This window comes from Saccopteryx leptura, chromosome 5 (genome assembly GCF_036850995.1).
Source record: "Saccopteryx leptura isolate mSacLep1 chromosome 5, mSacLep1_pri_phased_curated, whole genome shotgun sequence".
In the NCBI taxonomy this organism is placed as follows: domain Eukaryota; kingdom Metazoa; phylum Chordata; class Mammalia; order Chiroptera; family Emballonuridae; genus Saccopteryx; species Saccopteryx leptura.
The window spans coordinates 220,670,725-220,737,553 of NC_089507.1; the positions used below are offsets into that span (position 1 = coordinate 220,670,725).

The following is a 66,829-nucleotide window of genomic DNA, read 5'->3' on the forward strand; positions in this document are numbered from 1 at the left end:
TCGACGCCGCCCAGGAGCCCGGGTGGAGGGTTTCCGTGGCGCCATATTGGTCAGTCCTCCCACTTCCCACTCTGCCCCAGCTCCTCTGGACCGTTTTCTCTCTCTTTGGATTCCTTCGGAACCTTCCCGGATTAGGCCGCAGCCTTGGCCAATCAGGTTGAAGTCGATAAACCGGGACTCAACTCAGCCAGACGACGTCCTTATTGGACAGCGCTCGCAGGGGGGCGGGGTGAAGGCGGAGCCCGCGTCCAAGCGGAAGTAGGCCGTCGAGTCACTGATGACGTAATGCCACGGCGGCTGAAGCGGTTCCGCCTGGCTGCTGTGTGCGCGGCGAGCGACTCCCGGTGCGGCCCGCTCGGCTCCTACCCTCACGACCCCGGCCCCGACTCCAGCTGCGGCCGGGCTGCCGCCTGAACATGGACTCTGCTGGCCAAGGTAGCTGCTGGGGGGCCGGCGCCGCTGCCTCCGACGGGCCGGGCCGGCCCACGCTCCGCCCCTCCACAGGTCGCGTCTGGAACTCGCGGTCCTCTTCTGCTCCGCGCAACCCGCGGGGCCGCGCAGCTGCCAGGCTCCCGACCACGATGCTCCCGATGGTCGCGGCGTGCGTCTTCTGCTCTGAGCTTGGACCCCCGCGAGGACGCGTTCCCCGGCTCCCTCCGAGTTTTAGTATTTTTCACTCCAGGCAGCTCTCGTTATGTCCCCCTCCCGGCGCTTGGCGGGTCTGCCTCCCGCCGTCCCCGTCCCCGTCCCCGCGCAGGGTCCTCGGAGACCCTCCATCTGGACTTGGGCCGAGATGCTGTGCGCGGCTCCCGGGGAGGGAAGGGAGGGGAGGTGAAACCGTCCCCGCGTTCAGCGCGGCGCCCTTTGGGTGGCAACACTGCTGGAAGCCCAGCCTACTCAGAGGTCGTCTTGGGGGAGGGAGGAAGGGCGCGGTGAGTCAGGGGCACACCCAGCACGCCTGGCCTGTTTCCAGACAGACACCCCAGACCAGTTTGCGAGGCCCGCTGGGGGTGTGGCGCGGGCCCGGGGGAAAGGTGATAACGAGTGAGTCTCCCATTACGCGGCTCTCAAGAGGGCATGCTACATTTCTGTGTTGACATAAGCACACTGAGTGGTTTCAGGGTACTGTTTGACCTTAAAAGCATGTAAACTGGACATTGGAATTCTTGGGTTCGGATAGTATTCTGTAGGTTTTCCTACGTTTGTCCTCTAACTTACAAAATATAATAGTTGAGCGTCAGAAACCCCCGCAGGGGTGCTTGATACTTTCAAGAGGCTTTTCACTGTTTGCCTTGCATCTGTAGTTAGTTAAAGCATCACAAGCACGGGTTTCTGATCATCAGAATGACAGAACATTTATGAAGTACCTACCTACCGTGTGCCAGCCTGTAATGCTATCTTTTAATGTTTTTAGCCTAGTCCTTGGAGATTGGTTCTTGTGTTGCTCCTATCTGCAGATGGTTATAGAGGTTAGGAGCTGGGGTCCCCCCGGGGTGAAGCCCCATGATTACTCTCTGTAGGTCTTTGGTAAGACAGCCCTACTGCCAGGGGTGTGGGAAGGTTGGTATCACACGTTCTCCATGCTGGCATGTTTAGTGAGTGCTCAGTTTCTGTCTGGGGTGACTTCCATGGGATCCAGTTTTAGCTTTATAGCCAGAAACTATCCAAGGGCCTTCATTTATTTTATTTTTTTTAAATAGAAGAGAAAAACTGGAAGTTTTAAGGTATCTACTGAATTTGAGTAGGTTCGACATAGTAGATACAAATGATGGAGTAAAATCAGGTAGGACCATCCCAGATAAAAATCAGAATGAGCTCTGGCCGGTTGGCTCAGTGGTAGAGCGTCGGCCTGGCGTGCAGAAGTCCCGGGTTTGATTCCCAGCCAGGGCACACAGGAGAAGCGCTCATCTGCTTCTCCACCCCTCCCCCTCTCCTTCCTCTCTGTCTCTCTCTTCCCCTCCCGCAGCGAGGCTCCATTGGAGCAAAGATGGCCTGGGCGCTGGGGATGGCTCCTTGGCCTCTGCCCCAGGCGCTAGAGTGGCTCTGGTCGCAACAGAGCGACGCCCTGGAGGGGCAGAGCATTGCCCCCTGGTGGGCGTGCAGGGTGGATCCCAGTTGGGTGCATGCGGGAGTCTGTCTGACTGTCTCTCCCCGTTTCCAGCTTCAGAAAAATACAAAAAAAAAAAATCAGAATGAGTTGATTTAGAAAGTGGAAATGCTTCACTTTGTGAACATCTGTTGAGCACCAATGAAGTGCCCAGCTCAAGCTGCTTGGATGGCGCCTGGGAAGGGAAGGAGACAGCTTGCTACATGGAGCATCTTTGGTTTGAAGTGCGTTCCATCTGTTTTTAGCAGACTCGGGTTTCTGCAGTAGACAAACATGACTGCAGTGAAAGACACTTTTACTTCTCTCTAACCTTCACACTTCTTACTTAATTTACTTCTAAAGGTGCTGGACACGGCACAAGGGCTCTTTCTTCACTGTGCTAGTCAGAGGGAAGATGTTTTCAGTGTTGGTAGCATAAAAGTACTCAATGGCAATCATGTGGTCATTGTGGGGAAGAACTGAAGGAGATCCTTTTTTCCTTGAGGGATATCTTGCAGACATTCCGTACAGACAGGAAGATGCACATAGTGTGAGGAAAAAATAGCGCCACAGAAATCTGAACCTGATCTGGGTGTGGCAGAGGAGTGTGGAGACCTGCTGCCGGGCCTTGCTGTGGGTGAGCGTCCAGGATGGCCAGAAGGAGATGTTTGTGTTGCTGACTCCCGGCAGGGGCTGGATGACTAGCACGTGCTCCTTGTGTGTAATTGTAGTGTGGGCTCTGGCAGGTCAGTTGCTTGGAAAGTGTTGCTTGTGTTTACAGCAGTATTATGTTCCTTTGCTCTAGAAATGGTAGATCTGTTAATTGGGCTGCTTTGAGGCAAAGGTTTTCTGTCTCAGAAGGTAGTATTCTCACAGGAAAACCAGAGGTAGGGTATGGTTGCCTTGTATGAGCATTTCTAGACTCTGAAACAGCATCTTGGGTGGTCTGACGTGTGGCTGCCCTCAGTCTGAAGGCCCAACCCTTCTTCACAGAACCTTTCAAGAGAGGAGGCATTGTGAGTCTCCACCCCTCCCTCCCCTCCTGCCATCTGTCCTTACACCTTTAGTTTCTCCTCTACCCCACGTACTTCTCCATAACTTCCTACTTGACACTTTCTGGCCTCATTTTGTCTCTGGCAGATATCAACCTGAATTCTCCTAACAAAGGTCTGCTGTCCGACTCCATGACAGAAGTCCCCGTGGACGCGGCGGTGGCTGCCCAGACTCCTGCTGTTGAGGGTCTGACGGAAGCTGAGGAGGAGGAGCTCAGGGCTGAGCTCACAAAGGTGCTGTGTCGTGGCTGGCTGTCCGGGGTGATCATGTGTTGAGGCCCTCTCAAGCTAGTGCTGGCTGTCCTCTGGAGAAATTGGAGGTTGTTACCAAGGCCCCACAAAAACCTCTGGTTGTAACCCTGGCTTTGTATGTGCCAGTACCTCGTGGATGCTCCCTGAGGAGGTCCACACAGCTGCTCTGGCACAGCTGGAATTAACACCTGACGTTTTCAAGACCCCACAAGTCTCACTGCCCTGGATCTTAATTTTGCTTTCAAAAATACTTCTTTTGTAACAAATGCTTCACGAGATCTTTTTAGTGAGTCCCGTAAGAGGAAGTTGGAGTTAAGAACCAGACCCTCCTTCCAGTTTAGTTTATATTCTAACTAAATACCAAGAATGTTTCTTTTTACTGTGTGCAGAATCTAGTGGTGACTCTAATGGGATTCCAGAGTCTGGGGAAATTGCTAATGCCTGACTGTAGCGTCCCATCTGGCAGTGGCTGAAGCCCTGCTTGTCCCAGACCTCGCCTGTGTCTCCAGAGGCGAGCTCCGTTGTAACACAGCATGGATCCAGTTCTAGGTCTGAACAGAGCTAATTGTGCAGACAACCTCCAGCCCCAGAACCAGGTTTTGGATCATGGAAGGCATGCAGCTGTTTTCTGAATTGCACAGCAGTTGAGAGAGAAGCAGCGAGAAGTGCAAGGACACAAACGCTTTGCATTTTACTTCAGACATGCTGGCTGTCCGTCACTTCTGCTTCATTCCCGCTTGCCCATGGAATCTTTCCCCAGTGCAGACGGGGCTAGCTGCCAGACGTTCTGGCTTCTGTTACCCAAGCCCAGACCCAGGACAGAGCTCTGGCAGGCCTTGCTTAGTGGTTCACGGTCATTAGTAGCCCCAGCAGAGCCACTTGGCTTAGGGGTGAGGTGGTTTTGCAGAAGGAGGTGGGGTGCTGGTACCAGATAAAAAATAAATGTCTACTGTAGACGCTATTCCTGAGATGAGTTTTCTTTCTGTAAGTGGACAGTTCTCACATTAACTCCAAGGGACCTCTCATTGCAGTGTGTAAGGAAGTCAGTCACTTCTTGCAACAGTGTATCTAATCATGTCAAAACTGCATGCTTGTGCAGGTGGAAGAGGAAATTGTCACCCTGCGTCAGGTCCTGGCTGCCAAGGAGAGGCACTGTGGAGAGCTGAGGAGGAAGCTGGGCCTCTCTGCCTTGGAGGGCCTGAGGCAGAACCTGTCCAAGAGCTGGCATGATGTGCAGGTCTCTAACGCGTAGGTACCCTCTGTGTGGCAGAGTGATTGTGGGGTGGAGCACCTCAGGCACAGGGGTCAAGGGGGCCTGTTTGGAAGCAGCCAGCCAGGGACCCTGTGTACTTGACCCAGCGTTCACTCAGACTGTGCAGAGTCGACACGTGCTGTAAGAGGTGGGTGGACACATGGCCAGTCGTCCATGTGGTCACTCAGACTGTGCAGAGTCTACACGTGCTGTAAGAGGTGGGTGGACACATGGCCAGTCGTCCATGTGGTCACTCAGACTGTGCAGAGTCTACACGTGCTGTAAGAGGTGGGTGGACACATGGCCAGTCGTCCATGTGGAAATTGACAAGAATGTTTCAGGGTCTGAATGTGGTCCTTGGTGAGACTGTTCTGCGGGCCACAGCTCAGTGTCCGCTGAGGTGGACATGAGTCCTTCTCGTGAGGGGTGCCACAACCCCAGGACCACTGAACCGCACGTGACTCAGCTCTCTGAACTCAGGGAGTGCAGCTGCATGGCTGCTCTGAAATGTATCCCGTGAGGCGGGGGGTGGGAAGTGTCCCCGTTGTCTAAAGGCCATGCCCCTGTGGAAAGGCAGAGTCATTCCCATTCCATAAAGCTCACCTTTGAAAAGCCCATTTCTGTCATAGGAAATCATAGGTTTTGAACTCAAAAAGTGACTGTCACAGAAGCGTTTTGAGGCCACGGGCTATGCCCTTCCTGCCCTCACAGCAGTGTGTTTCCCTGAGTTGGAATAGTTTTTCTAAATAATTTACCACAGGCTTTCTGTTTTTAGCTATGTGAAAACTTCTGAGAAACTCGGAGAGTGGAATGAGAGAGTGACCCAGTCGGACCTGTGAGTGCCTTTGCCACCAGCACCTCCCTCCTCCTCTCCTCCTGACACGTCTGTAGGGACAGGCAGGCTGGGTGCCCTTGGCACCAATGTCGTTGTGGTCTCCTGGCTGTTTTGTCTTCATCTATTTTTTCTCTCAGACACAAATGGAGCTGTCCTTTACACTCATGGAGCAGGGTTCAGTCACTGAGGGAATCCCCATTCAGCCGCCAGAGCACACTAAACACTTCTCTGCCTGGCATGCGCCCCTTAAAGAAGAGGCTGGAGCTGGGTCTGGGGCAGCATCTCTGGCTCACAGACACTCCTGGCTCTCAGAGTGAAATGGTTGAGTGCCATTTGCACCAAGGCAGAGGATGGTCCTTTTTTGTTTTGTTTTTCTTCCCCTGCAGACCTAACGTCAACTGCTGGGATCTCCAGAACTTGACCAGTGCTTAGAGGGGTGCCTTGAGTGGAAATGAGGTGTAGGCCATGCCTGTGGGATCCTAAAGGAGTCCCCTTGGTCCGAGAGGCACCAGGTTGTCAGCCACACTGACCTCACAGTGCAGAGTTCACAGGGATGGGCTTGTGTCTGCCAGCGCCCTGGTTGAGAATGACTGTGACCTCTTAGCTGAGGTCCTTAATGAGATAGTAGGACTTCATTATCTGTACTGCCATCTGATTATAACTCTTCGAACTGGGTGGGACAATATTTAAAAATAGTCACTTTCTGGGATTTTTTGTCTCGTTCAGAAGGAAGTGCTGTCATGGTTGGCAGCGACGGGCAGAAAGCCCTTGCGTGTTGGACTGAAAGAAGCCGTTGCCACCCAGCTTGTCCTCGATGCCTGGGATGCCAGCTGGGCTTGCTGCGCGCAGAGCCTGCGCAGCCTGGCGTGTCCGGGGGCCTTGGCAGCTCGCATTTTGTGCTGTCTGTGCAGCTGGATAAACAGCCAGTCGTGGCGGCGGGTGTTGTAGAGCGTGGCTGCGCTGCATCTTCAGGGTCTTGTTAGGCACTGCTGTTTAGGTCGACTCGGTGGTTGACCTCAGGAGGTCCGCAGTGCGGACTTCACCTGAAAATAACCTTAGACTTCAGTGTTGTTCTGTGAAACCAGCCAACATGCTCCTTCAAGTAGCTACAATCCCGAGCCTGAGAGAAGCCTGTGGCTCTGGGCATGGACGTGTGGCTGGTGGCATGGTCTTCCACATGCTTCGCCAGGCACTGGCTGTTCCCCGCCAGTGCCCCCCAGCCCCACGGGTGGGAACGTGGTCAGACTGATGCTTCCAGGCTGGAGGCATTTCTGCCTGATTGCCACCCAGCCCGAGGTAGGGTGGAAGGAGCCCTGGGGTGCCTGACCAGTGCCCCTCGGGCGTCGCAGGAGGCTGGCAGAGCAGCTGGAGGGGCAAGCGCAGTGGGGCGAGCCCAGGTCCCCGACCGCAGGTCTGCAGTCTGTCAGCTGGCAGCGCTCTGGGGGCTGGGGAGTCGGCCCTGGCGCTTGGCAGCCTTGGCGCTTTGCTGGCGGAAGCAGTTGTGATGCTACTGATCCTCCTCCTCTCATCTGACTGCTCCCTTTGCTCTGACAACACGCTTGAGAGCAGCCACGTTCCGTTGAATGTGGCCACCTCATTGGGTTCTTTTTATAGGCAGATCTTAGCTAATGCTGTCCTGAGAGTGGGCACCAGGTGGATTCCACAGTCACCAGTTGACTCAGCGGAGTCTCCATAGTGAGCTCTTTGGTTGCGGGTGACAGAGCGTAGCCAAAGATAGTGTCTGTCTGACAAGGCGGGGCAGGCCTGGCCTGCCGGCCAGGGCTCCTGCTGAGTGCTGGGGGCCCTTTGGAGTCCCCACATTGGTTTTGTTCTTACCTCTATTTATGGTGTGAGGCTGTCCACCAACGTGGCCCCGATGGGTCTCACTGGACTCTCGTGTCGTCGGGAATGGAAACAGGACCGCCAGACCGAGACTGTGGGCACACCTGCATTGGGTGTGGGGCAGCCTCTGAGGGAAGGTGCCCCCAGCAGGTGCTCTGGTGCCTCCAGCAGGAGGCTGGTGTTTCTTGGGCTCTGCTGTGTTTTCCTAAATGGTGGACGTGATCCCCAAAGTGGTGCTGGCTAGGCGGCATAGGCTAGTGCTCGAGCACAGCAGAGGCCGACTTACCTGGGTACAGACACTGGCTCTGCCCCAAGGTCAGCCGCCTCCTGAGCTTGGTCCCCACACCGGCCTTGGTTTGGAGGTTCCTGGAGGAGTCACTCGTGGCACCTGTTTGACATCCAGAAATGCTGAGGGCTGTGAAGGGCGGGAAATTGCCTCCCATTGGTCTCCGAGAGGGTGCTGCGCTTGGAGTCGTCCACAGGACAGCCTTCCTCATCTCCAGGGACTCACACTCGTCCTCTTTGACTTCCATTCCCAACTGGCCATGTGGGCACAACAGGTTCTATAAGGATCTTTCTTTACATCTTCTGCTTTAGACTGTTTTACTTCAACAAACCCAGAATATTGATGTGGTCTTCTGTATTTATTATTTTGGAAAAAGCTGGGCCTGAAGATGTATTCTGAATTTGTATTTCTGGTAAGGAAGTGTGTGTGTCTTTAGTTCCCTTGTTACGGTGTTTTATAATGAATGCCCGTGGCTCCAGGGGCACAGAAGTGTGCTGCTCACAGGTACCCTTATTAACTCCCTTTGAAAGAAAGCACTTCATCAGCTGAGGCCTCGGGTTGGGGACTCTGCTGGCACTGCAGGTCAGGGCCCTGGAGAAGTTCCAGAGCTGTTCCTCGGCAGCTGTGTTGTGCACATGTGCTGTTGCTCCTGCCCCAGGTGTCTTCACCTCGGTTGCTACAGTCTTGCTGGACCCGAGACAGGTAGTGGTGTTGGGTGGCAGCTCTCGGCAAAGACACTGTCAGGTTCGAGGGTCACAGCAGAAACTGAGCCAGCGTGGGCAGACTGAGTGCTTGAGAGGCGGGTCCGAGGTAGGAGGGCAGCGGGCTTTCACAAGGGGCCTTCTGCAGTGCAGGCAACAGTGGAGCGAATGGGCAGGAAAGGTGGGAAGGGTTCAGAAGACCCACTGCTGGTGCCATCTGACCCTGCGTCACCTGTGGCCAGGTGGGCCTACACAGCAGGGCCAGTGTGAGGTGGTATTTTGAGAGATCGGCCATCTCATGCCGTTACTTGCTCAGGGTTACCAGGTTGGCTGTGACTTCTCTGTGGTAGCAGCTGCATGAAGGCCAGCAGCTCCATGTGTTTGTGCACAGGGTCTGACCTGTGGTGTCCTCGACGTGAGCCAGGACCAAGCCCTGGAACTGAGAACGGGCATGAGGTGAAAGTTCCCTCGTTCCGACAGGACGTACTGAGACATGAGCAGTGCATCCAGTGGAGGGCTGCAGCGGCCCCAGCCTGAGAAGGCCGGTGTGGGTGGGGTGCAAGGACTCTCCCAGGAGACGGCAGGGCGCCCGAGCGTGTTTCTGGCTTCTGCCCCAGACATGGGGCCTCTGTAGCCCCATGTGCTGCATTCCATCAGAGTTGCTGTGAGAAGGTGAGAACGTGGATGAGGAAGTGTCAGGAGAGGTGAGGGAGCCGTGGAGTCAGAGAGGTCAGAGGTCAGGGCTGTTGCTTGCCTGGGAGGTCACGATCCGTAGTGCTGCTTCTGTCCCTTCGGGGAACTTGGAGCTTGGACACATGGCCCCTCCATTGTGCTCAGGCCAGCGCTCACGGTCCACTCCTCAGTGCTGTCCAGGTGCTTTGTGTCCTTGGCTGTGGGTGGTGGCTGACCCTTGTGTTTGGTTGGTTTAACTTTTGTTTCTTCTTCCTAGCTACAAGAAGACTCAGGAAACTCTCTCTCAGGCGGGACAGAAGACTTCAGCTGCCCTGTCCACCATGGGCTCTGCCATCAGCAGGAAGCTTGGGGACATGAGGTGAGACACCTCCTGCCCTGGCTTCTCTACCCTAAGGCTTGAGCCAGTCAGCTGAGGTTTTCAGGGAGTTCGCCAGAGCCCCAGGGCTCAGTTACACAGGCTTCGGGGGACCTTCAGCACCCACAGGTGGGCAGTTGGTTCACGGACCCTTGTTGGCAGGTGCGGCTGCTCCTGTTGGCTGCCTCTGCCGTTTCTATATTGCTCAGCGGAGGGGCGGTCACTAGTGCCTATGACTGACTTCTGATGTTTGGGATTGATAAAAGCCAGTGCTTCTCTTTGAAGTTCCATATGGAGAGAATGGCTCCAGCCTGGGAGTGGGCGTCTGGGTGTGGGGTGTGTCTGGAAGGCTGGCTGCCAGCGCAGGCTCTGTGTTTCCTTGGATGTGCCTGGCCCAGACCTCAGACAGCGTGGTCGTACGGCAGGGGCCCCAACTGAACGTTCTCTTTGAGGCTGACCAGGCCCTCCTGGCCACCAGAGGTGCCTCTTGAGTAGGGCCTGGAGGCCAGCGAGGGCAGCGTGGCTCAGGTACTTGGTGGACCACGGAGTAGCCCCCACCCCCAGCCTGATCCTGATAGCCACCCCCTCTGCCATCTGGCCCTCCTCGGGATCTCGGAGCCAGAGGCCAGAGAGTAAATTCTGGCTTGGCTGCTTCGGCTGTGCCTTTGGCAAGGCCCCTCTCTCGGAGGCCGTTAGGACAAGATGTGCCGCAGTGAGCAGCATGTGGTGTGCGGGTCATCACCAGCACCCTGGGCCTGGCCCCACACTCAGGACTAGGCCCTTCACTTGTCCACTTCAGGGCTTGGTGTGCTGGGCATGGCTTTGGGATCCACCCTGCTCTGACCCCTCACCTCTGCCCTGCTTGGGCTAGGCACTTCCCACCTCACAGGCCTGGCAGTTGCCACTTACGCAGAAGCGAAGACCAGTGCTAATGACCCTGAGGACCCACCCAACCCAGCAGAGGACGGCTTATGTCAGAGCACTGCTCACCTTTTATTTTTGTTAGTTTGATGTAATTATTCTTCCTCCAACTTCAGACTTCAACCCTTTGAAGAAGCTCAGCAGTCATTAGGCACTCTGTGTTTCCTCTGTGCCCAGCACTGCACCCTCCCGTACTTGGGGCTCTGGCCCTCCTCCTGTGCAGCTGGGTGGGGTCCTAGTGGGTCACCCTGTAAGTGTAGGCCTTGCCCATCATGGCTGTGACTTGGGCCCCAGAGGACCTCACACTGCGCTGCCAGGAAGGAGGGTCTGTGGTGACTCCTCCCACAGGCTCTGCACGGAGCTGCTGGGACTTGGCTGGGCGTGTTCTTGTAACGAGTCTCATTTGAAATTAGATGGGATGTCGCCGCCGCTGCACTCTGGGACGCCCACTTTGGCCACCTGAGCCGCGCTGTGGTAAGCCCGGTGACACAATGATCACGCCACTGGTGGCCTGGCCTTGCGCACAGGGACTCAGGGCGGGTTATCCCAGCGCCACCGGCGCGAGCAGCGTGTCAGGTTGCACCTGTTTTCCTCAAGTGCTGGTGTGATAACAGCGCTGAAGGAGGCAGAGTTGTCTGCTGTGCCTGCACACGTCTCCCACCCGGAGTGTGCTCTCCAGGGTCCTCACCCTGAGTGGGTTTAGGGCGCCCTGCGTGGAACAGTGGGGAGGGTGGGGCCCCAGTGCTGAGGGACAGGGCCGCTTCGATGCACAGTTCTGCAGTCACCGTCGGCTGCTCTGAGAGGACTGACGCATCCCTTTCTCTGCTCAGAGAACTGGGATTGGCCACTGATACGTGGCAGGGCCAGCAGTGAGCAGGTGTCCTGGCACAGTGACGCTGGGACAGCTCTGTGTGCTTGCCCGGCCTCACTGTGCCTGCCGTGTGTGCAGTGTGCAGGTGTGCAGGCTGGCTGGGGAGGAGCAGGTCACGTTCAGGGTGCCTGGAGAGGTGGACCTGTTTGCTGGTGTGTCTCACCCTGGGGACTCTTCCGTCTTCCAGTGGTGCTGTGAACTCTGATCTCCTAGGGTCCTGATGTGTCCACATTGTCTCACCATGCGGTCTCAGGTGGTTGATGCGAAGGGTCACTAACTTCCCTGGTTTAGAGTTTGAGGTCGCAAGTTCATCACTTCTTGAATGCAAGTCAGGTTCGGAGAGGTTTGCGCCCTGACCTTAGGGCTGGGCGATCCCTGACGGGCCACTGCATTGAGGAGTTTGAGGCCAGGCCCTTTAGGACATCTGCCCTGTGCCAGAGACCACAGTGCACTTCCTAGGAGCAGCACTGAGGAGCTCTTGCCATGGCTTGGGGTGTGAGGTGGTAGTGAGAGGGGACTGCATTTGGGTCATGTATCGGGTCTCTGCCTTCTCTGGCCCTAGCTCTCCCCCCCAGAGAGGAGCAGGCCCTGCTGGGCACCAGGTGGTATGGACACATCAGGCCTTGTGACTCTGTGGGTTATTTCCAAAGTGACCTCTGTGTTGGGGCAGTGTTAAGGGTGGCCTTGTCCTTCCTATGCCCCTTGTTTGGGCGCATGCTTGTTTCTGGATGGCTTCTGTCATCTGTTGATGATGGAGCCAGAGCACAAAGGGCTCCACCCTGAGGGCGCTCCAGTTCTGCTGCAGAGAGAGGGACAGAGCTGGCCGCAGGCTGGTCTGGCGGTCAGTGTGTCCGGCAACCGCAGCTGGCTTGGGTACTGGGTGCAGAGCCCACCAGGCGTATCTCACACCTGGGCACTGCCCCACTCTTTGAGGCATCTTCCCTCCAGCCTCCTAATGCGCATGGAGATCCCTCGTTTGTGATTGCACCCAGAGGGGCAGCACTGTGGGGCTGTGCAGCGCACTGTTGTGCGCGTGGGGTAGTAGCAGCCTCCTGGGGCTGGGCTTCACATTGGAGGCGGGCATGTCCTGCCCAGCCTGGCAGTGCCAGGACAAGAGGTGGCCTTATGCAGCTGCATGGAGGGGCCGGGCGGGCGCCAGCCTTCTTTCCTAACACGCGTTTCTTCTCTCCTCCTGCTGCCACCTGTCAGGGCCCGTCCGCTCTCACACTCCTTTAGGTAAGACTGACACTGGACACGCTTGTGGACAGCTCTGCCTCAGGGTGGGTGGACTCTGCTGGCCTGTGGGGAGGCTGTGCTGGATGAAGGTCATGAGGGGCCGTGAAGTGCCCAGTGTGGCTCCTCGCCAGCACAGCGAGGCCAGCACTGTGTCAGAGTGCATGATGGCTTCTCGAGCTGTGGTCCCCTTAGGTAGTCACCAGCCGTGTGATCTGTGCAAGGACAAATCCCCAACACACCGCGTTCGTACCTGGGTGCTGTCGCTGGCCTGCTCTGACCAGCCCCATGAAGGTGTCCATCTGCCTCCACCCCTGAGGAGTCCCGAAGAGAGCCGTGTTGACGTGGGAGGGTTGTGCTACTCTGGGCTGTCGTGCTCTGCATCTTCCTTCTCCCGTGAAGCAGTGCTGTCCCTTCAGCTTGAGTCTCTCTCCCTTGTGATTTGAGAGCTCTTTCTGCACCAGAGCAGCACCGAGACCCAGTGTGCTGTGGTCGGGCACCTCGCCGGGTGAAGCCAGCGCTCCGTAGTCACACATTTTCCTAGCTTGCAGGTCTGGAACCCAAATCATTCAGAACAACCTATGATTTTAAGTGCTTTTTATTTGAAGTGGTTGTTTATCTTTTTATCTTTTGCGAAAAAATCATTGAACTTGTGAAGTCAAGGATATTTGACAGCCAAAAGCTTTTCTGAAGCCCAAGGCCGAGGCCCCCCCTGCAGTATCACACTCCTGGGCGACTTTGGAGGTGAAGGAGGAGCCTGGGTTGAGTTTTCCTCCTGGTGAGGGGCTTTATGGGGCTTCTTTCTGCTTGTTCCAGCTGTGTTGGGGGCCCACCCTGCAAAGGCAGGTTTCTTTGTGATCTGAGTTGGTGAGCCCATTGAGTGCCAGTCTGTCCTTACCTTAACTCTTGCTTCCTCCTTTGCTTTTACCATGCTTCCAAGCAGCGGCTACTCCATCCGCCACTCGATAAGTATGCCGGCCATGAGGTAACGTACACTGGTGCCCCGAGGCTCCCAGAGCCAGGGTGGGAGCCGGGTGGGAGCAGGTGGCTTCCCATACTCCTGGGCAAGGCCACCTTCTCCTGGCAGCCTCATGGCAGATAAGGGCAGGAAAAGACCCCTCCTAAGCTGAAAAGACCTCCTAGTCGAGGTGAGGCTTAAAGGAGGCCAGTGTGCCTAACTTTCCATGGCTGGCCACGGGGTCGGGCTGGGGAGGGGCAGAGAGGGTTCCCCATACACCTGGCACCCAGTAGGCTGCAGGTGTCTCTCCAGGTGTTCATGGAGACTTTACCTGCTTTGTGGCAGGTTTTCTCCCTCTTCCTCTGCAGTACAGCGTTGGCTCTCAGCAGAGCCCTGTCCTTGTTACAGGACTAGCATCTGCTCCACTGCAGGTCTAGCTGGGAGTCCTGATGGGCAGGCGGCCGGCAGGGACCTAGGGGCGCCAAGCAGTGAGGGGAATGGCTGTGTGGAAGGTGCTGGGTGGAACCCAGGCTGCTTACTTTCTACTCCTGCCTCCTGACCCCTCGCTTGTCCCAGAACACCTCAGTTTTCCTTTAGCTTCATTCTGAGAGATTTGTTGGATGCACACCCATGAGTTTTCCCAACTTGGCACAGGAGCATGTAGGTTGTAGCAGAAATGTGCCCTGCATCCACCCCCTGCCCAGGTGAGGGCTCTGCAGCTCGGGTGCATGGAGTCAGGGCCTCACCATCTGGTGGCATGCAAGTCTTCCGTCCCTGTGGTTGGCGAGTGTGGCTGACCTGGTTCTGACCAGGTGCAGCTTCTGGAATGACCTTGGCTGGGTTCTCTGCAGGGTTGCCCCCTGCTTTCTTCCTGACTAGCCTCATTTCTGCAGGGAGCCCTCAGGATGCCATTGGGGGTCTTTCCGGAGGACGATCCTAACCCTGAGGCCCTTCAAGTGCAGGGGGCAACACAGCTGTGTGCTCCTGCACTGACTGCTGCTCCCTTTCTCTTCACAGGAATTCTGCCACCTTCAAGTCCCTTGAAGACCGAGTTGGGACCATAAAGGTAACTATCTGGATCATTCGCTTCTCTTGATGGGGTGTCCCTGTCACTTAGGTAGACTTGTTTCATCATTGTAGTTTTACCAGAGGTAACATTGCAGAGTCACAGCCAGAACGTGAACAGGACCGTCCATCCCCACAAAGACCCTTTACTGCCCTGCCCATGTCCGCTGTCTCTGCTGTCTCTTCTCCACTGCCATACTTCTGCAACCCGAGGAGTCAGAGGTGGAGCCATGTGGTGCATAGCCTTCTGGGACTGGCTCTTGTCCCTCTGCAGAATTCCCTGTTACCTGTGTGGTGGTTTGTTCCTTTTTACTTGTAAGCAGCGTTCGCATTTCATAAACTGGTGTAGAGAATGGAACACTGAGTTCCCAGCAGAAGCCTAGGGTCTGCCTGGCATTGTGTGCTCTGTCTCAGGTTTCTTTTGGTCTTTTCCCGTCTGTAGTCTAAGGTGGTGGGTGGCCGAGAGAACGGCAGTGACAGCCTTCCCTCCCCAGCCGAGAGTGGGGACAAGCCCCTGCCCGATCACACGCCCTTCTAGACCTGCAGCAGCTTTGCCAGCCACGGAGCAAGTGCAGGCACGCCCTCATCGCCACGACTGCCACCGCCCAGCCGAGCAGCAGCCCCCTGCGGGAGGATGCCCGAGCGGCTTTGAGGACAGGCGTGCCGTCCACCTGTAGACGTGGCCGCTGCACGTGCATGACTTAGAGAACAGTCTTGTCCACAGATGCTTCACACTAAAGTCGGTAGATGCAACAGATCACTGTGCCGCGCTTCCTGGGGCAGGAAGTGGATGGGGCAGGGGGCAGCGTCACGCTTCCTTTGGGCAACCTTGTAAGTCCATCAGAGTGCTGAGAGAACGGGAAGAGAGACCAATGTAAAATAAGTGGTAATATCTAAACTGCTCTTTCCTTACGGCTCGGAAGGGAGCGTTGTCCAGAAGCCCCACCTGACCTGCAGTTATTTCCAAATACTAGACAAGAAACCTGTCCATTTTCTGAGACCCTCTAAAAAGAAACCAAATATAAAAAAAAAAAACAACACCCAAAAAACAATTATCAGCAGCTGCCTGATTGTTATAGTAATGATCTGGCTTTAACAAAAGCAAATTCCTTATTTTTTAATGCAGTGGGTTTTTCAAATTAAAACTAAGCAAAGCATCTTTAGTCTCCGAGGTAGAAAACATTTGTTTGGTCTCAAGCTGAAATACAAGCCTTATATCACCTTATGCTTTATTTGTTTATAATGTTTTTATATATAAAAGTGAGAGTTCTCCAATGGGTTCTGAGCACCATACAGAGCTCTGGATCTCCCCTGGGGGCCGCATGCCTGTACCAGTGGGGTGTTCCGTTTCGCTAGCGCACTCCAGTGTGTGGAAGTCACTCTTCTCTCAACAACCCTGGCAGCTTCTGCTGGCCAAAGGGCTCCTGGGCCTCTGGGGTGGGGGCAGGAGAAAGAAAACACAGCACCCCTACAGTGCTGCCACGCTGCCCTCACGTGGGCCAGGCCCGACCAGGCCGGACAGCACCCCACTGTCTGGCTCTAGCTGCCTGTTTGCTGCGTTCTCAGGACATGAGAGGAGCACTTGGATCCTGCAGGGCAGGCAGGGCAGGGCTGGGATGGATCAGCTGGACCTCTGTTGTCGCCTTTTCTCAGGAGCTACAAAGATCTCTTTCCCTTCGGAAGCTACCACACCCCAGCAGCCTCTCACCAGGGCCCCGTGTTGGGTGTGTCTAGAGGGGCAGCTTGTGCCTTACTGGCTGTTAGTGGGCGCAGACCTCACCTGTGTGCATCTGTGCACCCCCTGGGGGAAGGAGCCCTCAGCGCAGTGTCCACTTTGGTAGACTGCTGTGCTCTGGTAACTGTCTGCTAGTCACTTCAGACACCCTGGGGGACCACAGTCCACGCTCGTGTTTTCTTCCGAGTTGGGATCTCAGACGGGGTGTGGTATGAGGCAGGTGCAGGGCTAGTAACTGATACGTCTTTTCTTTAAAGTGAGTAATGGGTAATTTGTCAATAAAGATTCCTTTGGGGGAAAATGCACTTCGGCTTGTGTAATGTGTCTTACTTGTTCAGGAAGGTGATGAAAGAGTGGCACATAAACCAACGGACAAGGTTCCTGTTGTGATGGGCCTGCAGGCCAGGGAGAAAATAGGTGATCTCAGGTACAGGTGGCAAGTGTGCAGTCTGTGAAGAAGAGTGAGCGCCTAAGAATATAAAGGTGATAAACCTGTGGGTTCTCCAGGGGAGGGGCGTGGCAGCTGAGGGGCAACTAGCCAGGTTACAGATCTGGTCAGGGCTGAGCTGCAGGACCTGAGCAAGCAACCACGATTTGCCATGGAAGGGGGGTGGCCTGGGACCAGAGCTGCCCAGAGTCCTTGTGCATCTAGCTGCAGTTATCACAGCTGGTGCAGAGCCAGGCAGCCACACACATCCTTCAGGTAGGTGTGGGGAGCCCACTGAGCGAGGAGTAGGCTGCTAACCCATCCTCACAATCCCACTCGAGCTGGAACCACATGAAAAAAGGACGGATACGTGTCCAAGTCCGGAGAGAAGGCAAGTGGAGTGAAGAGCTGAAGGGCACAGACCACACCTACGGGAGGGCAGGCTCCAGCAGGCAGTGTCAGGTTGGGCAACTGCTGCTGTGGCAGGCTGACCTCCAAGACGGAGATTCTGTTCAGTTCTCAAGGCACTTTCTTTACAGGATTCTAAGTAATGACAAAGCACGCTCAGAAACCTGCCTGCTCCCTGTCCAGCCTCTGAGACTAGGATGACTTGTTCACCCACTCTTTGTGCAAAAGCAAACAAATAAGAATGTGTATTCCTTCCTTTTCCCCTCTTGATAACACAGTGTCCTTACTGCTATGCCTTGGGTTGTTAGCTTCACCCACCCCTAAGGCCCTTGAGTAACAGCTTCCATCCCTACCCACTGCTTTGAATGGGCCCATTCCCAGTGACTTGGGTGTTCACAGTAGGAAACCTGTTTACTGGGAGCATCAGACCTTTGGGGTCAGAGAGCCAAGCTTGCCCCAGATGTAACAGCAGGGAAAGTTGGTGACTTACAATTGTTAGAAATAACCTCCAGCATGACCGTCTGATACAACAGTGAGCTGGTACAGAGGGCGGTAAGAACCACCGCTGCCAGCAGTCAACATTCCTCCTCACTTAGGTTGGAAATGGGTTTTACGTACTCTTAAATATTTAAATGGCCTGGGGGGTGAAAGTCCACTTTTGTGGGATGCAAGGGTGAATTCGGCATGGGCCCTGCCTCCGAGGGCTTTGCACTTCCATTTGTTGGGGAAGACATGGTATCCCCTAGATAACTGATTCCTGTGATAGGAGCTCTGAGAGTTTAAAGATGGGAGAAGTGGTGGGGCAGGGGGAGCCAAGGGTTGGCTTGTTTGCTTATAAACATTTGTAATAATGCACATTTATATATCATGCCTCTTGCTCATTTTCAGGTATCACGAGAATTTTCTATGTTATCCTGTAGCCTTTGTGCCCATTTTTAATTAGTTTCACCTGCGTGTGCTTATGCATTCCACAGGTTTCCATTTTCACTGTTCTGAATAACACCATCAAGAGCAGCCTAGTGCATACACCTATTTCTGTACTTGGGAATGTTTTCTTAGGAAAATTATTTCTATATTGGAACTACTAGGTGAGGGAGGGACTCATTAAGGCCTGGTTCATTCATTCTTGGTGCTCCCAACACAGGTGAACAAGGCTGCAATCTGAAATTGGTACCAGACCCGTTTTGTTTTCTCATTTCTATGATTCTGGCCCGAAATTTCTCATTGAATCAACAGACATAGATCTCCATCTGGCCTGCTTCTTGGTGTTCATGGGCCTTTTCTTGCTGCCTGCTTAATGTTGCAAAATGTGTAATGACTGCCAGGAGATGTCCTGAGATCTCTGCCACTTATAGGACCCAAACTTGGGAAAACTGGACAGTTCAAGGTCAGTGTGGTGGCACAAAGGTGGAAGAAGAGGGCAGAGGTAGACAGGGAAGAGTTGTTGGCAAAGAGTTTGGATTTTACTCAGTGTATTATATTAGGAAGCCTAGGAAGTCATCAGGTTTCTGAGTGGAAAAGGGTAATTGAGGACACTGGCCAGGTCTTCCTGATACACCAAGGTTGCAGGTTTGATCCCAGGTCAGGGCACATATAGGAATCAACCAATGAATGCATAAATAGGTGGAACAGCAAGTCAATGTTTCACTCTCCCTTTCTCTCTCTAAAATCAATAAATTAAAAAAACCACAAAAACCAAAATGGCCAGTGGGCAAAAGTAGAAGCGAGGAGGCAGGTGCACTGACCAGGAAGGTCTGTTTGGGTGGCGTCTAGGGTGAAAAGTGGCAATACATGTACTGGCCACAGGCAGGCACGCAAAGAAAAATGGCAGAACTGTTGCACTCGCCGAGAGACTAGGTAGGGAAGGGTGACGAGCAGGTCTCCCGTCCATCGGGATCAATGGGGTGAGCAGGGGCTGCACCTGGGCATGGAGGAAAGTGTGGAATTTGGTGCTGCCCTTCCACGCCGTTGTTTGTGGGTGGTTCTGGGAGGGTGGCTGGACGATGGCAGGAGCACTTCGGTGGTTGGGCAGGAAGGAAGAAAATACCATCTCTGCGATCCAGCGATGAGCAGACCCCAGTTCCTCAGGGCGTCGGCCTCCGCCTCATCTGCCTCCACTTCTGTCTCCCGTTCTTCGATGAAGACAATGACGTTTCCTCCCTCCAATGTAAAGCGCTGGCAAACTAAGCTGCAAGTGAAGTCGCAGCACCAGCCGGCCCACCTGAAAACACCTGGAGGCACCGCCTGGTGGCGGGCGCTTTCGTTTCCACGGAGCGAGCTCCGCCCACCGCTCCGGGGGCTCCGCCCACGGGCCGTCACTCGGGACCCACCCCGGATGGGCGGGGCCTCCTCCTGGCGCCCTGAGCGCACGCGCGGTCGGCCCCGCCCGCGGCTACGACCAGCCGGGGCCCACGTCCTTCCGGGGGCGCGCGCGCCGTTGCGGGTGCGTGCGTGAACGTGCGTGAACGTGCGCGCCCCCGCCTCCTCTGCCGGTGCTGCTCCCGCGCCCTCTGCCGCTGCCCCCGCCGCCGCCGCTGCCGCCGCGCCACCGCCTCTGCCCGGGGTCCCCGAGGCGCAGCCCCGGCTGAGGCGCGCGTCGGCCGGCTGCCCAGCAGCGTTGCGGAGCGGAGGAGCGGAGCCGGCGGGCTGGCGGGCGGGCGCACGGGCGCGCGGACAGGTGAGCTCGCGGCGGGCCCAGCGGGCCTCCCGTCAGGCCGCGGCGGGCGGCGGGGCCTCGGTGCGGAGTCCGCGGGGTGTGCTGGACGCCCGGGGGCGAGGGGTCCGCGGGGTGTGCGGGGGGGCGGCGCGGGACGAGGCAGTGGAGTCCGCGGGCCGTGCGGGGCTCTTCGGGGAGGGGGCGGCGCGCCGCAGCCGGAAATGGCGACCCTCCCTCGGGGCCGGGCTGCGGAGTGCGGGGTGGGCGGGGGCGGAGCTTTCCGGGAGGCCGGCGGTGGCGGCAGGGCGGTGGACGCCGCGGCTGGGAGAGGCCGGGCGGCGGGACGACCCTTGGGCGGGCACGGAGAGGTGCGCGGCCCCGGACCCCCGCGTGCCTTAGTCGGGGTGGGCCCCGTGGGGTCGTGCACTCGCGGCGGCGCGTCCCTCCGGGGCGGACGGGCGCCCACACGTGGGTGGGGCCGCGCTCGGGGTCTCGGGGCCGCCGGCGCGCAGCTTCCTCGTCCGTCCCAGTTCTGCCGGGCCCGGGTCGCGGCGCGCGCAGCCCGCCCCGCCCCCACTGTCCCCGTGACCGCCTGCGCTGGAGGGTCTTACTTGCCGGGTGGCATTAGTTCGTTAAGTCTGGATTAAGGAAGGACTCCTGGTTTCATTTCCTAAAAGCGGATTTCTCAGAAGTCGTGCAGTTGTGTCAAAGCAGAGAAAGGGAGCGGAAGTCCTGGTTTGATTTGTCTCCAGCAGGGTTGGGCTGGAGAGCGGGCGTTCTCACCAGCGGGGTCGTGGCCTCGTACGTGGGGCGTCTGAATTGTTAGGACTCCTCGGCCCGCACTTTGTTGTGCATTTAAAACGAGATATCTTGACAGGCACATCAGGTAAAGAATTGCCGTCTCTGTTGCCACGGTTGCATTGAAGGTTTCGTGTTTATTCGCTTGCTTCTCTGTCTTGGTAAAGGTTGTGATGAGTTTTGGGATGGAGTCGTGTGTCGTGTGGGAGATGCAGTGTGAGTGTTTGAGCTTCGGGAAACTGTATCATTGAGTGCGTGTGTCGCTCTCCTTTCACCGGGGTCAGGGTTCTGGGACTCGGGGTGGTTCTGGTGGCACGTGGCCAGGCCAAGGGGCTGTAGAGCCAGCTCTGGCTGGCTGAGGCGGATCTACTTGGGCGATGCAGGTGGCTTTTGTCTCCTGGCAGTCACTGTAGATGGCATCGTGACCAACGCTGGACTCTTGAGGGAGGTGTGTGTTCCAGGACCCCTTGTTCGCAGCTCTGAGGGGCTGTGTGGGAAGCAGACACTCGGGTACCGGGAGGAGAGCCTTGCGGAGGGATCCCCTCTGTGGAGCCAGTGTGACCTCTGGATGGGAATCCCTGGGGACCCCTCTGTGACCTACCATGGGTCCCAGACTCACTCCTACACCACAGGGGCCTCCAGGCTGGTCTCAGTCCAAAGTCACGTATTGTGTCCTCTGGTCTGCCCAGAATCCTCAGCTTCCTCCGCATGCTCCCTGAGGCCAGGGCTTCCTGACTCCCCTGCCTAGACTTTCAGTTCTCCGCCCCATCCCTGACTTCCCCACATCACTGAATTCTGCTGGTGACCTATTTAGTATGTTTGTTAAACTTAATATTTTACTGTGAGGTAAGGTCCATAGTGAGGCTGTTTGGTGCAGGGAGCAATTGCTGGCAATAGTATGTGCTCAGTAAATAACTTGTTGAGTGATTGAAAGTGATGAGTTGGTTACAGCTGTGTGATAGATATGGTGACCTTGTCACTTTGCCGTCATTGTGGGGGAGGACTGAGCACGTAGGGGCACTGGCTCCTGAGGGAGGTGTATAGCAAGTCACCTGCGCTTTGGGAAAGCACAGCCAGTTACCAGGCAGATCGGAGAAATGCTTGGGACCACCCTGTGACTCTTTCGTGCAACCTCAGAAATTATTTCAAAATGTAAGGGTTTAAAAAACAATGCCTGCCGCTGGCGATGTTTTAGAAATTTTGTCATAGGTTTTCTCCAAAATACAAAAGCCCACATGCTAGTCTCACTACTCAGTGACATTTGTTGATCAAGGAGAGTCAGTGAAGTAGTTAAAAGAGCCACAAGGAAGTGAATGGGTCCTCAGGCTCACTGCAGTGGTGCTGGGGCAGCTTCAGACTGAAGGACTCTGGAGTCGTATGTGGACTTTTACCTCATGCCCACGTTAACTCACAGCTGTGGGTTTTCTTGTGCTTCTAAGGTGACTATTAATGTGCAGGAATTGAGTGGATGCTGTGTGTTTCTCATCCAGTTTTGCTCTCGAATCCCTCTTACCTGCAGATGGAGGGTGCCACTGTGCTTGGGCGTGGGGTACCCTGCAGACCAGGCCTTGCTTTTACTCTCAGACCTTCCATATGGGTTCCTGTTCTGACCCACCCTGCAGAATCCCATAACCAGCTGTTGATGGTACAGCTCTAGAACCCAGACTCACAGAGGCTCATGGTTGGTTCTGGGGTACAGGTGTTTGTTGAATGCATGACCAAAATGCAGTGAGGCTGGGGGGTCCACAGTAAGGTAGCTTTTTACCTAAGGTGGGAGTGTGCTTCTAAAGTAAGATGAGCATGATACACACAGATACAGTGGCTCTTTGAAAACTCCTGGAGTCTCCGGAAAGTAGTCTGTACAGGGTGTGGAGTGTGTAATGCCACAGGAAGACTGTATCTCAGCTAGATTTCCAAATAGACCCCTGTCTTCAAAGGATGGGTGTCAAGCCTGATGACCAGTCCTTGCCCAAGAAGAGAGGAGACTTAGCTCCTCGTGGTGCCGTCATGAGTCTCAATTGCTCTCTGTATCATGGGCTTAACTTGACAGTTTTCCTAGAACAGGGGTCGGGAACCTATGGCTCGCGAGCCAGATGTGGCTCCTTTGATGGCTGCATCTGGCTCGCAAACAAATCTTCAAAAAAAAATAACGTTAAAAATATAAAACATCCTTGCCCTGGCCGGTTGGCTCAGTGGTAGAGCGTCGGCCTGGCGTGCAGAAGTCCCGGGTTCGATTCCCGGCCAGGGCACACAGAGAAGTGCCCATCTGCTTCTCCACCCCTCCCCCTCTCCTTCCTCTCTGTCTCTCTCTTCCCCTCCCACAGCCGAGGCTCCATTGGAGCAAAGATGGCCCGGGCACTGGGGATGGCTCCTTGGCCTCTGCCCCAGGCGCTAGAGTGGCTCTGGTCGTAGCAGAGCTATGCCCCAGAGGGGCAGAGCATTGCCCCCTGGTGGGCAGAGCGTCGCCCCCTGGTGGGCGTGCCGGGTGGATCCCGGTCGGGCGCATGCGGGAGTCTGACTGGCTCTCCCTGTTTCCAGCTTCAGAAAAATACAAAAAAAGAAAAATTATATATATATATATGTGTGTGTGTGTGTGTACACACACACACACATATGTATATATATAAAACATCCTCATGTATTACAGTTTATTCATTTCCTACCGTTCATGTTCATGGTTGCAGGTGACTGGAGCCAATCACAGCTGTCCTCCGGGACAACACCAAATTTTTATTGAATAATGCTTAATGTACATGGGTCGTTGTATGGCTCTCACGGAATTACATTTTAAAATATGTGGCGTTCCTGGCTCTCTCAGCTAGAAAGGTTCCCAACCCCTGTCCTAGAATGAGGCTCGTTAATATCTGATCTGAGTGGTCAGATCAGAGCGTTTGGGGCTGCAGACACCTCTCCTGGGTCATAGTTCTCTCCCTCTGTGTGTCAGTAGAGTCTGTGCTAGGCCTTCCTTCCTGAAAGTGGACAAGGATAAGGCTCATGTGATGGGCCGCACGAAGATGAAGGTCAGGGTACTTGCCCTGCCTGTCGTTGGGGGAGCACAGGAGGTGATAAGCAGAAAGATATCTCATCAACCGCTTTCTGAATTTAAGTAACAACATGCTGAAAACTGGTGACAGTTGTACATTATGAAAGAACACCAGGGCCAGCTCTTAGGTAATGACATCCCCTGATGAGGATTAGAAGCTAGTCTGTTATTGGTCATTCAGAAGATTTAGGGATTAGATTACCAAACCACCTTTAGTGTAGCTTTTGTCTTTCCTTGTTCTTTGGACTATTTTTGTTTGTGTAAGTTGTGCCAGTGAAATGGGCGTTCTCAGCTCTTGATGCTGGCAGATGAAGAGATTGAAGTCTTTGGCAAATAAGACTGTTTTAAATGCTAAGAGTTTTGCAAACATATTGGTAGTTAACGTGACATTGCAGAAGTGAAGTATAGCATCTCATTCTCTGAAGTGGGAAGTGTGGAGTAAGCCCAGGTTTGGTGTCACCAGAAACAGCATTCTAAGCAGTTTCCTTTTCAGGAACTGGCTGGTAAACATTAAAGGTTCACTTAATTTCAAAGTCATTCTGTGTGTATCTATTGATACATACATGGTTTTTCAAACTTAGCTCTTTGGCAGAAACCTTTGTGTATTAAACCAGATATTTTCTAATATGATACATTGTGAGTGATGGTGACTATTCCTTGAACGTATGAGTGTGGGTGAACCTTATACATCATCATGGATGATTGGTGATTTTATTGTCCTTTTAATTTTGCTATGTTGAATATATGTCATCAGCAAACATGGTGGTGTACAAGATGAAATGTACAGTCATTTGGTGTCTCATTGCTCTGTTGGAGAAATTCTGTGCCAGTTGGTTATAAAGTTGCAGTTATGGGAGTCAGAGGATTGGAATGCTGACTGGCCACCCGTCAGCTGTGCCCTGCCCTGGCTGTGTCCATGAGGGCCAGCCCCTTTCTTGGAGAGCTCTCCCTGCCCTGTGTGCTGTATTTCTTTCCTTATTCTTTTTAATTTTTATTTAGTCATTTTAGAGAGGGGGAAGGAGAGAGAGAGTGAAAAGGAGGGGTAGGAAGAGCAGGAAGCATCAACTCCCATATGTGCCTTGACCAGGCAAGCCTGGGGTTTGGAACCGGCGACCTCAGCATTTCCAGGTCGATGCTTTATTCACTCCACCACCACAGGTCAGGCTGTGCTGTTTTTTAGACTGTGTGGAATGGAAGTGTGTTATTGTGACACCAGCAGAAACAAAGTCTCCTGTTTTATTCCAGCGCCCTTCCAGGACCAGGGGCTGAATTCAGGTGCTAGGGGCCACCATTGGGTTGTAGGTGCCCGGTCCGACGGGCTGCAGGCATGGGGCGGGAGTGACCGGCTCCCCGCTCTGCAGAGGGCACATGCGGCTGCTGGGCTTTTAGTCTTTTACGTCTATTATTGGAACGGATTAGCAGGATAGCAAATGTTTGATTTCTAGATAGGCAGCCCCACTTAATTTTTTTTTTCTTAGGTAGGAGTGTCTTTTACTGTGCGAGTTTCTCTCCGATAACTAATGAAAAATTCTGGGTTAAAGAGTACAAGCTTAAATTTTTTGTCATCTGTTATCAAGTGTGTGTTCTTTCAGCATGTTTTTTCCTCTTCACACATGTGGGACTTGAACACTTTTGTTTGTTTGTTTTTAAGATTTTATTTACTGATTTTAGAGAGAGGAGAAAAGGGGTGGGAAGCAGCGGTAAGAATCAACACACAGCATTTGCTTTCCATATGTGCCTTGACCGGGCGAGCTCGGGGTTCCAAACAGGCGACCTCAGTGTTCCGGGTCGATGCTTTATCCCCTGTGCCACCACAGGTCAGGTTTTAACACCTCATTATGTTTTGGTGCTTGTTAAGTTACTGCTAGAGCATGATATTAAAATCTGAGTTTTTATTTTACGGTTGCAGTAAATGTTGCTGTGCCCCTTAAAATAAGAATTTAGTTATATCTTGCTAAGATAAAGAGTAGTGAAGCCTGAAATGAAATAAAGTAACTGTTTAGTTATAAATAAAATAAAAGATTTAGTTTAAATGGACTTTCTTAAATTCATGAAGCCAGTCAGTGTCTCTTACTTATTTATTTATTTTAAAATTTTTTTCTGAAGTGAGAAGCAGAGAGACAGACTCCCGCATGAGCCTGACCAGGATCCACCCGGCATGCCCACTAGGGAGCGATGCTGTGCCCATCTGGGGTGTTGCTCCATTGCAACTGGGACCATTCTAGCTCCTGAGGCAGTGGCCATGGAGCCATCCTCAGTGCCCGGGCCAACTTTGCTCCAGTGGAGCCTTGGCTGCGGGAGGGGAAGAGAGAAACAGAGAAAGGAGAGGGGGAGGGGTAGAGAAGCAGATAGGCACTTCTTCTGTGTGCCCTGGTTGGGATTCGAACCCAGGACTTCCACACGCTGGCCTAATGCTCTACCACTGAGCCAACTTGCCAGGGCCAACATCTCTTTTAAATTAACTGAAAAAGTTGTGTTCTGGATAAAGATTTTTTCTTTTTTTTTTAAAATTTTTTGGTTTTTATTTATTTATTTATTTTTTAGAAGCTGGAAATGGGGAGGCAGTCAGACAGACTCCCGTATGCGCCTGACTGGGATCCATCCGGCACACCCACCAGGGGGCGATGCTCTGCCCATCTTGGGGCGTCACTCTGTTGCGACCAGAGCCATTCTAGTGCCTGAGGCAGAGGCCACAGAGCCATCCTCAGTGTCTGGGCCAACTTTGCTCCAGTGGAGCCTTGGCTGCGGGAGGGGAAGAGAGAGACGGAGAGGAAGGAGAGGGGGAGGGCTGGAGAAGCAGATGGGCAGTTCTCCTGTGTGCCCTGGCTAGGAATCGAACCCGGGACTTCCACACGCCAGGCCGACGCTCTACCACTGAGCCAACCGGCCAGGGCCTGGATAAAGATTTTTACTGGACTGTATTCATCTTAAAATTTGAATCACAAGACTCATCACACAAAGTTTAAGTTTTTTAAGGTAAGTAATGATTCAGTTTCATTTTGAGATGAAACTAGGAAGTCTGTAGTTTAAGGATGATAGTTACCTATGAAGTCTTTCTTAAGTAGTCCCAAGTAAAGTTGCTTCCTGTTTGAAACAGTATGTTTCTCATGAAATTCAGTATGCCTCCCATTCCCCACCCCCTAGTGGGAAACCCTCTCAACCCTAAGTACTGGTTGTGACAGGCATTCCTCACTGTGAATCAGCCGTAATCCCCAGGGCAGCCTTGCCAAGTAGCTGTTATCCAATTTTATAGAAAGAGTTACATATTTCTTAATACAAGGGTGTGGTATTGAAGAACACACACAAATAACAGCATCACACATTAAAATAACAACACACAGGATTTATACCTCTTAAAACGTGGATGTGGTTTCCCTGGCCTTGGGTGCCTGGTGGGTGATCCTAACTAACTGGTACCAGCAGCAACCTTCTCCCACATTCAGCTCTGCCTTTATAAAAACATGCTGGTGGCCCTGGCCTGTTGGCTTCATAGTTGAGTGTTGGCCGGGCGTGTGGACGGACCATGATCAATTTCCGGTCAGGGCACACAGGAGAATCAACCATCTGCTTCTCCACCCCTCCTCCTTCTCTCTTTACTTCTCTCTCTCTCTCTCTCTCCCTCCCTCCCTCTCCTTCCCTCTCCCTCTCTCCCTCTCTCCCCTCTTCCCTTCGGGCAGCCGTGGCTCAGTTGGTTCGAGCTCATTGGCACAGGTGCTGAGGATGGCTCTGTGGAGCCTCCACCTTAGGTGCTAAAAATAGCTCAGTTGTGAGCATGGCCCCAGGTGGGAGAACATTGGCCCCAGACGAGGTTGCTGGTGGCTCCCAGTGTGGGTGCATGTGGGGGTCTGTCTCTTCATCTCCCCCTCTCACTTGGAAAACAAGATGGGGAAAACTACCCATGCCAGGAGTCACCACAGCACACTGCACTGTCTGAGGGCTCTGTCTTGGCGGCTGTGGGCTGTGGTGCAGAGAGGTGTGGATGGTGGGGCACACTTGACCCACTCTGCTCTAGTGTGGGAGAAATACGAAACTTGCATAAGCATCTGTGATTCGCACCTTTTGCTTGTGGCATACTTAAACTGGCCACAGTCAGTGGTGAAGCAGACCTGGGTCAGAGCCACATGCTGCTCCCTGAGTGGCCGGTGGTCTTTGTCCTGGCTTCGATCCAGAGTAACCGTCCAGCTGAAGGACAGCCCGCCTCCTGTCTGTGGTGGTCACAGGCACAGAGCATGTCTCAGTGAGCAGAGCTCAGCCAGCCTCACCTGACCAGGTGGGAGTCCCCTCACGGCTTGGAGAAAGGTCGCCTCTTGTACATCTGAAATGTATGTAGCAGTAACACTCCTGTTCAGGCTGAGAGTTAAATAAATTATAACCAGCTTTACAAGCTCGTATATTTAGTTTTACTTAAATAAGTAAAAGGTTAATAAAGTACATATTCAGATAAAGCTTAACGTACAAGAATGTAAGATCTATTCTTAGGGGTAGGAAGAATTCCCCCGTTTGGACAGCGGTTACTGAGAGTCAGACTGTGCAGTGCTTGTGAGTCAGACTTGGATTTGAGTCACAGCCCTATGGTGCAGCACAGTGACTGTGAGTAGACCCCTCCGTGTGTCTGAGCCTGGTCTTCTCATCTGTAAATTGGGGAGCTCAGTGATAACAGCTGGTGCTCACTGTGGACCTGGCACTGATACACCACATCCCCACTGGACAGAGAGGAGGCGGCATGAGGTGCTTAGTAGCTCACTGAGCCCATGAGCACGGCCAGGTTCCAGACCCCCCCCCATCAGACCAAGTGCCTGTCCAGCAGTCTTCTTGGGAGCATTCATGGAGTCCAACTTTGCTGTCTTCCATTTTGAAGTGTGTGTGTGTGTAACACTCCCTGCTCTCGACACTGGCTCTCCCACAGGTGACCTGCCATGCTGTATACACTTGACTCTTGCTCTGAGACCAGCTTCCGTGGAACAGCTTGACTCTAGTCAGGGCTGTGGGGAGGCAGTCACCATGTGGGAAACAGTGTGGCCCTGGCCAGGGAATCACAGTGCGGGGACGCCTGCTGTTGCCAGCAGGTGCATTACACGGTGTGTCCCTGTTGGAGATGCAGAAGACTTTGAAGCCTCATCTGTGGCATTTTATGAACTCTGGAGTGAGCCCTGTTGGCACCTGTGGTCCCCTTGGTGGGGGCAGTGCCGTAGCTGGGGGGTGTCATTGACGGTCAGTGTCACCTGACGAACTGCTCTGGGCCTGGGGACCCCTAGAATGTTGAAGTAGGTGTTTCAGCCTGTGCTGTGAGACGGCCAGTCTGATTGTGGTCATGGTCCTTTCATGCATTGTGTGAAGTTGTGATCATTTTTACTTTTTATTATTATTATTTTTTTAGGCTGCCCCCTTTTTTTTTTCTTTATTCATTTTTAGAGAGGAGAAAGAGGTAGAGAGAGAGAAGGGGGGAGGAGCTAGAAGCATCAACTCCCATATGTGCCTTGACCAGGCAAGCCCAGGGTTTCAAACCGGCGACCTCAGCATTTCCAGGTCGACGCTTTATTCACTGCGCCACCACAGGTCAGGCTCTTTTTATTATTTTTATTTTATTTTTTTGACAGAGACAGGAAGGAGTCAGAGAGAGGGACAGATACGGACGGACAGACAGACAGGAAGGGAGAGAGATGAGCAGCATCAGTTCTTCGTTGTGGGTCCTTAGTTGTTCACTGATTGCTTTCTCATATGTGCCTTGACGGGGGATGAGGGCTACAGCAGAGCGAGTGACACCTTGCTCAAGCCAGTGACCTCGGGCTTTCGAACCTGGGTCCTCCGCGTCCCAATCCGACGCACCGTCCACTGTGCCACCACCTGATCAGACATGATGGTTTTCAGATGAGGACATTCTCCTGGTGGCGTTCACGAGAGCGGGCTCTGTGCTTGGTCGTCCACAAAGTGTCTCAGGGTTTTCTGGGTCTGCCTGCTGATCCTCGGCTGCACTTCACAGAGAGCCAGGAAGCAGCAGGTAGCTAGTTGGCGTTGAAAGGCACCAGGGACTTTAATATCCTGAGGTTTTAGATATTGTGAGGTTAGAACACCAACAACCAGAAAGCCCTAATGCTCATCACTGTTTGAGAAGTACTTTTTGTCTTCCACTGTCTGGTTTCATGTTTAGATTTAGAAGTAAGGTAAGGTTTTCTGGAAATTTTGGTCATAGAAATGGTTGTGTCCTACCTAGTACCTCTCTCTCTCCTGTTGTGCACAAGTCATCCTTGCTGGTCTCAGTGCTGTGATGGTGGACATGTCACGTGTCTGTTGGCTCTGTTGTGGGGTGAGTGTTCTGGCTCATTTGGGTCCCTTTATACAGGGGTCAGATCTCGTTTATGTCACCCATTCACCTCCCTGCTGTTGACACCTCCGATGACAGTCAGGCCGACAGGGAGGGTGGGGTCAGAGTAGTGGCCCTGTGGCGGGTCAGAGGCCACGGCTTCCCCTCGTGTGTGAGCTCGTACCTGCAGTTCCTTTGCTCGGCTTCCAGCCTTTTCTTTTGACTGACAGTGCCCTAAGCATCCGTTTCTAAAGAAAATCCTCATGGCTTTCTGGACATAAGTTACCAGTACCAGGAAAATTAATTCAACAAACATTTACAAATGCTCTGTTGGGACTTGGGCAGTCGCTCTGTTCACAGTGTTGTCAGGAATGATTTTACAGTTTGGGGCCCCGGGTTCTGGGTGGGGTGCGGCCCTGGGTCGAGGCACCTCTCTTGCTCAGGTGTGTGCTGTGCCCTCAGTGGGCAGGCATGTGGCTTCCTGTGAGGCGTGGGGGCAGAATGCCAGCTTTCTGCCGGTCTGGGAGAGCCGGTGCTCCGGACCAGGCACCGTGCTCCTGGTGGGGAAGTGCTGTAGTTGCTGCTCTGTGATAGGTTTGTTCCTTGGCCTGGGTTTAGTTCACCGCCTCCCTCTGACTTGGAGGATTGGTGGTGATATTGCCCCTAAAGGGATCGTTTTTCTCTTAGTCTCTTTGTTTCGGACTGAGCATCACCGCTGTTTTTATTCTCAGAGTTAAAGGGAAAGGTGAACAACTATTTGGAGGTTCCTGTATTTCCAGTGACTTCCGGAATCGTGTACATTCATTCACTTTAAGATAGGGTGAAGGTACAGGCCGACTGGACACTCGACCTCCTCTCTTCCATGTCGTCCACATTTGTTGACTCTTGGTTATAACTTCACCAGGTGGGATGGGAACACAGGAGGCCTTTGCACTGAGGAGGTGTGGCTCATGGGGTTAACTTATGGCTTTTCAAGCCCTCCTTGTCCTCTTAATGGACGCTTGTATTAAAGTTTTTGTTTTGTTTTTTAAAGATTTTATTATAGTTGATTTTGTGGTGGGGGGAGTGGAAAGTGTCAACTCGCAGTAGTAGCTTCTCGTCTGTGCCTTCACTGGGCGAGCCTGCAGTTCTGAACCAGTGACCAGCAGTCAGCAGTCCAGGTTGAGGCTTGATCCACTGCGCCACCTTAGGTCAGGCTTCATAGTTCTATTTTCCATTGATCTGGAGCTGGGGAGAGCGAGGGAGAACACGATCAACTGGTTGTTTCACTTAGTTGTTCCATTTGTGCACTCATTGATCGAACCTGGGACCTATGGTGCGCTGGGTTGGTGCTTTATCAACGGAGTCACCTGCCCAGTGTCTTAATAGTTGTTATAAGTAGAGTTACCTGTTGATGTATATAAAAGTACCAAAAAACTTGTAGATTTTGTAAAACTTCAGAGACTATGTCAGGTCATATCAGAGGTTTTGCATACAGTGTGCTGAGAGGGGCACAGAATGCAGCTGGCCTGGGACAGCACGGGCCATGAGGAGTGAGACCCCGAGGACTCCCGGCCGCAGCGCTGACCTGGAGCAACGCGGGTCTGGAGGAAACCCTGCATGTTGTGGACCCTGCGCGGTTAGAACCGTGTTGTTCATGGTCAGGGGCTGGGCGTCTGCAGTGTGCCGAGGTGCGCGGGGCCCCGGGACTCAGGCTCCGGGCTGTCTCCCAGCCACAGTAACTCCAGGGGAAGCGGACCACCTGTGGGTGACAGAACTTGAGGAGGAGGTAAAGGACAGTTTGCTTTTGACCTTGGGATTAAGAAGGATTTATTGAACAAAAGGGAAGAAGGAAAACAGTGGATAAGTTCACAAAGATTTGGCTTGTCCAGTTGCATGAACGCTGAGCACCGCTGAGAGGGGCTACTGTGTGTGTGCCGCTAACATGACTGAACCGCGCTCCTACGTGGCTGCCGTGGCAGATTGTGTGTTCTGACCGTAACCGAACGAGTAAGAGCCTGCGTTCACCCAGAGACACCACACAGAGTGGAAAGAAGTATTTATGTGAAGTGTAAGGTATTGTAGGGTACATGGGCCGACCGGCAGTGGTGGGCAGGTACCCCGCAGAGCGCGCGCACACACACACGTGCACACACCACCCCCGCAGCAGTCAGTGCTTGAGGGATGCGAACTCAGGTGATGAGGTGCCATTGTGGCCAGTAGAGGGCGCACACGGGAGTCTGGTCGTCACAGTGGAGAGCAGGAGCGGGCAGCAGTTGGCATCCTCAGCACATCGAGCCTGCCCGGGACCCTGCAGTTCCCTGGGTGGTTCCGCACCCTACAGCTCTTTCTCCTGACCTGTTTGTGCTGAAAGACTAGATTTTATTTTTTTTACTTTTCAGTGTCCCAGACTGATGATGCTTTTGTGAACTGGAGTGAAAACAACGAACTGGAAAAGTAAATCACAAACAAAGTCCAGATTCTTTCTTCTGTTTTACTTTTCAGTAAACACGCAGGGAAATTTACTTTGTGATGTACAGTTCTCTGAGATTTGAGTAGTAGCCCTCACCCTGCTCGGGGCATGCACCGTCCCCTACCCTGGTGTCCACTGTCCTCTCGTTGAGTGTGCCTCTGCAAGGAGCTTTGTACACCCTGGCCAGGTCAGGGCACATGCAGGAACAGATGTTCCTGTCTCTTTCCTACTCTCTCCCTTCCTCTCTCTAAATCAGTCAAATAAATATTTAAAAAGAAAGAAAGAAAGAAAAGAGATGCTGTGTACCTTGAGACTGGCGTCAGACCTGGCCTGGTGTCTCGAGAGTCTCCAGGCCGAGTGGGGACAGCTGTGTCCCTTTTCCTCTGCGAGTCTCCACCGTTCACAAGGATGTATGTTGTTTCTGGGTTTGACAGTTACATGCATTCATCGTCAGGTTTTCCACGTGGACACCATTTTCATTTCTCATAGATAAATGCTTAGGAATGTGATTGCTGGGTCATGTGATATGCCTGTTTTTACTTCGTAAGAAACTTCTAGACTCTTCCAGGGTGGCCGACCCATTCTGCGTCCCCCAGTGGCGTGGGTTCTAGGCTCGGTTCACCCTTACCAGCCCTTGGTGTGGCCAGCCATTTTTTTAAAGCTGTTCTAATAGGTGTGTGGTGCTATCTCATTGTAGTTTTAATTTCTTAAAGGAGAAAAGATGTGAATACCTTCTCCTGTGTGTGTTTGCTGTTGTGTAAGGGTTGGTTCCCTCTTGCTGACCACTCCTGTGCCTCCAGCCATCTGAGCCAGCCTCACCCAGGCGGCATCCGTGCTGGCATTGCCCTCGGGAAGCTCCCACCCCAGGAATTGCTCCGGGATGTTCAGAGCAGCAGCATAATAGCAGGACCTGGGACCGATCCAAACACCCTTCAGTAGAAGAATGGCTGTTAGGTTGTGGTCACTTCACAACATGGAATTTGTCCAGCACTGAAAATGAGTGAATTACAGCTCCATCTATCAATGTGCATGATGGTAGAGACTCACAACTCACAGAAGGCTACACATAGTGTTAGACCATTTCTTAAGCTCAAAGAATTAAAACTAAATAGTGGTTAGGGAGAAACATGAGGTAATCTTTTAAAGCGAGGGAGTCAGCCGGCTGTTGTAAATGGGGAAAATGCAGAGAGCTTTAAGGCTTTACTAATTTTCTAGTTTTTTTTTTGTTGTTTTTTTGTTTGTTTGTTTGTTTGTTTTCTGAAGCCGGAAATGGGGAGAGACAGTCAGACAGACTCCCGCATGCGCCGGACCGGGATCCACCTGGCACGCCCACCAGGGGCGACGCTCTGCCCACCAGGGAGTGATGCTCTGCCCCTCCGGGGCGTCGCTCTGTTGCGACCAGAGCCACTCTAGCGCCTGGGGCAGAGGCCAAGGAGCCATCCCCAGCGCCCAGGCCATCTTTGCTCCAATGGAGCCTTGGCTGTGAGAGGGGAAGAGAGAGAGAGGAAGGAAAGGGGGAGGGTGGAGAAGCAAATGGGCGCTTCTCCTGTGTGCCCTGGCCGGGAATCGAACCCAGGACTTCTACACGCCAGGCCGACGCTCTACCACTGAGTCAACCGGCCAGGGCCCACTAATTTTCTAGTTTTAAATTTATTTATTTATTTTTTACGGAGACAGAGAGTGAGTCAGAGAGAGGGATAGACAGGGACAGACAGACAGGAACGGAGAGAGATGAGAAGCATCAATCATTAGTTTTTCAGTGCTCATTGCAACACCTTAGTTGTTCATTGATTGCTTTCTCATATGTGCCTTGACCACGGGCCTTCAGCAGACCGAGTACCCCTTGCTGGAGCCAGCAACCTTGGGTTCAAGCTGGTGGGCTTTTACTCAAACCAGATGAGCCCGCGCTCAAGCTGGCAACCTCAGGGTCTCGAACCTGGGTCCTCTGCATCCCAGTCCGACGCTCCATCCACTGCGCCACCACCTGGTCAGGCAATTTTCTAGTTTTAAATTGAAGGGTGAGATCATGGTGTTTACTTTTATTTTTATTTTTTCATGGTGTTTATTTTACCACTATACATCATACCTCCACATATATGCCGTGCTCCATGTATTCTTTCCTGTGTGTAAATATTACACAATAAAATATACACTTAACACAGGACAAAAATAGCCTTCCTTCTAAGGTATTTTCAAATGTGTTCTTCCAAAGTTGGCATATGATTTTCTCCCCAACAGAAAGTTACACTCACCTCATTTTATAAAACATTTGCTATGGGCTGTGATCACCTGCAAACACAGGAGTCAGAATGTGCAGCTCTTCCCTGGCGGTCTTGACATCTTCTGAGGGGCTTAGACGTGGCCTGCAGGACGGGTGTGGTGGGTTTACTAGTTTTTGTTTGTTTGTTTTTTATAATTTTTTAAATAATTATTTTATTTTATTTTTTACAGAGACAGAGAGTCAGTGAAAGGAATAGACAGGGACAGACAGACAGGAATGGAGAGATGAGAAGCATCAATCATTAGTTTTTCGTTGTGACACCTTAGTTGTTCATTGATTGCTTTCTCATATGTGCCTTGACTACGGGCCTTCAGCAGACCAAGTAACCCCTTGCTTGAGCCAGCGACCTTGGGTCCAAGCTGGTGAGCTTTTTTTTGCTCAAACCAGATGAGCCTGTGCTCAAGCTGGCAACCTCGGGGTCTCGAACCAGGGTCCTCAGCATCCCAGTCTGACTCTCTATCCACTGCGCCACCGCCTGGTCAGGCAGGTTTACTAGTTTTTTATTCACTGCCAGATGTGCAGCTTTGAGGACAGCGTGGCGCATGGCAGATGCTTCATAAACGTGTGTTGAATAAATGGATGGCACAGACCAGACATATGCTCGAGGCCCAGGACACTGCGCAGAAGGCAGCGGGCTCTGCTGGTGTGTGTGGAGCCAGCAGCCAGGAGGGGTTGCCTAGGGCAGGGTGCTCTGCAGTGCCCCAAGATCTGGGTAGGAGGGAGCAGAGGGGTCGGGGAAGCCTCTGCCCAGGAGGGTCATCTTCCAGGCCCGGCAGGATGTACTGGGAGTGGCTGGCAAAGGGGTGTGATGTGATGCTGCAGCTGGGGGTGTCGGGGAAGCACCCAGGTGGGGTGGTGGTGGGAGCAAAACTGAACCTTAGATCCCCTGGCTGCGGCGTGGGGAGGGGCAGACAGGGCAAGCTGGTGTCTTCCAAGAAACCTCTGCTCACCAGATGCCAGCTGGGGTCTGCCCAACAGTGTGGCAAGTCTCCTGCTCTCTGTAGCAGCTTCACCAGTGTGCAGTGCAGACACCGCCAGTGTGCCCGTGCACTTGTTCTTAAAGACGCAGTGTCGCTCAAGCAGAACCTCTCGGATGGAAGACTGGAAATGAGCCTGTGATGTGCAGTTCTGATGGACCTGGCTGCTCACCAGATCTTGCCCTGGGTCTCAGAAATGCCTTTGGAATTTAATTAAAACAGTTTTAGATATGCCTGGCCTGTGGTGGCGCAGTGGATAAAGCATCTACTGAGAACACTGAGGTCACCAGTTGGAAACCCTGGGCTTGTCCGGTCAGGGCACATGTGGGAGTTAATGCTTCCTGCTCCTCCCTCCCTTTTCTTTCTCTCTCCCCTCACTAAAATGAGTCAAGTCTTAAAAAAATAATTTAAGAAAACCAAAACAGCCTGACCAGGTGGTGGCACAGTGGATAGAGTGTTGGACTGGGATGCGGAGGACCCAGGTTCGAGACCCCGAGGTCACCAACTTGAGTGCAGGATCATTTGGTTTGAGCAAAAGCCCACCAGCTTGAACCCAAGGTCGCTGGGTCCAGCAAGGGGTTACTTGGTCTGCTGTAAGGCCCGTGGTCAAGGCACAGATGAGAAAGCAATCAATGAACAACTAAGGTGTTGCAATGCGCAACGAAAAACTAATGATTGATGCTTCTCATCTCTCTTCGTTCCTGTCTGTCCCTGTCTATCCCTCTCTCTGACTCACTCTCTGTCTCTGTAAAAAAATAAATAAATAAAATTAAAAAAAAAAAAAACCGGCCCTGGCTGGTTGGCTCAGCGGTAGAGCGTCGGCCTGGCGTGCGGGGGACCCGGGTTCAATTCCCAGCAAGGGCACATAGGAGAAGCGCCCATTTGCTTCTCCACCCCCCCCCCCTCCTCTCTGTCTCTCTCTTCCCCTCCTGCAGCCAAGGCTCCATTGGAGCAAAGATGGCCCGGGCGCTGGGGATGGCTCCTTGGCCTCTGCCCCAGGCGCTAGAGTGGCTCTGGTCGCAACAGAGCGACGCCCCGGAGGGGCAGAGCATCGCCCCCTGGTGGGCGTGCCGGGTGGATCCCGGTCGGGCGCATGCGGGAGTCTGTCTGACTGTCTCTCCCCATTTCCAGCTTCGGAAAAATACAAAAAGAAAAAAGAAAAAAGAAAAAAACCCAAAATGTTTAGGTAAAACAAAATGGTGAGGTGTAAACTCCCAGACTTACCACCCCAGGAAGTAAAATACAAAGACATCGGAAAGCATTGGATTCAGTTGAAGACCAGTCATCAGCTCAGCAAAGCAGAGATGTCACTGGGCCTGGAGGCTGGTGGCAGAGGACACCTGCCTTTCCGCCAGGAGGTTCCCTGGCGCTGAGCTTAGTTAGAGCTGTGTGCCTGTGTGCCCGTGCTGGGGAGGCAGAAGGCAATGGTGGGGGCGAGACAGGTGACAAGAAAGAGAGAGAGACCTGTGGGGAGGGGGGTGAGTCAGCAGTAACTAGTTGCAAATGAACGTTCTTCCCAGTTTCAATTTGTGGGGTAATGTTTTTAAGATAATATTTTTGGTGTGTCTTGGGAAAGTGTTTAATTTTTCTAATCATTAAGGTACATCTATTCATTATATAAAAATAGGGAAATAAAGTATTGGGACGGGTAGATTTCAGCAATGAAAACGCTCTCAAAACCTTTATCTGCTGTCGTCGCCCCTGTGCCAGCGTCACCTTTACTCAGATGAAATAAGATCCTCTTGTTTGTGGGTTAAATCTGTCTTTTGGTAACAGGACTATTCCAGCTGAGCGTGGAACTTAAAAGTGCAGGTTGCCTGTAGTGGTTAGATTCCCACTCGAACGCTCACTTTGAAATGTGTGTAGAATTTAAATTTAGTCATTTCTGTATTTGGACAGCATTTATTTCATCTTTTGACTCAAAATATAAAATACCAGTTGAATAGTGTTTGTAGCAGCCACTTTTTTTTTAAAGAGCTAGACAGTATTTTATATTTTACAGTCTGGGGTTCCGGACCTCACAGGAGCCAGCAGACGGATGTGGCCTGCCCAGTGGAAGTGGGTGGAAGCGGGCAGCCTGTCTCAGGAGAGGAAAATGTGCTTTGTTTGATCTTGTTTCTGATTGGCTTTGAGAATAACCTTAGTACAACGGCTGCGCTCTTTTTCTCATGCAGGTAAAATTGTCCTACGGTGAAATGCAGAGCCTAACTCGACATTTCATTGAGTTTGGGTGTATGTGTACACTTGTGAAATTAAGTTGCAGAATATTTCTGCCACCCTAGAAGGTTCTCTTCGAGGGTTCCTCCTGTTCTTAGTCTTTGAATGAGTGGGATCACTTATGTCTTAGTTTGTTACGTTTAACACGGTGTGTTGGGGATTGCTCTCCTTCATGCGTGTGTTGCTGTGTTACCCTTCTTTTTTTTTTTAATTTTTTTATTTTTTTTTTACAGAGACAGAGAGTGAGTCAGAGAGAGGGATAGACAGGGACAGACAGACAGGAACGAAGAGAGATGAGAAGCATCAATCATTAGTTTTTCATTGCGCATTGCAACACCTTAGTTGTTCATTGATTGCTTTCTCACATGTGCCTTGATCGCGGGCCTTCAGCAGACCGAGCAACCCCTTGCTGGAGCCAGCGACCCTGGGTCCAAGCTGGTGAGCTTTGCTCAAACCAGATGAGCCCACACTCAAGCTGGTGACCTCAGAGTCTCGAACCTGGGTCCTTCCGCATCGCAGTCCGACGCTCTATCCACTGTGCCACCACCAGGTCAGGCATGTGTTACCCTTCTTGCTGGTGAGTAGGGTCCTGCATGGAACAGACCAGGTGTCCGGGCCTGCTCTTGGTGGCCGTTATGGTGTTCTGCTGAGAGCTTCTCGTCAGGGGAGGCCTGACAGCTGTGCAGACACAGCAGTGTTGAGTGTATTTGCAATCAGCAGTTGTGTGTGTTTAAAATGAGAAGCAAACCCATGGCCTCTGATGACGGTGCTTACCGTTTGCATGGCCTCTCCTCCTGCAGACCCGGTCTCTCTGCTCTGTCCCCCCTCAGCCCCATGGCTCTCTTCAGCTGTGCTCGTCCCTTATTTTTAGGTCTTTGTGATAAGTTCTCTTAGTCTCTGTTTATCTAAGATGTTCTGTTTTACCTTTGTTTCTGAGAGATGATTTTTTTCTTTTTCTTTTTTAAGGGGTAGAAAAAAAAAATGGGTGAGAGATGATTTTGTTGGAAGTAGAATTCTGGTTTGACAGGTTTTGTTTCAGCACTTTAAGGATGAGCCCCTGCCTTCCATGATTTCCGGTGCAGAGAAGTGTGACTCACACGATTGTTCTCTCTGTGACATGTTTGTTTTTCTGACTACTTTCAAGATTTTCCGTAGCTCTCTGGTTTTCAGCAGTTTGCTATGATGTGAAAGGTTTTCTTTGTATGAATTCTTTACCCTGCAGCCAGGGTGATCTGAAAATAAACAAGGTGCCTGTGCTGCCCTGGTTTCAGGTGTCCTTCCCCGAGGTCAGGCCCCGGTGTCCGTTGTGTGTCCTGCTCAGTGCCTGGTGGGTGGAAGGACTCGGTGGTATTTTTTTATTTTTTTACAGAGACAGAGAGTGAGTCAGAGAGGGATAGACAGGGACAGACAGACAGAAACGGAGAGAGATGAGAAGCATCAATCATTAGTTTTTCATTGCGCGTTGCAACACCTTAGTTGTTCATTGATTGCTTTCTCATATGTGCCTTGACCGCGGGCCTTCAGCAGACCGAGTACCCCTTGCTGGAGCCAGCGACCTTGGGTTCAAGCTGGTGGGCTTTTTCTCAAACCAGATGAGCCCGCGCTCAATCAAGCTGGCGACCTCGGGGTCTTGAACCCGGGTCCTCTGCATCCCAGTCCGATGCTTTATCCACGGTGCCACCGCCTGGTCAGGTTCGGTGGTATTTTTGGTATTTTTTGAATAAGTGATCATGGAGAAGGATGTATGTCACGAGGCAGACTTGTATCTTGTGGGCAAAGTACAAGTCAATCGAAGCCCCAGCAAGACGTGGTGGAAGTGGCCTTTCTTCCTCGGTGCACACGGCAACGGCAGCATGCTGCGTGTTTCTCTGGTGCATGGGGCAGATGGGCTCTTCCTCAAGAACACGCTTCATCTGGTGCAGTCAGCGCTGGACACTGCGGAGTCCGGCTCCTGCGTCTGTGTTCTTTGGTTGTCCCACACGACGTGATAATTTTTCTAGAATTCCAGCTGTGACGGGGGCCAGTGTGTCTGGTGTGCTGGTTGAGCCTGGACCGTGGTCAGCACTGCTTGTCGAGCAGGGTGTCGGGGAGCCTGGAGGACCTCAGACGGTGGGGTGACAATCACCGGGTTCCTTTGCGTTAGCATGTTTTGCGGCTGTTGAATCTGTCTTGCTGTTGTGTGGTTCCTTTTCAAGGATGCGCCAAAGAAAACTGAGTGAACCATGTCTGGAGGAGGAGGAACTGCTGAGGGTGGCTGGGGTTCCGTCGCTGTCACATGGAATTTCCAGAGGTTTTTATATGTGAGCACGGGGGCACTTGCTACCATCTGGCCTAGTTGCTTTGTGTTGCAATAGATTTCTTTGAATTTTGCCCCTTGGACTGAAGATGTACTCTGAGAACATTCCTTGTTGAAGTCGTATAATGTGTGCCTGCATCTTTATTATCTGTGTCACGTTAACGCAACCTCCCCAGTCCATAGTGCATAAACACGTGACCTTAAACATTTCACATGAGAACCGTTAGTCGACCCTCAGGGCAGGGTCACGGCTGCTTCTGGACTCAAACCAGGTTTGCTGGGGCACAGCAGACCTGTCCGCTGCCTGCTCACATTCATGCTCCAGAAGCCCAGTTGGGAACGGGACGCAGCGATGGAGACCCTGTGGCCCACAGGACTGTCTTGCCCTTTGCAGAAGGCTTGCCAGCACCCGCCCTTGAAGAAGAACACCAGGTCTTGGCCAGGTTGCTCAGTGGATAAAGTGTCGACTGACATGCCAGAGGCCACGGATTTGACTCCCAGTCAGAGCAAGTGCGAGAAGCAATCAGTGAGTGAACAACTAAGTGAGACAATGAGATGATGCTTCTCTCTCTCCCTCCCCCTCCCCAAGTCAGTGGGGGAAAAGAGTAACACCAAAGTAAACCTAGGTGGTAAATTCAGTGACTGTGCTGCTCTTTTCTAGTGTCTGACCGCTGGGCTTCGGTAAATGAGGCTTGGGCTGTCCAGACCCATCGCTGCTGTTGGTTGTCTCACGGAATACAAGGAGGGCTAGCGTCTCTCTTTGCTGTTGGTGATGTCAGAGTGTTGTGGAGTTGGGTTGGGAGAGAGTCATGTTAAGATGTTTGCCAGTTCTAGCCTGACCAGGCGGTGGCACAGTAGATAGCGCGTTGGACTGGGACTGGGGGACATGGGTTCGTAACCCCGAAGTCGCAGGTTTGAGCGCGGGCTCATCCGGCTTGAGCCCAAAGTCACTGGCTTGAGCAGGGGTCACTCGCTCTGCTCTGGCCCCCAAAGGCACCTAAGAGAAAGCAATCAGTGAACAACTAAGATGCTGCAATGAAGAATTGATGCTTCTCCTCTCTCTCCCTTCCTGTCTGTCCCTAGCTGTCCCTCTCTCTTATCTCTCTGTCAAAAAAATAAAAAGATGTTTGCCAGTTCTTAGGAAGATTTAGGGTTGGCTAGAGCCTGGCTGACCGGATCCTCCAGCTAGGTCTTTTAGAGTGGCCAGTGGCCAAAACGGAGAGGCCGCAAATGAACAGCTTTCTCTCATGTTCTGATGACAAGGGGCTCTGTGGGGACTGTTTGTTGCAAGAGGGCAGTCAGCACAGGAGGACGAGCTCAGACCCTCGGGGTTCGGACATTGTCAGTGGGCTGAGCAGACCAGAGTTCTAGTTTTTTGACAGCCCAGCACACTCAGGTTACCTCACAGGTGCTTACGACTTAGGCCATCCTGGTTAGGGACCCGGTCTCACTGTAGCCCTAGGCAGTGCCGGCATACCTGGAAACACTCTGTGGTTACCTCACAGGTGCTTATTACTTAGGCCATCCTGGTTAGGGACCCGGTCTCACTGTAGCCCTAGGCAGTGCCGGCATACCTGGAAACACTCTGTGGGAGGTCTTCTGGCTGCTCATTGTCTTGTCATTGTATACAAATGAATCAGACTTATTACAAGCTCAGACAATACAGAAGCATAGAAAAGATTTTAAAAATCAAGCAGGCCTTAGAGCAGGGGTCCCCAAACTTTTTACATAGGGGGCCAGTTCACTGTCCCTCAGACCGTTGGAGGGCCGCCACATACAGTGCTCCTCTCACTGACCACCAATGAAAGAGGTGCCCCTTCCGGAAGTGTGGTGGGGGGCCAGATAAATGGCCTCAGGGGGACCCCTGCCTTAGAGGGTTAGCTTGTTAGCTCAGTAGGTTAAGAGCATTGTCCCGAAACAAGGTTGTGGTTCAGTCCCCTTCAGGGTGGGCACACAGGGGAAGCAAACAAAAAAACGCATGACTGAAGTTCACAGCAGCGAAGATCTGGAAACAGCCCCAGTGTCCCTCAGAGGACCAGTGGATTAAAAAGCTTTGGTACATATATACTACTCAGCCATAAGAAATGATGACATCGGATCATTTACAACAACATGGATGGACCTTGATAGCATTATACTGAGCGAAATAAGTAAATCAGAAAAAAAAAACTAAGAACTATATGATTCCATACATAGGTGGGACATAAAAATGAGACTCAGAGACATGGACAAGAGTGTGGGGGTTATGGGGTGGGGGGGAGGAGAGGGAGGGGGTTGGAGGAAGGGAGGGGCACAAAGAAAACCAGTTAGAAGGTGAAGGAAGAAGTTGGACTTTGGGTGATGGGAATGCAGCATAATCAAATGTCAAAATAAACTAGAGATGATTTCTCTGAACATATGTGCCCTGATTTATCAATGTCACCCCATTAAAATTAATTAGAAAAAGAAAAAAATGCATGACTGAATGGAACAGCAAATGCTTCCCTTCCCCTGCACCTCTCTCTGTCTCTAAAATATCAGTAAAAGTTAAGCCCTGGCTGGATGACTTTGGAGCGTCGTCCCAGAGTGGAGGTTGCTGGTTCGAGTCCCCTGTCCTGGCACATCCAGGAGCAGCTCAATGTTCCTCTCTCTCTCTCTCTCTCTCTCTCTCTCTCTCTCTCTCTCAAAAAAGGAAAAATTTGTGATTATCTCATTTGCTCGGTTAATATAGTGACTTGTATTCATTTACTTTGAAAAGTAAATGAAACTTACATTCCTGCAATAATTTCTACTAGGTTATGATTTGTATAACTTGGGTGTTGCTTTGCATCTGTGTTTGTGAAGGTGTTTTTTTTTGGTACTGTAATGTCTGTCAGGTTTGGGTCTTGGGTATGCTGGCCTCCAGAAACAAGTTTTCTCCCTTTCTGTTTTTGAAAAAGTTTATCTAAAATTGACGTCATTTCTTCCTTGAATATTTAGTTGAAAAATTTTCCGGCCTGGGAACGTTTTCAGTTTCAGATCCAACGGTTTTTAATGGCTGAAGGCTATTTAGATTTTTTATTTTATTCTGTGTTCGTTTGGTAAATTGTATTATTCAAGGTATTTGTCCATTTCTAATTTCTAGTAGAGTTGGTCCTTCCGTTAGTCTTCATGCCTGTGGGATCTGTACTGATGGCCCCTTTTTCTAGGTTGTATTTTTATCAGTCTCACCAGTTATTTGTCAATCTTGTGTTCTCTGCTGTTCATCTGTTATTATTCATTCAAAGTGTTTCCTAATTTCCCTTGTGATTTCTCATTTGAGCTACAGGTCACTAAGAAGTGTGTTGTTAAGTAAGGAAAGACTTGAGGTTTTCCTAGATACCTACTGTCTGGTTTCTAATTTGATTATATGAAGATCAGGGAACCTACTGTGTATTTTAGTCCACTTGAATTTATTGAAACTTCTTTTAAGGTTCAACTTGTGTGTCTCATTGATTTTTAAAAAGTATACTGTAGGTGTCATCTAAGTATCAGTGAGGTCATGGTTCTTCAGATTGTCAGTGCCTAAGGGTTTTAAAACTTTTTTGTTCTGTCAATTTTAATATTTTTAAAAATGTTTATTGAAGCCCTGGCCGTTTGGCTCAGTGGTAGAGCGTTGGCCCGGCATGTGGAAGTCCTGGGGTTCGATTCCCGGCCAGGGCACATAGGAGAAGCGCCCATCTGCTTCTCCACCCTTCCCCTCTCCTTCCTCTCTCTCTCTTCCTCTGTCTCTCTCTCTCTTTCTCTTCACCTCCCACAGCCGAGGCTCCATTGGAGCAAAGTTGGCCTGGGTGCTGAGGATGGCTCCATGACCTTCGCCTCAGGCACTAGAATGGCTCTCACCACAACGGAGCCACAGCCCAGATGGTCAGAGCGTCAACCCCTGGTGGGCGTGCCGGGTCAGGTGCATGCGGGAGTCTGGCTCTCTGCCTCCCTGCTTCTAACCTCAGAAAAATACCCCAAAAACCCCCAAAATAAATAAATAAATACATACATACATGCATAAAAATGTTTATTGATTTTAGTGCGAGAGGAAGGGGGAGAAAGAGACAGTAACACTGATTTTCCTATATGTGCCCTGATGGGGGTTGAACCATCTACCTCTGTGCTCAGGATGATGTTCTAACCAACTGAGTTATCTGGCCAGGGCAGTATTAAGGTTTTTGTAGCTATGGAGTTGTCTATCTCTCCCTTTAATTCTGTATTTATGTATATTCTGAGAGTCGTTTTTTTGTTTGTTTTGTTTTTTCCAAGAGAGACAGACAGGAAATGAGAGAGATGAGAAGCATCAGCTCATAGTTGCAGCACTTGAGTTCATTGATTGCTTTTTCATACCTGCCTTGACGAGGAGTGTGAGGGGCTCTAGCTGAGCCAGTGACCCCTTGCTCAATATGGTGAGCCAGTGCTCAAGCCAGATGAGCCCGCGCTCAAGCCAGCAACCTTGGAGTTTCAAACCTGGATCCTCAGCATCCCAGGTTGACGCTCAGTCCACTGCGCCACCACCTGCTCAAGCTAGAGAGTCTCTGTTTTTAAAGTTTGGTTTTTTGCAGATAGCATATAGCTGGGTCTTGCATTTTTATTCATTCTGACAATTTCTTTATTTTTCTTTTAGCTTTTTAGCCATACCTCTTTGCATTTTCTACTTAGAAGCTGCTTTAGGGGTTACAATAAATCCACTTAATTTTTTTAAGACTTTATTTATTCATGTTGGGGGGGCGAGGGGGGGCAGCAAGAAGCATCAACTCCATGCCTGACCTGTGGTGGCGCAGTGGATAAAGCGTCGACCTGGAAATGCTGAGGTCGCCAGTTCGAAACCCGGGGCTTGCCTGGTCAAGGCACATATGGGAGTTGATGCTTCCTGCTCCTCCCTCCCCCTTCTCTCTCTCTCTCTCTCCTCTCTCTCTTTCTCTGTCTCCCTCTCCTCTCTAAAATGAATAAATAATAATAATAATAAAAAGCATCAACTCCCACATGTGCCTTGACCAGGCAACCCCAGGGTTTTGAGCCGGCGACCTCAGTGTTCCAGGTCAACGCTTTAGCCATTGCACCACCACAGGTCAGGCAAACCTTAATTTTTACAGTTGAGTTTGGGTAGTGGCATTGTAGCCCTCAGCGTGCACAGTTGGAAACTGGTCCTTGCCCAGTGGGACCACTGCCCACACTCTGCTGTGGTTAAATGCCACGTCTGCACACTTTATTTATGCTTTCTGAGGGTTTTTTGTTTTTTGTGGGTTTTTTGTACTTCTTTGTAGACTAGCCTACCATGGCCGACCAGAGACAGCGCTCACTCTCGACCTCTGGGGAATCGCTGTACCATGTTCTCGGACTGGACAAGAACGCAACGTCAGACGACATTAAAAAGTCCTATCGGTAAGGGGCCATGCTCTTGGGGACCTTGGGCCTCGTGGGTGTGATTTGCATTGACCGGGAACCACCGTATGTTTATTTTTTCCTAGCCGAATCAGTATTTAACATCTTTGTATGTGTAGCAAGTTCCCTTATAGCTTAGCATTGTTACAGTAACATTTTTACAGACTGTCTGCTCTGGGGTGAACAGTCTTGCAGGGAAGCAGGTCTGACCCGCCGAACAGGGGGTGCTGGACAGTGACTGATTTGGTTCCACACACTGGTGACAATCTGTTATAGCCTCCCAGCTGAACTTGAACTTAACCTTTACATGCAGTTTCACTGACGAAGCTCTTAAGACATGGCACCATCACTAGCCCTGTGATTACTAAACAGGTGCCTTTATCAGACCTCCTGCCTGTCACTTCATGTTGCAAGTGTGCAGTTAGCCGCTGGGACACTAGAGGTCAGAGTAGGGCTTGTCTTTACACTGTTGCAAGTTTGAAATGATTGCAGAGATTCCTTTTGACCCTGACCATCTCCACTGCGGTGGAGAGAAGGGAAGTAGACGGCCATGGGTCAGTGTTTCTTCCGCTGGCACCTCCACATAGTGGGTGATCGTGAAACACGAGGCCAAGAATTGGGTTTGGTTTGCAGGAAACTGGCTTTGAAATATCACCCTGACAAGAACCCTGACAACCCGGAGGCTGCAGACAAGTTCAAGGAGATCAACAACGCACACGCCATCCTGACGGACGCCACGAAGAGAAACATCTACGACAAATACGGCTCGCTGGGACTCTATGTGGCCGAGCAGTTTGGGGAGGAAAACGTGAACACCTACTTCGTGCTGTCCAGTTGGTGGGCTAAGGTGAGGACGGGCGGGGCTCGCCGTCCGCGTGGTGCGTGCTGAGCTCTCCTGACGGTGTTGCTGGCGGGCAGTCTCCCACTGGCCCCGCAGGAGTGCGGGCGGTCACCTGCCTGTCGCTTGTCAGCGTGACATTCCCCTGCGTTGCCCCCAGTCCTCAGAGAGAGATGGGAAGTCACCGTCATAGGGACAGATTTTTTTTGTTACTGGGGAGACTTGAGTAAAATCTTGAGAAAGTTTGGGCATATTTACTGGTTTTATTTTTTAACATTTGCCTGTATTTATTCAGAGCCCCTGTGACGGGTGGGGACAAAGGGTCTGGCTGAGACGGTGCTGAGCTGTGTGTTGGCAGCCGGTCACGGCCGCCTGTGTAAACCGTTCTTCACGCACCTGGCGCTCCGTCTCCTGCCTCCCTGTCTTGCTCTCCTGACCAGGACGGGACCAGTGCCGGCCTGTCTGCCTGTCGCTCTCGTGGGCGACCACGGGGCAGTGGGCGTGTGTGGGGGTGCCCGGGGGTGGGGCCCTGGTCTGGAGCAGTCCGTCCAGCGCTGCCCTTGCCCCCAGGCCCTGTTTGTCTTCTGCGGGCTCCTCACCTGCTGCTACTGTTGCTGCTGCCTCTGCTGCTGCTTCAACTGCTGCTGCGGGAAGTGCAAGCCCAAGGCCCCCGAGGGCGAGGAGACCGAGTTCTACGTGTCCCCCGAGGACCTGGAGGCGCAGCTGCAGTCGGACGAGCGGGGTGAGTGCGCGCCCGAGGCCTGGCCCGCGTGTGTGGGGCGGCGCCAGAACGGGCCCTCAACGGTGTCCACCTGTCTTGTCAAACAGGAGGGCACTGACACGGTGCCGGGATGTTTGTGTGGCAGCTGGGCCCGTTGAGGTGTGCACGTGGACACGGAGGTAACAGCAGACGCAGAGGGCTGCCCCCACCCGCCACCTGCGGTAGCCGTAGTGCCCGCCCGGGACCACGAGTGGGGCGGGGCCGCGGGCCAGCAGTGGCCTGAGTGATGAGGAAGGTCGTGTGGGGGGGAGGTCAGCAAGTAGCCTCCCCTCCGAGCGCTTGTCCTGCCACCTCTGACCCCAGCACAGCAACCTGGTGACGGAGTGTTGTCGTAGGAGGACGTGTTGATGGGGGCACATAATGCATTTGTGAGGCCACCGTCCTTGTGTGATGAACACGCGTGTGATTGCTTTTCAGAGGCCACAGACACGCCGATTGTCATACAGCCAGCGTCCGCCACAGAGACCACCCAGCTCACAGCTGACTCCCACCCCAGCTACCACACCGACGGGTTCAATTAAGTTCAGGAGAAGCTGTGATTTGTGGATCAATCAGCACCCGGCCACTTCAAACTTAGAATCATGAACTATAGTCACGAAGGTGGGGAGGGTGCCGCTCTGGCTCCGGGGAAGGGGCCCCTCCCGCCTCTGTGCCCGTCTGCCCGCCGACCCCCGACACGTGAAGTGCGTAGCATGCAGTATTTAAAGCAGTTTAGCTACGGTCGCCGTCTTCTGTTCTTTCCTTTTCTAATAGCATGTGTGGGGTTCTGTTCCATGTCTGTCTGTGTTGTGGTCGTGCTGCGGTGTAGCCGCGTGGACCAGGTGGCGGTGCCGCCGTCTGGGGCTGCAGTGAGTCGGCCGTGCGGTGAGGTGTCCCCAGCGGCAGGAGGGCCTGCTCCCTTCCTGGTGGCCCTGGGTCGGTTCAGCGGGGTGGCCACAGGCAGGGCCTCTGGACTCGCCCACCAGCAGGGAGCTGGGTGTGTCCTCCCTGCCCATCACATGCCGGAGGTGTTGGTAGTGCGGGCAGCTGGCGCAGGCTTTGTTCACCGTGTGTGTGGCCATGTGTTGGGCTGTGCCCGAGGGTGAGTGTGTGGTGGGGGCTGTTGGAGGCTCCTGATCCTGAGACCATCTTCTCTGCCTATGTCTGGCCTGAGTCCCCTGTGCTTCAAGTGTACCCCAGGCCACGAGCTGGATTGACAGCCACATCCTAGCAATCTCCCCTTCCCTTCCCTGCATCGCCCTCCACATTCCTCCAGGCCCTAGAGCCTCTTTGAAACATCAGGACATCTGAGCAGCAGCGGCCCAGCTAGTCCTCGACGGTCTGAGAGTCCAAGCTGCTGGTAGCGCCTTGCTGCCCAACCTTCTCTCTGCCTCCAGAGCCCCTGCCCACCCTCTTCCTTCAGCCGCCCCCCCAGACAGAGCGAGACACATCAGGGCCCTGGGGAAGGTCCCACTGGACCAAAAGCACACTCGGGCCTGGGGGGGCTGGGCCCTGGGAGCCCTGGTGCCCTTTGCTTGTTAACCAGCAGCCACATCGGGCCCCTCACTGTGCTGAGGACAGAGCACTTTTTGTGAACTGTTGGAAGTCGGTTCTTGTCTGTCCCCCAGACTGTGGGTGGTGCCCCTGCTGTGGGAGCTGAGATGGGGGCCACGACGTACCAAGCAGCAGAGTCCCTGCTGGGTGTGTGCCCAGCCTCTGAAGGGCTGAGGGCCCTCATGGGCCTGGGTTTGCAGAATGAACCTAAAAGCTGCTGCTGTGTGTCCATGCGTGGCAGAGAGCGAAGGACAAGCTGCAGGAGGCTGGGTGGTGTGGCTCCCTGGTCTGGACGAACTAGAACGTGTTCCTGGATCCTGATCTCACCTGCTGCCCGTGCCTGCCCACCAGGGCCGTGCCAGCTGCTGGCTGGGAAGTGGCTGGAAGGGACGGCAGTGTTGGAACAGAGCTGGTGCGTGGGGGCCTGGCCGCTCTTGCAGGGCAGTACCGGCACCTGGGCAGTTGTTTGGTCCCATTTTGGGGTTTTTTGCTCATTAAAGTGATCATGACATTCAGTGAGAGGGGAACTCTGCACTCTGATGTTAAATTAGAACTAATTTGCTAAAATCAGGCCTCTCCTAAAAGAATACGAAGCTCATTTGTTTGACCCGCCCTGGAGTGAGGGAGGCAGTGAGACCAGGCCGGCTGCCACAGGACGCGGCCTGAGCTGCAGGCCACGGGCTACCCTTAGGATGCTTCTGGAAGTGATTTGGAAATGGAGCTGTTTTCCCCGGAACAACCGAGAACCTAGTTTAAATCTTCGATGTTGGGAAGCCACCCTGTGCCATAGCTGTGCTGTCGCTGCCACCCAGCCCCTGCCCAGTCGAGCCCGTCACGTGTCAGGGGTGCCCGCTAGCTGTCTGCCAGGCACGGAATCCTGCTGGTCCTTCCTGCAGACCGGCGGCTCCCCGGGGCCAGGGTGGCCTGGGAAAGACAGGCAGGTGTCTGTGGAGTTTGTGAAGCTAAGTCAGTCGTGAGGGTGGTGCCGGCTGCCTGCCGGCCCTGAGGGCAGGACCTGTCCGTCCCCTGCTCGCCTGCAGGCACTCACCTGGATTCAGGACAGACCCCACCTGCGCTTCTCTTTCTGCGTGGTCTTTCTCTGGTGAGCCGAGTCGTTGAGTCTGGACAGGTAGTTGTTTGTGTGCTCAGTGAGGGGGACCCTGTGCAGAGCTGGGGCCCCTTGAGCCAGTGCTGGTGTCAGATGGCAGCTACCGTGTGGCCCTGGGGGTTGGGGTCTGTGCATGAGGAAGCCCTGTTTCCCCAAGGGCAGGCTGGCCGCCCCAGGGTGTCCAGCAGCACTGACCTGCGGCCTGTAGGAGGCGGTGCCTGACAGCAGCTGCTGGTGTGCAGGCTTCTGTTCGTCCAGCGATGTGGTCTCGTCTCGTCTTCTTTTCAGCTCTGTTCTCGTTGCAAACTGCTTTAGATATTACCGCTCAGTGTGTGAGCCTTTCCAGCTGTCTGAGCGGCCGTGCAGCCACACCCACTGCGACCTGTTAGGAGCAGCCGGAGAGCAGCTGTGGTTGGGGCAGGCGGCGTCTCCACACTGTCGGCTGCTGGGCATCACTGCCAGGCTCCTGCGTGGGGACGTCCCTGCCGGGACCATTCTCGATGTTCTAACGTAGGCGGTCTGTGTCAGATGAGCTGGGGCCCGAGGAGGGCCCCCCAGTGCCATCGCAGTCTGGGGGGTGCTCACCCTCCCCACTCCAGGCTCTCGGGAGGGGCCCAGGCAGATAGTGGGGGGCTGAGGGAGGGGCAGGTGGTGATGGGTATGAAACAGGTGACTGATCTCATTCCTTTCTCATATTCTGAGCCGTGAACCCATGTGACCCAGGACTGACCTGTTTGTTTTGTTATTTTGGTTGTGAATCTTATCCTGTGGAATTAATTGGCAAAGGCTACGTTTTCACAGTCCTTACCAGCACGGTTGGTGTCGTCTGTGCTGCAGGTGTGGGCAGTGGGTGTGTCTCCGTGTGTGTACATATGTGTATATGTATATATCACGCAACAGTCACGTCTGCTGCTGCCCGGTGGCAAAGCAGCAAGTACAATAAAGTTGGCTCCAAAACGGCCTCTGTTTCTTGGCGAGTCTGGGCAGGAGAAGGGTCCCTGAGGTCCTCTGCTGGGTGCACAGAGGCGGCCATGGCACTGCCATCTGGGCAGCGTTTGTGTGGACAGCTGGGCGTGGCTCCTGAGCCCACTGCAGTGGCCATTGTCAGCTCCTCCAGGGGAGGGTGCCCATCCCTGGGAACCCTCTCATCATGATCACTTGACCCACAGGTGAGTGTCCCTGTGTGACTTCTAGGAGGTGGTAGAAGAGTAGAAACCCTTTTCCTCTTTGGAAACTTTAAAATCAATTTTCTAAGTATCAGATACAATCAGTGACCAAGCTACGTTCTAAACGGGTCTATGTCGGGACCACAGGTCGCCCCGTGAGGGGTTGCGGGGAGCGGCAGGGCCGTGCTGCTGTCCTCCAGGAGGGGACGGGCCCGGGTCCTGTGGGCGCACCTTTGGTAGATTTTGTTTCCCTGGAAGATGGATCCATGCTTCATGCCAAGTGAGGGGAGGCAGTTTGCACTGAAACGTATTGACGTTGTTTTAGACGAAGTGCAATGCGTGGGAAGCATTGTCCGCGCTGGTTCTGTCCTGTAGGTGGACTCGGCCGAGCTGGGCACCTCGGGCCCTGTCTCCACACCTGAGGTCCAGGCTGGAGGGTTCTGATGGCTTCCCGTGGGGATTTCCATCCTGTGTGTCTGGATGTCGACTTACAGATAACTGTTGTAAAATAAATGTTTTCACTGCAGACTAGCTGTGTGTCTTACTTAACAGTGCCTGTGGAATCCTGTTTGCAGGGGCTGAGGGGTCAGCCGACCTTAGGGGTCCCTCCTCAGGCCTGTGGGGACTGGGAATTCACTCCCACGTGCTTGGTCTGAGTGAGGGCAGACGTCCCTCCACTCCGTCTTCTGAACACTGAGACCAGACTGGAGAAGGAAAGGGGCTGTGGGGTCCGTCAGCTGAGGGCAGCTCTCTGGGGACATGACCAGGCAAGCCATTGGCTGCCAGCACGGTCCCATCCCCTTTCCCCTGCTGAGAGGGCCTGTTAGTGACCAGCTGGGTGAGCCAGCTGCTGCTACCTGGAACGGTGGGGAGGGTGTGACCTGGTGCAGGCTGGCGACAAGCTGGGGACCCTCACAGGTGGACCTGTGTTCTGGGCTGACCCTTGGGCAGCTCCATTTGTGTCCACCTTTGGTCCTGGTCACTGCTGTCTCTTCCTCCTGGTCATCTCTAAGCTGTTGGTGACCCAGTGCTCCCGAGGGTATCTCCGGGGAAGGGCCCATCCTCCCACCACACTGATGGCAGGAGGAGAGGTGTCCTTGACCGGGGCATCCGGCCCAGACTCAACCACCTTGGTGCCGTCTCCTCACCGGAGAGAAGCACCATCAGCTCCAGCATGCGGTACAGGCTCTGCCTCCTCACTGCCCCGGGCTTCTCTCTGCATAGGGGCCAGTGAGGGAGGCCACCTGACCCAGGAGCCGTGGGCTATGGCAGCTGCCTCCTGCTGGGGGTCTTCCTCTGTGCCCTTTGTCTTAGCTGAGAGCAAGGCAAAAACATTCTGAAAAAATTAAAGCAGCATAAAAGTACTAATTAATGTAACAAACACCTTGAAACAAGGTTCCCAAGCAAGAAGTCTGAAGTCCTTTGCTTTCCCGTTTGTATCTCTCTCCCTCCCCGCTGGGGCCACCAGCATTTCAGTGGTTCCTGTCCATGGCTTTAGCCCCCTGCCTGTGAGGGTCAGCACCCGTAACTGCTCCATTGCGCTGAGTTCGTGCCAGGAATTTGTGCACATGGTACTAAATGTGTTTGTTTTCATTCATTGTTGGGTTTTTCTTGAATCGATTCGAATGACTACATGTAGGTCTAGTTTGTGTGTTCCCACTGCTGGGCAGCGTCCACCAGCTGAACTACTTACGAGCACCTGGTGGCCGGTTCCAGTTTTTCAGTGAACTGGAGTGGTCCTGTCCTGCTGGGTAGCCTCAGCTGCCCCTCCCACCACCCTGCCAGCCTTAGAATCCTCAGACAGGTGTTTTTGTTTGTTTTTCAATATTTTAAATTTTATTTATTGATTTGGGGGGAGAGTGGAAAAAACCCGTAGTTCATTCACTTCACTTGTTCATTGATTGCTTGTCATATGTGTCTTGACCCAGCAAGCCCAGGATTTTGAACCAGTGACCTCCGTGCTCCAGGTTGACGCTTTACCTACTGCGCCACGCAGGCCGGGTGCATTTTGGGTTTTTTTCCATTGATATTAAAAATATCAACTGGTTGTTCCACTCAGTTCCGTTTAGTTCTGCACTCATTGATTGCTTCTGGTTTGTTCCCTGACCTGAGTTGAACCTGTGACCTCACTGCTATCTACTGGACCACCCAGCCAGGGCCTCCTTACTTTTCTTAATTATCTTAATTAGGTCTCACCACGCTTATTTTCAATAATTTCTCTATGAGAATCATGGATAACCGTAAAGTAACACAGGCCTCCGCCCCCGCCCTGGGAGTGCCCAGTACTGAGGCCCTGGGCTCCCTATGGAGTTTGTGGTCACCACTGTGGGCATTGGTCCTGGGTTCCTCTCTCCCTCCCCCTCCTTCCTGCCAGGAGCACAACCAGGTCACCTGGAGCCCTGCAGGCAGGTGTTGGGTGAGGGCGGGGCCTTTGGTGTCCAAGGAGTGGGGCCTGCAGAAAGCCCCCCCCCTCAACCCACTGACCCGACTGAGGGATCTCTGTCCAGGTGGACCCACAAACTGCGCTGAGCGCCTAGCTGTGTCACGTGGACTCGCCTGTGCTGGGACTCCAGGATGAGCTCAGAAACCGCTCCCAACCTGTCTGACGGCCCTGTCTGACCCAGTGGGTTGCGACAATCAGTGTTGCCATTTGAAGTTGTTTATCCCAGAAGCTGGAGGGGTTGCTAGCGAGTGTTGGTCTCACATGGGTTTCTGCAGCGGGGACAGGCACGGGCCTGGGGACCAGAGGTGCAAAGGCCTGAGGACTTCCTCTGGCCAAGGAAGGCTCAGTAATCGGGCAGGACACAGGAACCAGGGCCTCCTGGCTCCATAAGACGCATGCTCAAGAAGTAGTCCCTCCACCCCCAGCAGCCAGGTGCAGCCAGGGCAGCTTCAGCGCCATGGCCCCAGGTCATTGTCAGTGTCAGCAGCACCCCCCCCAGACACCTCTCTGACACGTCCTGGGGGTGCGCTGGTGGGCTGCTGTTTCCTCAGCCAGAGGGCTGCCTTCTAACCCACCACCCTCCCCCCTTTCGGACTCCCAAGTCCCTGAGGAGCAGAGCCCCTGCTGGGCACCCCAGTTTAGCCACGGATTCCGCAGACTTTGGGAGTGTCTGAAACACTGCCCCCGACTAGGGACCAGAGCCGTCTCCATCCAGAGCATTGTCCCCCATCCGTCCTGGGCGCATGGATCTGCAGAGAGCCAGAGCCAGAGCAGCCCCACTCAGCTGCAGGCACCAGGGAGGCTCTTGGCTCCTAGCTGGAAGCCAGTTTGGTCTGGAGTAGGCCTGCCTTTCTAGAAGTTGCCCCAGCACTGTGTCAACCCTGAAGTGGCCATTGTTCTAGCCCCATCCCTCCTGGGGCCCCATCCTGTGGCAGTCACAAACGGGGTCCCTGCAAACCCCATATGACAATTGCCCCATTCTCACCCTTCCAGCCCAAGCACGCTGGATCCACCTGCACCTCCTGCCCCCACCTCAGACCTCTGAATCCTGTGCGTCCTCTGCTTTCCCCCCAAACTCTCAGCTTGACCTTGGAGAGGCTGGAAGCCCCCAGCCTCCAGCTTAAGGCCTGGCCCAGGGACCAGTGCAGAAAGTCCTCGGCCAGACTCCCCCCGATGCCCCAGGGCCCAGGAACCCAGGTGTCTTGTGGGATGCCTCCTGACGCCAGGTTTTCCAACCGAGGCACCATGAGGCCCTACCAGCCCTCTAGACCCAATTGGTGGCAACAGGGGAGCACACGTGACCTGCCGTGCCAGCACAGCAGCCATGTGTGCCTGATGCTGGTCTGGTCACCATCCACTGGCCCAGCAGGGGTGCCCCAGGCCTCCTTGCCCTGTGGCAGCTGCTGCCGGGGAAGGGGCAGCACCTCACAGGCTGACAAACCTGAGATGGACCCTGCAGACACCCTTCTCAGGCTGGGCAGTCCTGGAGGCACTGCCCAGAGCAGCTGGTGGAGCCCTCATGACGGTTTCTCCTCGAGGACCTTCGCCCTGGGTGTCCCAGGGGTTTCTGGACAAGTTCAGGGACAGGTTCCAGGCCTGCTTCCCACTCAGCTGTCCCCTTGCCAGGCTCTGCAGCTACATCCAGGCTGTGGCTGCTCCTCAGCTCTCATGCAGGTCAGAGGGGCACGGATGCCCAGAGAGGCAGCTTACGGGCCACCTGGCTCCCAACCCCTAACAGTCCATCAGAGGGTCTCCTGGAGTTGGGACCATCTATGCCTGAGCATGAGGTCCAGACTGAATCTTCTCCGCAAACTGGACCCTCCTGATGTGTCTGTCCAACAGTTACCGGGACAGTCCTGGACCTTAGATCCTGAGACTGGGAGGCTCCCAGGGGCAGAGGAATTGTTCTTTCTCCCGTTGACCCCCAGACACCCTCCCCTGTGACTGTTTAGAATGTGACCCACTTCCACTTACCCCACAGGGCCCTGGCAGGAAATCGGCTCAAGAAACCCCCTAACCTGTACCTAGCCTCCTTGAGCTGCTTCTGATGAGGGGACCCCAGCTGGAGGAGGCAGATCCCCACTGACCCTCAAGACAGAGGGCTGGTGGCTGAGTGGAGAGGGGGAAGCTGGGCCCTCCTGACATGTGTATGCATGTGTCTATGGACATACTCTGCTGTGGCATGCAACACGTCATGGTGTGAGCACAGGTGTGTGTGGGTCTGCTTTCTGGACTCTGGGAGCCCTCTCAGGAATGACCTGCCCAGCTACTCATTAAATGTTCGCCCCGGCCCTCATCTGGGAGGATCTGGCCGGACAGAAGGACATCTTCCCCGCCTCGTGGCCCCGATGCACCTCTGAGCAGGGCCAGGCCTCTGCAGCCTCCAGGCACAGACTGAATGAAGGAGTGGGGGCCCTGCAGACGCGGAGAAGGAAGCACTCACCAGGCTGGGGAGAAGCCCTCCTGCTGACCTTTGGGCTCCTGGCTGGCGGTCCTCCGTCCCTGGTGTCTGACCACCCCTTGGACAAGCCTCCCGCCTTTATCTGCCCGCCTTGGCCTGGCCCCCACCCAGTGACTTCCTGTCTCCGCCCCACGACAAGCTTTTCCATGACATGGCCTTTGAGGGGGTAGGGTGCCCCAGGAGACCAGGAGGACAGGAAAGAGGCCAGAGCCAAGGCCGGAGGGGAGGGGAGGGGGGAGGGGGACTGGGAAGCCCTATAGACCCTGCAGCAGCCCAGGCGGCTGCCGTCTCAGGCGCAGACCCTCACCCAGGCAGGCCTGCTGCAGACCGAAGACGCCTGCCCTGACCCTGGAGCCGGGAGCAGTGAAGGCAGGCTGGACACAGGTTTCTGGAGCTGAAGGGCATGGCTGGCCCACTGAGGTCCTAGTGGCCTCTCCTGCACCTGGGGCCCCTATCAGTGGCCAGACCAGCTCACCACTCCCTCCTGTAGCCGCCCACACTCCAGTTTCCGCTGGGTCTCCTGATGGTACAAACGTGGTGATGGTGGTGGGACTGTCTGCAGAGGCTGCCTCTGAGACCCAGGGTCCTAGGTCCAGGCTGGGTGGCCACCAAGGGGTCTATCTAGCAGACAGGGGCACCAGCCCTGCTCTCCAAATCTGGCTCTAAAGCTTGATGGCAAGGAAAGCCTGTCTCACTGGGGAGAAGGCAAGGCCCTGATCAGCACGTGACACGGCTGGGTCCCTACACTCCTCTCTCCGTGTGGGGACTCCTCTCTGGCACCTTGGGGACTGACCACTCTGCAAGCCCAGGTCCCAGGCAGAACCGCCCTCCCAAACCCCCCAGCTTATCAGTCAGAGCTCCGTTTTTTCTAAAAGTTTATTTTATAAAACGTATAGAATAATTTATACAGGTATCATTTTTTAATTAGAATAAGTTAACATCTGTGCTCGGTAAGACGGACCAGGAGGCAGGATGTTGGGTGGGGAGGGCAGATGGAAAGAGACTGGGTGGCTGGCTAACTTGTGGAGGCCACTTCCTCCTCGTCGCTGCCATCGGGGACAGCATCGGTCCCAAAGTAGCGGTCACCGAAGTTCCCTAGAGAAAGAAGCAGGCCCTTGTGGTGGGGACTCAGGCCCCCAGGCCCACAGGCCCAGCTGACCAGCCTCAGCAGCCTTACCGATGCCAGGGATGATGCGAAACAAGTCGTTGACACGCTTGTCCACGGCCGTGGTGATGATTCTCACGCGTGGGAACGCATAAGCCACCGAGTGGACGCCCATCTCCGCCATGAGCAGTGACAGGAGGAAGATCTTGTCCTCGGGCACATCGTGGTCCTGGGCCAGAGGGGAGGGATGGAGACGGCCCGCCCGGCCCAGCCACCCCGAGCTGTCCCCGACCAGCCACCCGGCCCAGCCACCCTGAGCTGTCCCCGACCACCCGCCCGGCCCAGCCACCCCGAGCTGTCCCCGACCACCCGCCCGGCCCAGCCACCCCGAGCTGTCCCCGACCACCCGCCCGGCCCAGCCACCCCGAGCTGTCCCCGACCACCCGCCCGGCCCAGCCACCCCGAGCTGTCCCCGACCACCCGCCCGGCCCAGCCACCCCGAGCTGTCCCCGACCACCCACCCGGCCCAGCCACCCCGAGCTGTCCCCGACCACCCGCCCAGCCCAGCCACCCCGAGCCCCCGAGCTGTCCCCGACCACTGACCACTCACCAGGAGCACGCGCACGGCCATCATGGCTGCGGCGCCCGTGGACACGGTGCAGTCCATGAGGATCACATGGTCGTCACTGATGTCCTTGGGCAGCCGCAGGTAGTGGAGCTGGGGGCAGCAGAGCGTCAGGGCCGACCGCAACCCAGGGTCGCTCCGCAGCCTCCAGCCCCCGCGCCCTGGGCCTCCCCCACCTCCGGCTCCCCCGTGAGCTGGTTGGTCTGGATGAGGATGGTGCCGATACGCACGTCCTTGCACACGGCCCGCAGCGCCGGCTCCATGGTCTCGCCTGCGCGGAGGATGGACACTCCGGTGATCTGGGGGTGAGGGAAGGAGGCTGAGCTGGAGCCCTCCAGCGGGGCACCCCAGTCCCCGCCCCAAACGCTGTGCCCTCCAGCGGGGCACCCCAGTCCCCGCCCCAAACGCTGTGCCCCCCAGCAGGGCACCCCAGTCCCCGCCCCAAACGCTGTGCCCTGCCATACCTGCTTCCCTGCGTAGCATTTGCCAGCATAGTCCTGCCCCTGCGGAGTCTGCACGACGCAGTCCTGCGGCCGAGTGGTTGGGGGCGCCGGTGAGCATGAGGGGCCAACCAGCCTCCCCAGGTACCCCGCCCGCCAGCCCGCCAGCCCCACACCTGGAAGGGCAGGAAGGACAGTGCATGCTCGATGAGCAGGCGCATCAGCCTCTTGGAGTAGAAGATGAACTCGTCCCGGCTGGTCTCCTTGTCCCTGGGGGCCAGAGGTTCAGCACAGGGGCCGGCAGCCCCCTCCGCTCTCCCCCGCCTCCCACCCAAGGGCCCTCACCTGATGATGGTGTGCATGCCCCGCACCTGTGGCGTGCTCTTGAGCACACTCAGCGTCTGCGGCAGGGGGTGGCACTGGTGCGCAGAGGCCAGTGCAGCCCTGGGGACACAGACCGATTGGGGGCTCGAGAAGGGTGTCCTCCCACAGCCCCATCCTCCCGCTGCGGACACTGGGGACACAGACCGATTGGGGGCTCGAGAAGGGTGTCCTCCCACAGCCCCATCCTCCCGCTGCGGACACTGAGAGCTGATGTGGTGGGGGCCCGGGATGCAGGGTGGGAGCCACCGCTGCCTCCCTGTGGCTCGTCTGGAGGGAGGGCCCCTTGCCCAAGGTAACCCCTCTCCCGCAAGGGGCAAGGAAGGGTTAACGGACACAGTGGAAGGCAGAGCAGCTGACCATTAGGTAGGAAGCAAGGCTAGAGTGTAAGCCTCTCTCACAGGAAGCAGGGGACCAGGCAGTGGTAGGTGGGGCTGCAGGCCTGCAGATGAGTCCCCACCCAGGACACCTCTCCCTAAGGGGACAGCTGAGCTTTGGGGCCAAACCCCAACCATCCCTCCAAGTGATGTGCGGGCCCCCTCAGGAGGGGGCACAAAGCTGGCTGGAGCGGGGAGAGGAGGGGAGAGGAGGGGAGGGGGAAGGTGTGCGTGCGGCAGGGGGGCAGGCGGACGCAGCCCACCAGGGCACCACAACCACACATGGTCCTCACATATCCCAGCGCAGCTTCCTCTGCTCGCCAGGTGAAGAGTGTGTCGGGAGGGACAGGGCAGGAAACCCCAGGGTTTACAGAGAGAAGGAAAAGAACACAGAGAAGACACTCAGCAGGGAGGGGCACGGGGGAAGCAGAGGCGTGTGGGCAGGCGGGCGGCAGGAAGACCCGGAGCCTTCGCTCCTGGGTGTGGCTGGCAGGAGGGTGTGAGCGCTGGGCCGTGCTCCCACCCACTCACCCACCCACCCACCAGCAACACTTCCTGGGGCTGCGGAGGTGGGTGCCAGCGCTGGCCACCACTTCCTTGGCTGACCAGAGAGAGGAAAATACAGCTGGCTGCTTTGGTGTTTTCTACCGTCTGAAACCCTGTCAACTGTTCTCTGGGCGGAGACTCTCAGTGGGCCCCACAGGACGAGACCTGCAGGGTGGGCCTGGGCGAGCCCAGGGGGCCCACACGCGGGAGGCGGCTGGGGCTCCAGCACAGCTGCTGCCTAGGGGCCCGAGTGTGAACTGGGTGGGGGCTCTCCTGCCAGGTGGCTCAGCCCTGCACGTCCCGACTCCACAGACAGCCTAGGCTACAGGTGGGCCCCTTGTGCTGCCCACTGTGTGGGGACAGGACAGAGATGCAGCCGAGGACTCCCAGGCTGCCCCTGGCCCATCCACAGCTCCTCCTGGCTCTGTCTGCGCACTGGCCCCAGGGTGGGCAGGGGGTCAGAGGGCTGGGGCGTCACCACCACCTGGGCAGTCCAGACTGGCCCTCTGGCCAATGAGGGGCACACTTGTAGTGACTGCCCTGGGGGTCCCACAGTGCTGGCTCAGGACAGCTACACCTGTGCAGTTGGGAAGGGGCCTCCAGAGAGATCTGGCCAGCCAAGGGTCAGGGCTCAGTGTGACCTCAGGCAAGCTCCTTAACCTCTCTGTGCCTCGTCTGCTCAAAAGAGAGGCGAAAGTAGCATGGGGCCACCACGCCCTTTGCCTGCCGTAGGGCTGTCACGGGGACGGGCACTGCAGGTGAGGACAACCCAGGCTCCTAGCCCCGTGGGTGCTGGCTGGCAGTGCCTCCATCTGTGCGGACGAGTGTGGGACGTCTTACCTGACACTGAGCTCACGCTGCAGCGGCAACACGGGAGACAAGGGAACAGGGTGGTGTGTCAATGACGGCGCACACTCACCTCGCAGCCACCGAACAGCACAGCCCGTTGCTGCCGTGTGCCCCACCCACCCACCCCGCCCGGGAATGGACACGCCACAGCCCAGGGGAGGGCTGGCCCCGGGTGACTGCCAGTCAGAGTCATGAGAGGGCGCTCGCTATGGCCTCTGACCAGGGCAGGCGCAGCCTCAGGCCTCCAGCCCAGGACGTGTGACCTCAGGTCGGGGTTCCGCCAAGGGTGCTCGGGACGTGGGATTCACACCAAAACCCAACAGCCACCCCCCAAAGGGTGGGAGGGACAGGAGTGGCCCCTTCTGTGCAAGGCCCAGCTCAGGCCAGGAGCCCTGCAGGGCACCTGCGCCCCACCATCTCAGGGAACCGTGGCTGTGTCCAGCACCTGAGCCCCACCATCTCAGGGAACCGTGGCTGTGTCCAGCACCTGAGCCCCACCATCTCAGGGAACCGTGGCTGTGTCCAGCACCTGAGCCCCACCACCTCAGGGAACCGTGGCTGTGTCCAGCACACAGGGCTGACCGAGCAGGACACAGGAAGCAGGTGGTGGAGGCAGGGGCCGGGCTAGGACGTGGGACCCTGGCGCTGCCGGCCTACCTCTTCCAGCTGGCTGTGCACGTGCTGGACAATCAGGTCGATGGCCACTGTGTTCCCGCTCCCTGGGGTGGGCAGGATGGGAGGGTGACGCCGGTGGGGGGGGGGCAGACACCCCAACCCCGCCGGGCCCCGCTCAGCAGGCTCACCTCGGGGCACCACGATGTCCGCCAGGCGCATGGTGGGCTGGATGTACTGGTCGAAGGCCGGCTTGACGAACTTGTTGTACTGCTTGATGACGCCCGCGATGTCGCGGCCACGCTCGCTGATGTCCCGGCGCAGCCGCCGCACCAGGCGGATGTCAGAGTCGGTGTCCACGAAGATCTTCATGTCCAGAAGCTGGACGGGAGCAAGCTGCTGAGCGAGGCCCGCGTGGGGGGGCTCCAAGGCCCTGTCCCCAGGACCCGGCTCGGACGGACAGCAAGGCAGCCAGGCCACGCGGCATGCTGACGGGCTGGGGGCGCTGAGGGGGCTGCCAGCCTGCTCTCTGGGTAGCTGCCCTCGTGGACGCTCTCACACCAGCCTGGGCCTTGGTGAATCTGGGGTCTGGCCCCCCACCCGGCTCACTGCAGGTGACCCCTGAAGGGGCCCTGGGGGGTGGTGCTGGAGGCAGCCAGTTCTCAGGGCCTGAGCCTCAGAACTACCATAGGAACAGGAAGCACACAGCAGGCGTGAGCACAGGCCTCCCACATGGGCCCCTGCAGTGGCAGGACAGGGAGCCATCACCGTGGGGCCAGCCTGCAGCCTGGAGGGGAGGAGGAGGCTGTGCCTTGCCTCCAGGGGTCAGGAGTGTTCTGTACAGACAGAGACATGGGAGGCCACCCCCTCCCAGGCACCAGCACCCACAGGAACCCCCATCACTACCCCCAATGTCACAGTGACCTCAGCAACCACGTGGACCCCCAAGGACGGCAGAGAACACTGATGGGAGTGGGGGTGCATGCAGGTAGGGGCATTAAGGAAATCAAGGTGCCAGCCCAGAGCTCACACCCAGACCCCGGAAAGTAGGGCCCCTTGGGCTGCCCCACCCTACATCCGTGACCTCCTCCTGGGAGAGGGGCCACACTGCAGATGGGACTGGTGACTGAGCCATGGGGACTGGGTGAGAGACCGGAGCCTGCCTGTAGGAGGTGACCGGGGCCTGCCTGTAGGAGGCGAGTCTAAGGGGCGTCCTGTGGAGGGGTGGGCGTTCAGGAGGGAGGGTAGTCTGGAGCCCCACCCTCACCTCCAACAGCGTCTTGTCGGCAAAGGCCATGATGCCCTCGAAGATGATGACGTTGGCGCCGTAGAGCGTCTTCTGCAAAGGAAAGGTGCCAGTGCCGGTGCCGCCCGTGGTGTGCTGGGGCCCCCGCCGCCCAGCCCACTGGGCCTACCCAGTCCTTCTTGCGGCTGTGGGTGGTGAAGTCGTAGACGGGCACCTTGGCGCTCTTGCCCTGCTTCAGCTTCTGCAGTGTGGACACGATGAGGTCGAAGTCGAAGGCGTCCGGGTGGTCAAAGTTGTAGTTGTTGAGGGCGGCCTGCTCCTGCTGCTGCTGGGTGAGCACCTGCAGGAGGGGCGGGCGGGCTGCCGCTCAGGGCAGGGCCGGGGCGGTCAGCCCTCGGGACAGTGGTCACAAGCACACGGCAGCCCTCACCTTGTAGAAGGAGTCCATGGACAGCAGAACCACCCAGGGCACGTCCAGGGCCTCGATGATCATCCTGGCCACGGTGGTCTTCCCAGAGGCACTGCCCCCGCCCAGGCCTGCGGGGGAAGGGAGCCGGTGAGCCTCGCCCCCGGGCCCCACACTGGACGGGGCTGGGACAGGTGAGCCTCGCCCCCGGGCCCCACACTGGACGGGGCTGGGACAGGTGAGCCTCGCCCCCGGGCCCCACACTGGACGGGGCTGGGACAGGTGAGCCTCGCCCCCGGGCCCCACACTGGACGGGGCTGGGACAGGTGAGCCTCGCCCCCGGGCCCCACACTGGACGGGGCTGGGACAGGTGAGCCTCGCCCCCGGGCCCCACACTGGACGGGGCTAGGACAGCCCTTTCCAGGTAAGTCACCACCACTGCTCGCTGGGCCTTACCTCTGACCGAGGAGCTCAAGAGTGTTGGTCAGGGGGAAACGCCAGCCCTGGTCCTGACGGCGGGTCCTGCCTACCGACTGGGGGGGCGACGGGGCAGGGGAGGGCGGCTCACCGATGGCGAAGGCCTCCTTGGACTGCGTGCCGTGCTCGTTGTACCAGGGCGGCCGCCCTGCCGTGTAGATGGTGCGTTTGCTGGTGCGCAGCAGGGGCGGCTCCGACTTGCACTGGCTAGTGGTACGCTTCCGCGGGGAGCGCCCGGCGCCCATGGGCGGGAGGAGCCTGTCCAAGGCCTCGGCATTGCTGCTGCAGGGGCGGGAGACATGCCTGCCTCAGCCAGGGCCACCAACCCTGCCACCCGTGTCGGGCCTGGCACAGCCGTCCCTGGGATGCGCCCTCCCCACGGGCACGCAGGCACGGCCGAGGTGGCACACACAGCGTGCCAGCTGCCCATCCACAGGGCCTGTGGCCTTGAACTCTGTTCACACAAGTTCAGAGGGACAGCAGACCACGACGGGAATGCAGGGAATGTGCCATCCACACGCAGGACAGGGACACAGACAGACACAGGAGGGGACCCTGGGCTGGGAGACCCATGGGGAGGGCGCGGCTCCTCACCCTCCTGCATCCTGCAAACGCCAGGGAGGAGGGCGGAGGTCCCCCAGAGCCTGCAAGGTGGACACTCAGTCTGGGAAAGGCAGACAGCACCTGTGCCCGGCTCCTGCCACGCTGCATCGCTCCCGGGCACAGACACGCTGACCTCTGCAGTGATGCCCTACGGGGGCTCTGGTGTGGTTACTGGCCTGAGGCCCAAGTCCCAGAAAGGAATGGCTTCTGGGGAGGCCCCTGTGGCTGAGCAGCCTGCTCCTCAGGGTGGCCCGAGGTAGATGTGGACACAGAAGACATCCCAGATACGTGGTTGGGTGAGGAAGAAAACTCTATAACGTGTTTATGTAAAAAGCAGCAGAGGGAGCACAGCCGGCCTGCACGCCCTCAGGTCAGCGCGAGTGGGACGGGTGTGCGCAGAACAAGCTAAAAGCAGCCGTGCCAGGATTGCCCTGGGCACTGAGATTTGGAACCGGGGTTTCTGTCACACTGGAATGTCTTACAAGCACGTGCCCCTTTGTTATCAGAAACCAGACCAAGCCGTGGTCTGTCCTGGGAGTGCCCAGGCCTGCTGTTACCACTACAACCCGCAGTGCCAGGACGGTGTCTGTGCACGAGTTCGTGTGTGTGGGGAGGAGACAGAGGAAGGAGTGAGCTGAGGCCTGACATGTGACAAGTCACAGCAGCAGCTCTGCAGGGCACAGAGAATGACGCCGACACACGTGTGAGCAGCAAGAAGGGCAGCCGCCGTGTCTGACAGGAGATGCGGCCCTGTCCTTGGGGACAGAAGTGGCCAGGGCAGCATGGGGAGTGGGCATTGGCACTTGTCAGCCAACCTGGGCGGTGTGCTCGGTGGCACCTCTGCAGGGACGGCGGTGACCAGTTGGGCTCCACTCAGAGCCCGGTGCTGACGTGTGCGCGGCGCTGTACACGAACGCAGCGGGGGCGCCAAGAGACCAGGCAGTGAGGTGGGCCTGGGGACAGGCCACGCACTGCCACCAGCGAGGAGCGCGTGAGGGGACTCAGCCTGGCACAGACCGGCCACCCCGGGGGCCACCCGCATTCCCACTCAGCCACGGAAGACAAGACGGCGTGCCCACGCTGCAGGCAGGGAGCAGTCAGGACTGGCTGCTCACCTGGATATGTTCGTCCACTTACGGCTGCCCTCTCAGCGGGTGACCCACACACCCTGGAAACAGCAGATGAACCCCCCCAGTGGCGCTAGATGCGCCCCCCCCCCCGGTGCTTTCCACTCAGGGAGGAAACACCAAGAAATCGTGGTGTACAAAGGGGCGGGGCCTGGCCAACAGGGGCCCTGGTGCTGAGAACAGCCCCGCAGACCTGACTCCTGACCTGGAGGCCTGCCCGGACTGGCGGCCTCTCTAGCGGGAGACTTCGGGCCCGTGCTGTGACTGTCCCTCCTCCTACTGGGGTCATGATGACCACCAGCAGGGACGACGTCCGAGGCTTATGCTGCTACAGCCTGGGTCAGACACCTTCCCGGGGAAGAGGGGAGAGCGGCCCAGGGATCACTCGGCCAGGAATCCGCCCACCTTGGCTTGAGGAACAGTGTCAGGTTGGGTCTGCGGCCAAGCCCAGCCCCATGGCCTTCTCCAGAGGGACAAAGCCTCACCACCCCCAGAGTGAGCCTCATTCCGTTCTCACAGGATGACCAACTCTGAGATGAAAGAATCGCACTGAAGACCTCAGTTCCCTATCCACAGGTGGACAAGGCGCTCTGGCAACAATGACAGGTCATTTCAACCACAGGAGATCCACAGAGATCCAGACCAGCCTGCAACGGACAGCCCTCAGCCAAACCAGGGCCCATGGGGGTGGGCCCTGCCCGCCCCCAACACCTGCCTGGCCCGTCTGCTTCCTGATATTTATCACACATGCAGCACACAGCACAGATGGGTCTCTTCACCACAGCTACGGGACAACAGGCCAGCCACTCACCTGCCTTCCGCTCCAAGGGTCCAGCACCCCGAGATCCTGATCCCAGGGTAAGCCGGGAGGCTGCTCATGGCTGGGACACAGGGTGATCCGAAGTGTTTGCCGGGGCACCACCGCACTGCCTTATACCCACAGCAGCACCACAGGACAGCTCAGAAGCCACCTGACCTGCTCCTCCATGGGTGCGTGGCCCAGAGGGTGAGGCTGCCCAATGGGAGGCAGGGAGCCAGCAGCGGGGAGGCCCCTCGAGTCCCTGTGCCGATGGAACGGCACTCACCACCAGCCCCAGAGACCGAGGTCACAGGCATAAGAGGATCACCCGGCTGGGGGCTGTGCACTCGCCTGATATTAATAGCACTGACCCTGCTGGAGAACAGGCAAGCCTCGGGTGTGAACTGGCCCTACGGTGCACAGGCTGGCACGCTGCGGGCCCGGGACTTGCCGAGGAACACTGGGCGTCCCCCCGGGACACCCTGGAAAGAGCTCCAGACCCCTGGCCTGCCTAGGGCTGCAGGGCCCACCACCCTCGGAGGTAGAGGGAAATCAGAGGTATCTCTTGGCCAAGCTGAGCTGCATGTCAGTGCTGAGCTGGGTGTCCCACCCCTGTCCCCAAGGTGCCTCCTAGAGGCATAAACAAATCTGAAACTCTACCCTCCTGAGCATCTGAGAATAACTGCCCGCCCCGCCTCCTCCATAGCGAGGCTCTCGCCTGTCCCCCAGGGCCACCCAGTACTCAACGTTGGGGGGCAGGAGGGGAGGGATGACGCAGCCACACCCCAGCCTGGCGGGCGGAGGAAGGGCAGGTTCAGAAAGGGTGCGTCAGCTTAAGTATCTGCCCTCCAGGAGTCTGTACAGGGATTTGCGTCCACAGGTCCCAGCCTCCTCCCTGTGATCAATCTGCTGAGTATCAGCTTTCCTCCTGAGGCAGCTTCCAACATCGCTATGGCCGTCAGAGCCTCGGGGACAGAAAATGTCACCGGGGGTTTGTACATTTGAAGCGGGCCACTCCTGGCTGCCCAGGTAACATGGGTGTGTGTCTGAGCCCCACCAGAGGCACCTAGAGGCAGGACTGGCCTGTCCGTCTCTACCCACAGGAGCTGCCCTCCTGACCCCCGGCCTGGGCAGAGGGGCAGGGGTTGGCTGGCCCACACGCTCAGGGAGGCTGGACCTCTCCCGGGCGGGGCTGCAGAGTTGGGGCCAGCAGCACCAGAGCCTCCACTCCTGACACCCCATCTGGGATGAGGGAAGGAGGAGCTGGTCCTCTAGGGCCAGGCCCTGGGGGGTCCCAGACAGGCTCAGGGACAGAGGTTTCAAAGAGGCTTTCTCAGGGCAGGTACAAGAATGGGGGTTTGTGAGGCTGCAGTGCCACCCCACCACCCCGGAATCCGGCAGCAGGACTACTCCCCACGGCTCTGGGCCAGCCTCCCTGCACCCACAGCTGCAGCCCCAACTCCACCTGGACCAAAACAGGAGACAGCCTGAGGAGCACAGGTACCTGCCGTAGGCACCATCTGTCCACCAGCATGTCCAGTGCCAA

General features: G+C 55.3%; 4 protein-coding genes across 23 annotated transcripts in view; 3 read left to right on the forward strand and 1 right to left on the reverse strand.

Annotated features, from left to right (window-relative positions):
- Positions 1 to 264: 264 nt before the first annotated feature.
- On the forward strand, positions 265 to 15,440 carry TPD52L2 (TPD52 like 2). 8 transcript variants are annotated; one of them, XM_066384442.1, is made up of 9 exons: positions 267 to 435; positions 3,227 to 3,372; positions 4,490 to 4,638; positions 5,418 to 5,477; positions 9,256 to 9,357; positions 12,356 to 12,382; positions 13,323 to 13,364; positions 14,355 to 14,403; positions 14,941 to 15,440. In XM_066384442.1, the coding sequence occupies exons 1-9, from the start codon at positions 417 to 419 to the stop codon at positions 15,052 to 15,054; spliced, it is 708 nt and encodes a 235-aa protein (XP_066240539.1). In that variant the 5' UTR covers positions 267 to 416; the 3' UTR covers positions 15,055 to 15,440. The 8 variants fall into 8 exon arrangements, with proteins under 8 accessions (XP_066240541.1, XP_066240539.1, XP_066240543.1 ...); XM_066384443.1 differs by having other exon boundaries at positions 269 to 435; positions 14,845 to 15,440; XM_066384444.1 differs by lacking the exon at positions 5,418 to 5,477 and having other exon boundaries at positions 265 to 435.
- A 3,983-nt stretch (positions 15,441 to 19,423) lies between these two features.
- On the forward strand, positions 19,424 to 51,314 carry DNAJC5 (DnaJ heat shock protein family (Hsp40) member C5). Of its 4 annotated transcripts, XR_010751492.1 has the most exons (6): positions 19,424 to 19,649; positions 45,243 to 45,360; positions 45,994 to 46,207; positions 46,769 to 46,940; positions 47,027 to 47,098; positions 47,397 to 51,314. XR_010751492.1 is itself a non-coding variant. In XM_066384451.1 (5 exons), exons 2-5 carry the CDS (start codon positions 45,254 to 45,256, stop codon positions 47,498 to 47,500), a joined length of 597 nt encoding a protein of 198 aa, XP_066240548.1. In that variant the 5' UTR covers positions 19,424 to 19,649; positions 45,243 to 45,253; the 3' UTR covers positions 47,501 to 51,314. The 4 variants fall into 4 exon arrangements, 3 of the variants coding, with proteins under 3 accessions (XP_066240548.1, XP_066240549.1, XP_066240550.1); XM_066384451.1 differs by lacking the exon at positions 47,027 to 47,098; XM_066384452.1 differs by lacking the exons at positions 19,424 to 19,649; positions 47,027 to 47,098 and adding an exon at positions 20,377 to 20,514.
- Positions 51,315 to 56,548: 5,234 nt separating this feature from the next.
- UCKL1 (uridine-cytidine kinase 1 like 1) overlaps positions 56,549 to 66,829 on the reverse strand; it is an 11,835-nt gene continuing 1,554 nt past the window's right edge. Inside the window, exons 1-15 of one of the 6 annotated variants that reach the window (XM_066384461.1) lie at positions 65,296 to 65,432; positions 62,846 to 63,033; positions 62,302 to 62,408; positions 62,041 to 62,211; positions 61,893 to 61,964; positions 60,817 to 61,006; positions 60,671 to 60,732; positions 58,912 to 58,931; positions 58,206 to 58,304; positions 58,037 to 58,130; positions 57,885 to 57,947; positions 57,597 to 57,719; positions 57,406 to 57,513; positions 56,868 to 57,024; positions 56,549 to 56,785 (exon numbers count right to left, since the gene is read on the reverse strand). In XM_066384461.1, coding sequence (XP_066240558.1) covers positions 56,706 to 56,785; positions 56,868 to 57,024; positions 57,406 to 57,513; positions 57,597 to 57,719; positions 57,885 to 57,947; positions 58,037 to 58,130; positions 58,206 to 58,304; positions 58,912 to 58,931; positions 60,671 to 60,732; positions 60,817 to 61,006; positions 61,893 to 61,964; positions 62,041 to 62,211; positions 62,302 to 62,408; positions 62,846 to 63,033; positions 65,296 to 65,363 — 1,602 coding nt within the window. In that variant the 5' untranslated portion in view covers positions 65,364 to 65,432 and the 3' untranslated portion in view covers positions 56,549 to 56,705. Of the gene's footprint in view, positions 56,786 to 56,867; positions 57,025 to 57,405; positions 57,514 to 57,596; positions 57,720 to 57,884; positions 57,948 to 58,036; positions 58,131 to 58,205; positions 58,305 to 58,911; positions 58,932 to 60,004; positions 60,022 to 60,670; positions 60,733 to 60,816; positions 61,007 to 61,892; positions 61,965 to 62,040; positions 62,212 to 62,301; positions 62,409 to 62,845; positions 63,037 to 65,295; positions 65,433 to 66,829 lie in introns of those variants that run through there. The other 5 variants (XM_066384463.1, XM_066384459.1, XM_066384460.1 and 2 more) reach the window with 5 other exon arrangements.
- The window catches only part of LOC136405263 (uncharacterized), a 3,069-nt gene continuing 47 nt past the window's right edge, over positions 63,808 to 66,829 (forward strand). The window contains exons 1-4 of one of the 5 annotated variants that reach the window (XM_066384465.1): positions 63,808 to 64,060; positions 65,061 to 65,342; positions 65,428 to 65,824; positions 66,164 to 66,829. The exon at positions 66,164 to 66,829 is cut by the window's right edge and continues 47 nt beyond it. In XM_066384465.1, coding sequence (XP_066240562.1) covers positions 65,232 to 65,342; positions 65,428 to 65,824; positions 66,164 to 66,288 — 633 coding nt within the window. In that variant the 5' untranslated portion in view covers positions 63,808 to 64,060; positions 65,061 to 65,231 and the 3' untranslated portion in view covers positions 66,289 to 66,829. Of the gene's footprint in view, positions 64,061 to 64,695; positions 65,343 to 65,427; positions 65,842 to 66,163 lie in introns of those variants that run through there. The other 4 variants (XM_066384466.1, XM_066384464.1, XM_066384467.1 and 1 more) reach the window with 4 other exon arrangements.

Coding starts and splice junctions, on each gene's coding strand:
- TPD52L2 (XM_066384442.1), top strand. Junction 3,373..4,489: donor TCAGGGCTGAGCTCACAAAG/GTGCTGTGTCGT, acceptor ATGCTTGTGCAG/GTGGAAGAGGAAATTGTCAC. Junction 12,383..13,322: donor CCGCTCTCACACTCCTTTAG/GTAAGACTGACA, acceptor GCTTCCAAGCAG/CGGCTACTCCATCCGCCACT.
- DNAJC5 (XM_066384451.1), top strand. CDS start 45,254: ATGGCCGACCAGAGACAGCGCTCACTCTCGACCTCTGGGGAATCGCTG. Junction 45,361..45,993: donor GACATTAAAAAGTCCTATCG/GTAAGGGGCCAT, acceptor TTTGGTTTGCAG/GAAACTGGCTTTGAAATATC. Junction 46,941..47,396: donor GCTGCAGTCGGACGAGCGGG/GTGAGTGCGCGC, acceptor ATTGCTTTTCAG/AGGCCACAGACACGCCGATT.